Consider the following 72,089-nt stretch of genomic DNA (forward strand, 5'->3'; position numbering starts at 1 on the left):
AGGTTCGCAAAGCCATCTGAATGCCACTGAGTCCGGCAAAAAGATCATTGACTCAGTGCAAGCATTAATCAGAGACCTTCAACATTCCACTTCTCCTGCTGCTGGCTCTTCAATTCTTGAGACCACCCAGCTCTCCCAGGTCACTCAGCTTCTTAACGAAGTTAAGGGACTCAAGGATCTGCTGAACGTCGTCCTATCTTTCCAAGCCCAGCAAGCTAAGCAGGATTCCATTGCTAAGTTGGCAGAGATCCAGCTGACAACCGTTCAACATCTGAACTCTCTCCATCAACAAGTCCAGAAGTTGTCAACTGTGCACACTGACTATGCCACTTCCTCTGAACTCAAAATGCTCTTTGCTCAGCTTCATACTGAGCAACTTAAGACCAACGAGCAAATGGTATCATACAGTCAGTGCTCAGTAGAGCAAATTGGTGAGGCAGTAAGATTGCTTAATCTAAATAAGCAAGAGATGGATACTGACGCAATGAAGCAGAACGAGATGATGACTCTTGCACAACAGACCTTCAATCACATTCGTCATAACAACATCCAACGTCAGTATTACGACACAGCTCTCTTAAAAACCTTCCACCAAATCTTTGTTGGCCTTACTGAAGCTCTTATCTGGCAAGGCAAAGCTCAAGTATTCAGCGTCAATATGCTCAGTGCTACTGATCTCAAAGTACCCGAAGAGGTCTCAGCTGATGGAGTTGCCATTTTTTATGGCGTAAATGAAAGCGCTAAGCTGCTTAAAGAGCTATCCCAAGAACTGACACGCGCTGTATTAACTGACGCTTTCAGGCTCCCTGAAGTTGACAAAACGGGGGAGAAAGAACATGCAGCAAGAGCTCAACATGAGCGAAGTCAGTCATCGCAACACAAGAAAAAGAAATAGATAGACTAGCTCAGTATAGGCTAATACAGTTGTAATCTATTTGCCTTATCTATATATATGTTGCTGTGTAAATACTGACTTCTATCTATATATCATATTTGCATCTCTTATTCAAATCCTGAGTTATGATATATGTTATTAAGTACTGAGTCATTATGTATCTTCAATTAAATCAGCTATGTTTAATACTTGTAACATTTATTAACTAAATGATATGCTGATAATATGTTTGACATTGACCTATGTGTTTATAAACATTCTGATAAGAACTCATTGAACAACAAATTACTCAGCGCACTCTATATGACTAAACCTTCCGCTAAATACTGAGTAAATAGAATATGTTGATATAGCTGACCTATATCTGAAAACTGACCTTAGACTTACTCATTTAAACCTTTAAATGTTTTGAGTAAAACTAAGTCAGTAGCTCAACCCTTACGGGGGAGTTTGCTAAATTATACTAGGTCAACTATCATGGGGGAGCTCATACTGAGTTCCTTGCTGAATAGTTTTGCCAACATCAAAATGGGGGAGTTTGTTGAAACACCTTTCCACATAATTTTAATTTGACAAAATTGTTTAAGTATAATTTAAAATACATATTCTAAACACACTAAGTTTAAATGCTTTGATTTATTCTACTAATGTGTTTGTTCAATGTTGAGTTAAAACTGTTATAAGACATAAGGATTAAATGGCCCAAGCCCATTACGGAAGCTAAGGCCCAAGTCAAACAACTCAGTACACTCGGTCCGCGTTTGTCAAAACGTTACCGTTCTAAACAGAACGCAACTCAGCAAACGGAAGGATCTAGAAGACCTTCGGGAACAACTTCAAGATGAAGCTGCTGAGTAGTCTCGACAAAGCGTACAAGACAGCAGCTGGCATAGCAAAACTTCCAGACAAAGTATTTCCCTTTTTGGGCAAAGTTCAGACGACACAGTATGCTGTCCAGTTGACTTTACCATAAAAGGAGAGACAGTCTGCTGAGCTGACCGAGGACAGAAGATACACAATTCTGATTGGCCGAGAGCTCTGAGCAAGTCAGGATGACAACGACATGTAGCCGTTTCCCTCCAACGGTTATTTCGAAATTCGAAATGACCGATGCCCAGACGTCTCTATAAATAGTGCCATCACAAGCTTCACAACACACAGAACTTGATCAAGCAGTTACGCTGACCAAATTTCTACAAGTTCTGCAAGCAAAGAAGCAAAGCAAATTCTTACACTGCATTTCTTATATCTGTGTAAAAGTCTAGAGTGATTGTTAAATCGTCTAAAGTGTCTTAGCAAACCTTTGTATATGACAAAACACTTATCATTTCTAGAGATAGAAATGAGAGGCTGAGTACTCGGTTTTAGTACTCAGCGGGAGATTAGGATTGGGTAGAAGTATAGAGGAAGGTACTCTTGTCATACTCAATTGCTGATATTGTAAAAGGTTTGAGGCTCTACCTTTAAAGAGCTCAGTAGAGGATTTGAAATCTCGGAACGTGTTCCGGGGACAGGACGTAGGCTTAGAAGAAGCCGAACCTGGATAAATCTGCTGAGTGAAGTATTTCTTACCTTTAACTCCTTATTTATATTGCTTGCTTAAAATAACCAAAAACTGACCAAGTAAAGAGGTCAAGTTGAGTTGTGCGCGTTGAACGTCTAAGCTCAGGAATAGACTCTAAGTGCTATCTCCTGACTCAAGCTAAGAAACTGACCTAGTCACCTGTTGACTAAGCCAGTATCTTGATGTTTACTCAGCGCCGCTGTTCAAACCTTTTTCTTTAGAAAAGGAAGTCTGCCCTAATTGCGAAAAAGTTTAAATAGTTCCTAACCCCCCCCCCCCCTTGGAACTATACTTGCAACCTTACAAGGGACCAACACTCCTTACTCGGACCTTTCATCTCAACACCACCTCCTTAAAACCGGATCGTTACATAAACCATTCATCTCAACGCTTCCATCTTTTACAAATGCATAACGTAATCAATCAGATCTCACATCGAAAATGGAGATGAGTGACTCATGTCTAATTACAATTATACTCACAAACATGACTCAAACCTGCTATATTGTTATAAACACATTATATGACCCTCAACATGATATTAACGAACTTTTATATGATTATTGTTAACATATAAATCAAAAAATGACATAAAATATTTAAAAATAGTGTCATGTACTCCTACATTTTTAAAAGTCACTATTAACACACGTACATGGTATATAATTGGCCTAATACATCATCAGCTCCCTGGACTTGTCCGTACAAGTAGATTGACTTCCTAAAATTTGCAAGTGTCTCACCAGCTCTTTGAACTTGGTTATTTCGTCTCACCAACTTCCTGAACTTGTCCATAAAGGTACATTAACTCCCTAAACTTTATAAGTATTTCATCAACTCCCTAGACTTGCTTATTCCCTAATAACTAAATACAAAAATCTATTAAATCTAAATTCTAAAAATACATCCTCATCTATTCGAGAAGTAATTTTTTCTCTTCTCCTACCTTTCAACCTATTACAAGAGTTAGTGTTGCAAATTTGAGAGATCGAATGAATGAGGATTGAGAGTTAATATTATGGTTTTTGAATTTAGTTGTTAAGGAATAAGCAAGTTTAGGAAGTTGGTGAGATATTTATAAAGTTCAGGAGCTAATTTACTTTTATAGACAAGTTTAAGGAGTTGGTGATACGAAATAATCAAGTTCAAGAAGCTGGTGAGACACTTGCAAAGTTTAGGAAGTCAATCTACTTTTATGGACAACTTTAGTGAATTAGTGATGTATTAGGCTTATATAATTACATATGACCTGAAAACACGACACAAAATCGACACTAACCCGGTGTTGACACAAAAGTTTTTGGGTTGGATTAGAGTTTATTCATTTTAATACTAACCCGAAATTGATACGACACGAACACGACAATTTGCACCTCTATAACAAAGCAACAAAGTCTAAAAAAATCTCTATTTTATAGCAAAACTTGTCTACTAAAAGTTCATAACAAATTCCTCAACAATCTCATAGATTTCTCCTTTCTTAATCATGTTTTTTCTGAGACTATTCAAAGCCTGATAAATCTCAGTTGTTCTTGGGGAAGAACAATCCCCAGAAAAAAAAACATCAACCTTATTACTTACTTCAATCCAACTGAATCCAGGTGTCTTTTTCACTCCTTTTTCTTTCATACATGCTCTCAATTTTCCTGCTTTCTCCCACATTTCAGATTCTCCATAAAGATTCATCAGTTGAACATAGTTGCCCCCTTTGCTCGGCTCGATCCGCAACAACTTATCCGCAACCATTTCGCCAAGCTCTACATTCTGATGAGTCCTGCAAGAACATAACAAAGATAACCAGATACTCCTGCCAGGTTCAATTGGCATTTCTTCCACAAAAGTATAAGCATCGTTCACTAGACCGGCTCGCCCGAAAAGATCAACAATGTTCACATAATGCTCCATCTTTGGCTCAATTTTATATCTCCTTTTCATCAATTGGAAAAGATTCAAACCTTTGTCGACAAAACCGGAATGGTTGCAAGATGATAGAAGACACAGGAATGTAGCTCCGTCTGGTGTTATTTCGCAACTTGTCATCTCATCGAATAATCTCATTGCTTTCGGGCATTCTCCATGAGATCCGTAGCCCGAAATCATTGAATTCCATGTCACCAAGTTTTTCTCAGACATGTTTCGGAAAATATACTCAGCGTATTTCAGTAATCCGCATTTTATATACATGTCGATTAACGTATTCGACACTTGCAGATCGAATAGATTCTGAAGTGTTGGTGAGTGTCTTACCAAGTAGCCATGTATGCTTTTTCCTTTCAACAGGACGGAAGCTGAAGCAATAGCAACAAGGACACTAGTAATGGAAACAGAATCCGGATATAACCCGTGTTGTGTCATTTCGGAAAAGAGACCAATTGACATCTCCGGGAGGCTGTTCCGGGAGTAGCAAGATATCATAGAATTCCAAGCTACAAGATTTTTGGGGTGCATTGTAGAAAATACAGCTTCAGACCTGTCTGGAAAACCATATTTGGAGTACATATCTATTAAGGAACTCGCAACGAATGAATCGAATTCCAGTCCACTTTTAATAACAACTCCGTGCATCATGCAGCCTAAATCGGCATCTTCGAGTCCTGCACAGGCATTAATACTAACTGTCATAATATCAGAATCCGGTTTCACATCAGTACCTTCCATTGATCTGAAAATTTCTATTGCTTCCTTATACTTCCCATTCCGGCAAAAACCCGATATCATTGAGCTCCACGCAACCACATCCCTTTCTTTCATTGTACTGAATATCGAATAAGCATCTCTATCGTTCCCACATTTCGAGTACATTGTTAACAATGCACTTTGCACGGTAATAGTACCCGGTATAGGTCTTTTCACTAACTCTGTATGAACTAATCTCCCGAAATCATAAGCTTCAACTGCACTAACAGATGATAAAACATTCGAGACAGTAAACGAATCAGGCAGAATCTCACACAACCGCATTTGATTATAGATTTTTAAAGCATCATACGGGCATCCATTACCGAAATAAGCTGAAATCATCGCATTCCACACCTCAATTTTCTTATCAGCTACATTGTTAAAAACCCTTTCAGCATCTTCAATCAATTGACTCTTCGCATACATGGTAAGAAGCGAAGTACGGACATACGAATCATCCTCGAACCCGACCTTAATCACATCACAATGAACCTGCTTACCAAAACTCACAGATTCAATTTGACAACAAGCACTTAAAGTACTAGTAAATGAAGCTGAAACAAGTTTAACATCAGCTGCCTTAGCTAACGAAAACGATTTCAAGCTGTTTTCGCACAATCCGGTCTCCGAAAACCCTCGAATCATCACATTCCACACCACAACGTTGCTTTTATCTTTCAATTCTTCAAAAAAACAGCAAGCATCTCTAGGTCTGTAACAACTAAAATAAGCATCAATTAAAGCAGTACTCAAAAAAGAGTCACTGTTTAACATATTTCTAACTGCATAACCATGGATTTCCTTCCCTAAATCCCCAATTCTCACAGATAATAAGATACACAATGAGAAAGCATCAGGACTTATACCTAATGATTGCATACGATGAAATTGTTCAAACCCCTCTTTGAAATACCCAAATCGGAAATACCCGTCGATCATAGAGTTCCAAATGGCGAGTTCTCGGTCAGGAAATTTATCAAACACTTGGACTGCATCTTTCAGTGAGCCACATTTGACATACATGTTAAGAAGTGAAGCAGCAATGTAATGATCAGAGTGTAATCCGGTAGTGATGATTGTTGAATGAATTGTTTTTCCATAGTGAAGATTTGAAAGAGATGCGCAGACCTTGAGGAGAGAAGGGTAGCTGAATCTGGAGACGTTGAGAGGACTTCTGGAATATAATTGTAAGGCTTTTATGAGATTTCCTTTTAGGATTAAAGATTTGATTTCAGAATTTAGCAATGAGATCTTGGAATACATGTCTACATTTTTTACCCAAAATTTAATGAGTAAAGCTTAGAATTTTATAAGAACATGATTAGGAAAGTTGGGAAGTTCATGTAAAGAGACTAAAACCAGTGACTGATCCAGTTTCAGGGGTGTTTATGGTGATCTATGGGTGCTAAACTATGATAAAAACTCTTTTTCATTAACGTTTTGGTGTTTCGTGTCCATGTTCCGTTTCACTTAGCGTTTCCTAGTTACATTTTTTTTTAGAAATAACATTTTCCAATGTCGTTTCAGTTTGCGTTTCCGTACAATATAACTACTAAATCCATGTTTCTTTTAGTGTTTTACGTATTAAATAATATTAAAGTCTCATCATTTCTATAGAACCAACCTTATCTTGTAGTTACTCACGAGCTTATTCACAAACTTTACTCGCAAGCAACTTGTTAACTAACCTGTGAAAAACTCATTAATTATGTTCATTTGAAATTTCTGTAACACAAAACCATATAGTTATACTACGGTGTTTTACATTTCCACTGTTATAGAAATACTACTATTAAAAAAAAAATCTAATCAAGTTTGCTAAAGAGTATGTTCATGAGCATTCGCGAGCTTTCAAGCCGAGTTTCACAAATTGGTAGTGCCAATAGGTTGTTCACGAACTTTGCTCGCGAGCAATTTGTTAACTTAATTGCAAAAAAACTCATTAAGTATATTCATTTGAAATTTCTGTAACAAAAAACCACATATTATTATTAAAAAAACTCAAATCAAGTTTGCTCTCGAATGCGTTCATAAACATTATAATCAAACTTCATGAACCTAAAACCGAGCACGCTCGCAAGCTTTTGAGCCGAGTTTCATAGTGCTCAAACTCTGCACGTTTATAAATCGAGTCAAACACGGTCGAGCTTTTATCAAACTAAACGTTGAGCCGCTTATTAGGGGCTCAGCTCATTTTATACAGCCCTAGCCACAGAGAACATAGTGTAAAACATTAATGAAATGGATTTTAATCAGCTTATTTATTTTTCCAATCATTTACAATTTGAGAGAATTTCAGAAGAACCAAATTCAGGCATTAGGTTGAAGCCAAAACATCTAAAAAATGAAATGGATCGATTTCTTCGAATCAGCATGCTGCAATTTTTGTAGGATTATTTGAATGAGATTCTATCGAAAATGGTTTCGTCGGTAGTTTAAGTTCTTTTTTTTTAATTTAAGATGGAAGCTGGAATGGGAAAGGAGACCCCGAACATCCCAACTAAGTTGGCATCTTCCGTCTGTAGTTTAAGCTTTGTCCAGGAGATGCAGCACAATTTACGAAGAACAAAATTGATCTCCAGACCAAAGTTGGATCAGAATACTTCCAATTTGTTACACTTCTTCCACCTGAAACATAACAGTTATAGCTCAGACCATAGTTATCATAATGGTGCGATTCGCGATTCGAATCCTACCATTTGATTTGATTCAATGCTGTTTCGAGCCTGATTCAATGCTGTTTCGAGCCTGATATATAGGGTAAAGCTAAATTATAACAAAATCTTACTATTCGCGATTCAAATAGTACGATTCAGCTCTATGAATCAGCTCTATTCCGAACCGGATCTATAAGGCACATCTAAATTATAACATAATCGGATGTGAATTGTTGGAATTGGTGGTGAATCAGTCGAGTCGGCTGATTCCACCAATTCAGGAAATATGCTCTCTCTCGTGGTGCAACAATAGATGACCAGAAGCAAATTAACTTCATCACCGTTCACCAAAAACTTCAACAACACTAACTACTAAACTCACTCTCCTCTAGTTATCAACTCAAACTAGTTCCATTCCATCATTATCAAGTTGACAACAAGGCAAAAATATGAGTCAGAAACTCAAACTCTCCATCTCCACTAAGTTATCAAACCGAGTCCGATTTTTAAATTAGTTTTATTAGGATTGTATTTGCATTAAATTTGAAATTTAAGCACTGTTATTATAATTTTAGGATTCGAATAGTACGATTCGATTCAGCTCTATTTCGAGCCAGATCTATAGGACGAAGCTAAATTATAACAAAATTTTACGGTTTGCAATTCGAATCATGATTTGATTCGGCTCTATTTCGAGCCGGATCTTCATCATTGTTCATCAAAATCTTTAACAACACTAATTACTACTAGACTCACTCTTCTCTAGTCTAATTGTCATTTATCAAGTTATCAACTCAAACTAGTTCTGTTCCATCATTATCATGTTGATAACGAAGGCAAAAAAAAAAAAAAGTCACAAATTCAACTCTTCATCTCCACTAAGTTATTAAACAAAGTCCTGTTTTTTAATTAGTTTTATTACCATTGCATTTGCATTAGATTTGAATTTTAAGTACTTGGTTAATCTGATTTCTTTTTTACATTAAAATTGCATTTCTAGCTAATATTTAATAATGTTTTAAGTTCAACATGGTAAATATTTTAAGCTTAATGCATCCCTAATCTCTTGTACTTATTTAAAAATATCAATTGCCCTCCTATACTCTTAAAATGTTCTATTTACCCTCTGGATTTGTTTCAAGTGACCTATTAACCCCCAAAAATCCATGTGGCAGAGTAAAAGTTGAAATATGTACACCGAAGAAGTCCAGGGGCAAATAGATCACTTTAAGAAAGTTCGGGAGGCTATTAGGTACCTTTCAGAGAGTCAACAGGTCACCTTAAACAAATTTAAGGGGTAAATAAAACTTTTTCGAAGTACAAGGGGCAATTGACCTTTTTTGGCAAGTACAAAGGACTAAAGATATATTAAGCCAATATTTTATTTTTTATAATATTATGAATTTGAACTTAATCTTACCAATTCGATTCGATTCACGAGATATGATTCACAAAATGAGAATTTCGATGAATCGAATCTCGATTTGACAATTACGACTCAGACAGCCATTCAACAACTTCAAAAACAAAAGTGAAAATTTTAATTGACCTGCGGGAGTCTCATCAATTCAAGAACAGCCTTTTTTGGGGTTAGCTCATTGTCTATGATCCGAGCCACTGCTGTTAAAACTGGCATCTTAACATTATATTTCTGGGCTAATGCAATCACAGCCCCTGCAGTGGAGACACCTTCTGCTACCTACATTGCATAACACAACCATATAGATAAGACAAAATTGGCCAGCAAAAAGTATCAATTCTAGGAAGCAACGACACTGGTGCGGATGCAGGTGCAGGTGCGGCAAACAGCATTCTAAAAAAATATGAGACACAGATATGGTCAGGCCAAATTTATATATATATCATTAACTATAAATAACAACCATAATAAATCATTAATTCAACAAAAAGAAACATTTAATACTTTAAACTACCAAAAGAGGAGTGGCTGCTATATTCCTTTCATTAGCTTTTAATATTTCTTTTTTTATTAGGATTTTGTTTTATTTTTGTATATACCAACCTCTCTTTTTTGCAAAATTATTAAAAATATCCTCATATTCTACTTAATTAACTTAGAAACCGTGTCCCCAAAGTGTCCATGAAGAGTCCCCATTAAAAAATAAATAAAAAGAGGGAACACTTATTTTGGAGTGTCAGGTGCGTGAACCTCCTAGAAATGTTAGTGTCTAACACTCATACGTGAACCTTCTAGAAGTGTCCCCAGAGTGTCCATGTTAAAAAAGAAAAGAAAAAGAGGGGATACTTATTTTGGAGTGTCAGTGCATATCCCCGGAATTTCCGACACTCCGACATGAACCTCCTAGATGTGTCGGAGTGTCCAACACTCATACGTGAACCTCCTAGAAGTGTCCCCGGAGTGTCTCCATTAAAAAATAAAAGAAAAAAAGGGAACGCTTATTTTGGAGTTCGTGTGCATGTCCCCGAGTATCCCCAGAGTGTTCGGAGTGTCCGACACTCGTATGTGAACTTCCTAGAAGTGTCAGTGCTTCCTAGTATCAATCAATTATGCAGATGTTTTCAACCACCTGATTCATTGAAGCCAGTATGTCATCCAGCTTCTCTCCCGAACCAAGACGCATACCAACTGTTTTATTTCTTGATAGATTAACAAAACATGTAAGCATGATATCTCCTGTTCCTGAAAGACCAGTAATTGTTGCAGGCTTGGCACCCATCTTCAAAAATCAAAAGGAACTAACAAAATATTAGAAGAAAAAAGAAAACGGATGTTACAAACGTATAGTGGATCATTATCAATAAAAACAAGTAGACAATTATGGAATTGTAAGAAAATGATAATCAGCAAAGGAAAAGGCATGAATTGAGGATTTTAAATTCTCTTAAGGTTCTAAAAAACCGTAGGTGCTAGTCGGTGGATAGGGCCCTCGAGAATTAATTAGGATTAGTAAGAAAATTAATCGGATTTATATTTTTTATTTATTAATATATAAATTATTATATGAATACAATAAGAAAAACATGTGTTAAGCATGTAAAAATAATAATATAAAGGATAAATAAATTATTAGTCCCCTCCTTTTTACGCAACACACTGTTTAGCTCCACTATTTTGAAAAACACGTTATAAGGTCCCTATCCTTTGTCATTATTAACCATTTGGTCATTCTGTCTTTTTTTTTAGATTTTTAACCGTTATATTTGGCATAAACAGATAGAAAATAACAGAGTAACGTGATCATTTTGTATTGTAATATGGCTATCCTCAAAGTTAAGATATGTTCAGTTAAAAATCTAAAAAAAATAGACAAAAGAACCAAAGAGTTAATATTGATAAAAGATAGAGACATTAAAATGTGTTTTTCAAAATAGGGGGACTAAACAGTGTGATGGGTAAAAATGGGGACTAATAAATTATTTACCCTAATATAAAATAATTTTAATATAGAAAAACATGTATATTTGTGACATATATCCTCAAAAATACGCCAACAACAACATTTAAACAATAATATTATTGAAACAACTCAAACAAATATAATATAATATAATGTGCATAAGTAATATAATTCTCTAAAAATTATGAAACAATGTCCTTAAAGTGTTAAACAATATCATGGAAATAAATAGAGAACATAATTAATCAAAAATTATTTGAAAATAAAAACACAATTTACCCAAAACCATGCGACAATGTTCAAAAATGAATTATAGTAAAGAAAAAAAAATGTTTTTGTTTTTTGTTTTGACTGCCGCTCAGGCGACATCTAAGCGCCCTTCAGGCCGCCTAAGTACTACCTAAGCAGTCAAAAAACGGCCAAGGGTCTAAGTGGGAAAAATTAAAATAGATTCTCAACTTCTTTGAGCGCTCCAGATAGACTTTTTTTTTTATATATAACAGAGATGCAAAATGAAGTGGAATAAGAAATTCAGATAACGTTGTTGATTAGTTTTCCTTTTTTAGCAGCAAGAAATAAAATGACAAAAATCCAGAGCAGACATGGTAGTTCATGCAATTATATACAATTTTCCCTATAACTCTCAATTGGTTCCTTAAAGTTGGAAAAAAGAAATATATCACCAGACCTCATCAAATTATTAGCCAAATTTCACTAAGAAATATACTTAGTGAAACTCAATTTAGTCTATAAAGTTGGTGTCGGTGGCTCAGACTCAGAACAGCTGCAAAAACAGGAAAACTAAATTCCAAGCTACTATCACAAGAATGATTTGGCACTACTATATCTGGCAGGAATCCTCTATTGTATGGAGGCACTGCTCGTCGAAAGGAAACTGCAAGATGGGACTGATGATCCCTCGCTGTGACCCGATCGAGAAAGTTGGCATGAATGTGGGTGGCTCAGACGACCCCACAAGATGCAGAAACAGGGAAACTAAATCCCAAGCTATTAATATTATCAATGACAATATCAGTGTCTGATGCATCATCTTCTTCACAACTCGTCGAAGAGAAAGAGAAAGACGGGACTGTGAGTGAGAAAGGTGGTGTCTGTGGCTCAGACGAAGCTGCAGAAACAGGAAAACTAAATCCCAAGCAATTACCAATGGCAATATCACTGCCTGATGCCTCATCTTCTTCTTCACTACTCGTCGAAGAGAAAGACGGGACTGTGAGCCAGAAAGTTAGTGTCAGTGGCTCAGAAAAAGCTGCAGAAACCAAGGTATTATCCGGTAACATTGGTTTTGCACTGTACCATAATTAGTCAGGATCAAACTTTAGTACAAACAAATTCTAAAAGATGCTATGCATAAATGATACTCTCTCCATTCCTTTTTGTAAGTCATTCTAGCAAGTTAATGACTTATAAAAAGGAATGGAGGGAGTATTATTCATGCATAGCATCTTTTAGAATTTGTTTGTGCTCAAGTTTTAATCCTGACTAATTATGGTACAGGATTCTGCTTCGGAACAGAAGATTCCTCCGCCTACAACTTCCATTGCAAAACCAATGTTACCTGATAATAGCTTGGTTTTTGCAACTTCTTTTGAGCCACTGACACCAACTTTCTCGCTCACAGCCCCGTCTTTCTCTTTGACGAGTAGTGAAGAAGAAGATGAGGCATCAGACTAATATTGCCATCGGTAATAGCTTGGGATTTAGTTTCCCTGTTTCTGCAGCTTCGTCTGAGCCACAGACACCGTCTTTCTCACTCACAGTCCCGTCTTTCTCTTTCTCTTTGACGAGTTGTGAAGAAGATGATGCATCACATTGCCATTGATAATATTAATAGCTTGGGATTTAGTTTCCCTGTTTCTGCAGCTTCTGGGGTCATCTGAGCCACCGACACCCACATTCATGCCAACTTTCTCGATCGTTGGTCAGAGCAAGGGATCATCAGTCCCGTCTTGCAGTTCCCCTTCAAGGAGGGGTGCCTCCATGCAATACAGAACTCCTCCTAATATCCTGCCAGATATATAGTAGTGCCAAATCATTCCGAGTCTGAGCCACTGACACCAACTTTATGGACTGAATTGAGTTTCACTAAGTATGAACTGAGTTGAGTTTTTTTCGACTTTATAGAGTAAATTGGCCTGTGCTTTCACTTGATGGATCATAAAAAATGATGTCATCTTTGTGATTAATGATAGTAAGTTACAAAATAAGTAAGCTACAATAATTTAGCACTTGTAAACCATAAGTAAAGTCTATCTTCCACACTTTCTGAAATAAATGTTCTTGGACACAACCTTTGACATCATAGTTATTAAATGTACATGGCGCACTTAGGCGTTTAGAGTCCTGGAGCCTTGACGCATGACATGACGTATAGCGCACGCCAAAGCGACACAAGCCGTACTTAAAAGAAATTATAGAACTATAAAACTAAAATAAAAATGTTATGAATATTAAATCATGACAATATTCTTCATTATAAATAAATTCTAACATGCAATAAACTCCATATTCTAAATCTACAATTTAATTGTTCAAGTAAATACTAAATCCTAACTTAACTAAATAGCTAACTCTCATCAAGTCTCAAATGTATCACTCAAAGTGTGGTAAGTGGTGTTTCTTCTTTCTCTTCTTTTTTTTTCACTGCTATGCATTATTGCTTTTTTTCGTTGTAATTTTGTAACATTGCTTTTGTGTATGTCTTAAAATTCTTTGTTATTTTAGACACTAGATGTGTCTTTAATCTAATGTTGAGTACTAAACCTATATTTAACTTTTTTAAACCGTATTTAACTCTTTCCGAACCCTATTTAACTCTTTCAGAACCATCTTTCCACATAGGCATGCCATGGCGCGCCTTCTATCAACATGTCTAGGCACAAAAAGCGCACTTAACGCATGCCAGAGTGATAGCGCCTGTGGTGCTAGGCCTAGAGCCTTGTGCGCCATGTGCCAAAGGCGTGCCATGGTGTCGCTATTAATAGCCATGTTTGACAGCATTTTAGAACTATCATTAATAAACAGCTTTTGCATTCATGATCCATGTAATACGATCTCAAGTTTTCTTAAAATAAAGAGTAAATTATGTCTGCTCAGGATGTAGAAAAAACTGGCTAAACAAAAAATAAGAGGTACAACACCTTCGTAGCAAGCCATCGGATCTCCGAGCAACCCTGTGCAACAAGAGCAGCCATAGAATTATTACCGAGATTCATTCCTTCCACAATTCCAGCTGCAATGGCAAGCACATTTTTCAATGCACCCGCAATTTCCACTCCTGTGACATCACTGAATTTTATCAGAGGTTACAAAGTGAGCATATTCACCTGTATTTTGCATATTTTTTCTCAAATTTCCATGTATATAACCGTTAAGTGAAAAGAAAGGGATCTCCAAATTAGATATAAAAATGAGATGGCAATCTAAGCAACAATTTAATTGCCATATGTGGATTACTGCACACTTAACATAATTATACTACTTTATCAAAAGAAATTGTTCCATATATTCCAAGCACTATTATTAGAATCTTATCTTAGCAATTCGAATTGTACAATTCGATTTGATTCAGCTTTATTTCGAGCCGAATCTATAGTTCATATCTAAATTATCATAGAATCTTACTATTCAATTCGATTCAGCTCTATTTCGAGCCAGATCTTTATCACTATTCATCAAAAACTTCAACACCACTAACTACTAACTGACTCTCCTCTAGTTTGATTGTTATTCCCCAAGTTATCAACTCAAACTAGTTAGGATTCCATTATTCTCAAGTTGACATGATTTGTGATTTCTTCCATCTTCTTCACTAAGTTATTAAAAAGAGTCTGATTTGTGAATTAGTTTTATTAGGATTGTATTTGCATTAGATTTGAATTTGAAGTACTAGGTTGATATGATTTCTTTGTAACATTAAAATTGCATTCCCACACTAATATTTGATAATATTTTGAGTTCAACATGGTAGATATTTTATTTTTTATAATATTATGAATTTGAATTGAATCTTACGATGAATCATCATGAGTCATGATTCATAAAATGTGAATTCCGAGTCACGATCAAATCTCGATCACAAAGTCGGGATCTATCGAATAGCAAAGTAATCAGCTAATGTAATTGACTTGATGCACATGTTATACCTCGAAGTGCTGATTCTTAAATGAGAAGAAGCTAGTAGCTGTTGAGCAGCATTTGCCAATTTTTTGTCCTTAGATGCCACCACCATTGCTACAGATATAAAGGAAATGGAAAAAACGGAACATTCAATGACTGAAGAAATTAATGAACTACAAAAGTGCAAACATTACCTGTTGGCAACTTTTTCATTAATTCCAGTGCAAAAGAAGGTCCAGATAGCGCAACAAAAGGCTGGCGAGGATTCTTCAATGCCTGGGGAATAATTTGAGACATCACCCTTAATGTATTAAGCTCTAAGCCTTTGCTAAGAGATATAAAAGGCAAGCCAGGATCAACAAATTCTGCAATCCCTTCAAGCAATGATGAGCTGAACTGCAATAAAGTTTCAAAAATATATCCCCAAATCAGAATTATAATATAGACATCGGAACTTTATTTCTAAAACATATCCTTCAAACAGAAACAGAAAGGGAACTGATATGTACGCAGACACGAAAAACAGAAACGCTACTAAAGAGGAGTGTTTGTGCAACATAGCATGAGACAAACAAAGAGGAAGAATCAGAAGACCTGAACAGGCACAGCATGGAGGCAATAGTCTGCACCAAGTAGAGCAGCTTTAGGATCAGTGGTGGCAATTACATTATCCGGCAGCTTGTACTCCGAGAAGTATTTGCTGGTAGCAAGGAAGTTATACCAACGCTGAAGCTTATAAGTAAATAATAGTAGGGGAGTTAATACGGGTTGGTCACTGAATTTTGGTGTGTGTCTCAAAATGATCACCGAACTTCAATTTGTATCAATAAAATCATCCCACTTTGGTTTTTGTTTCAATAAAATCACTTCAGATAAAAAGGACTACTGGATTAAATGTAGTAATGTGTTTTTCTTTGTATTCGGATTTCACTACTATATTTGTTTTGGTGTTAACTACTGTTTTTGTTCTGCAAATTTCACTCACAATTTATTCCAATCAGCAAACTTGTGTTGATCATGGATGTAATAACAAGGATTTGGTGTCTCTGAAATTCCATCACTTGTTTGTATTCCGATTTCACAATTTATTAACTACTGTTTTTATTTTGCAAATTTCACTAGCAATCTATTCCAATTAGCAAACTTCTGTTGATCATGGATGCAATAACTAGGATTTGGTGTCTCTGAAATTCCAGCACTTATGTTTGTTTTGGTGTTAACTACTGTTTTTGTTTTGCAAATTCAAACTTCCGTTGATCATGAATGCAATACACAAGTTGGATGACTTTATTGAGAAAAATTAAAGTACAGTCACCATGTTGAGACAAACACCAGATTGAGTGATCAATATTGCATTTAACCCGAGTTAATACAGAGAAAGTAAGAACTGAAAAGTACCAATTAATGTGGTTTTCATTGATAGATTCACAGACTACAGAATCACGCAAAAGCATATGAACCTCCAAATCAGCCTTTCTATTAGCAACATGAGCAGCCATTGCAGTACCAAAGGATCCTCCCCCAAGCACCACTACCTACAAAGATATAAATCATCACATACAAAATTTCAAATCAAAACACCTTTCTCCGATTCTAGGGCACAAAATAAATTCAAAATAATAAATTCAATCGACGAAAAGTAAAGCGAGAGACCTTGTTAGTGCGTTCGAGAACATCAGTCCTGTTCCTAGAGCGCCAGAAATTGGACCAACGGACGAGCTTCTCCCAGGCTAATCTAACGACTTTCCGTCGATCACGAGAACGGTCAGGATACGTAGTCAGCGAATTGAGATCCGTAATTTTATCATCCGGGATGTTCGGAGGAACGGATGAAGCAGAGCAACTGATAGAAGTGGTTCTGGCGGAGGAAAAGAGTGAATGGTTGCCGTTGAAAAATGGCGGTGCTTCTAACAGCACTGCCATTGATTAGTATGTCGAGAAGTGAAGTAAGACGAATTTTGAGAAAGAATGAAAGAAAGGGAGGAGGTAGAAGAAGGAGGAGGAGGAGGGCGCGTGATTCTCGCTATCCCTGCCGCCATATCTATCTCGTCTATGAGTATCGTCTCACTTGTTCTTTGGCCCAATAGCAACATGGCCACGTGTCATCGGATTCTGGCCCAAACAAAGTTAACGGATTTCTGAAGGGAAATTACAAAACTGGGCCAAATTAAAGGTCAGTTTACATATTAAGACTCATTTGAAAACAATTTACATATCTAGACTGTTTTATTATGAATTACCCATAATACCTTTCATATATATATAACAATTTAGCCAAATTATCTTTCTTCTTTATCTCTCTCTTCCTTTCTTGAAGTTAGATTGGAATCTTTCGTTTTAATATATCAATCCAAGATCCAACATTTTCATATAAGTTATGTTAATTTCACATATATAAATCCCTTTGAACTTGTTAGTTTTGTGTTTTTGAAGTTAGAAATTTAAAAAATTTGTATTTGAAGTTAGTTTTGGATAACCCGGTACGCGGATCACAAACTGCGAAGATTGATTACATTCTGAACACATAACTACATTTGCAAATTCTGCGAATTCGTATATTTATGATATGCGATGACCGTTGTAGACACTGAGTCGGAGGACCTGTGACGAAAACCTGAAAACAAGACGGTTTAAGCGATTGATTCCGAAAGTTTTGAAAAACAAAAAAAAATATAAAGAATAACAAGCGTATAATAAGGAAAGAAAATTACGGCGGGTCGCTGTTGCCGGTAAGGTGGCTCGCGTATGCTTAGCGGCATGGCGCGGGTGCTTAGCGGCATCCGGCGCGCGGTCGACAATGGTCGAACGCCCGCTCGACGGCACAGGACGTGCGCTCGGCGTCCGTCGGACGCATGCGTCCAACCACGAGTGGCACGTTCTCGACGTCCGAGCAACGCCCGAGTCTGATAGCGCGGGGCACGCTCTCGTTGGCCACTGAGCGTGCGCACCCGACAGCGCGGGGCGCGCATTCGGCGGCCGCAACGTGTGAGCGTCCGACGGCGCGGAATGCGCGCTCGGCGGCCGCGGGGCGCGCGCGCCCGACAGAGCGAGGCACGCCTCGGGGGTCGTCGGGCGGGCGTCCAACCGCGTCGGACAAACGCCCAACGAGCGTTGGGCGAGCGCCCAACGTTGGTTGGGCGCTCGCCCAACAATGTTGGGCGGTAGCCCAACTTAGTGTTGGGCGGTAGCCCAACTTAGTGTTGGGCGGCCGCCCAACAAGCCTTGGGCGGCCGCCCAACGACTTTGGGCGACGCCCAATTTTACTTGGGCGTCGCCCAAAGTTCCGGGATCCGTTTCCCCATATAAGGGCACGGATCCCAATGCAAAGAGGAGGAGGATTTTCTTGGAGCCTGTCTCACTCTAAACATTTTTAGAGAGAGAGAGAATTTTTTTGAGAAAAATATTTTTTTTCTCAAAAATTTCAAATTTACTAAAGTTCAATTTTTACTAACAGAATATAAAAAAACGGAAGATCGTGGTTCGTGGAATCAATCGGCTTCGACTGTCAGATACCTAATTTAAGGTATTATCCGAAGACTAGACTCTCTTTATTTTATTTTATTTTATTTATCTTCTTCTTCTATTTATTTTTATGTTATAGTTTTCATTTATTTAGTTATTCATTTATTTTGTCACGTTTTATTTAATTAGCATATTTATTTAATTTTCGTTTCGTGTTGAATAAAATTCGGTTTTGTGTTAAAATAAAAAACCTCGTTTTGATATCCCAATACGAACTGTGATCCGATAAAAAGGTAGTTCGGGTATCGAAAACGTTGTAATTATAAGTTTTTAATTTAAAAAGAAATTTTCAAATAATGTTTTAAAATAAAAACATCGTTTTAGGAACTTCCGTTTTCGACTATGATCCATTTTTGGTAGTTCGGAAATCCAAAACGATTGAATCAGATTTAATTTAAAACTTTTGAATAAATCTGGAAAATATTGGAGTGCTGCTGTAATTTGCCATTTCTATCACTAAATGCTGTTTACCGACGGATTTTCCGTCGGTAAATCTGCTGGAATGTAAAAAATGCTGTTTTGGTCCCTGTTTCTTAACTTTTAAGCTTTTGGTCCTTTATATATATATGTATAGTTATGTAATATATACTTTTAAATTATTTTTAAATACTTTGTACATATATTTATTTAATGTGTCTATATATTATTTTCAATTAATTAGACTTAATAAAGTATATACATATATATAGATTTTTCTTCTCATTTCATTTAAGTTATATTGGGTCTTATTTTAAAATATTATTTATTTGGGTTTTTGAGGTAATTAATTAGTAGACATTTAGAGGATAATTAGGAGTCATTTTAATGTTTAATGTATATTTGGGAAAGTCATTTTCTATATATTACAATAGTCATTTTGGGATATAGAGTTTATTTTCTTATTAACAATGAATTTCGTTTATTATTTTACATGTTTATATTATTTTCTATATATTTAGTATCTTTCATTTTCATTATTATTTATATATTTAGCTATTGAGTAGCATCTTTTACTTGGTTTTCTAAAGTTATATGTATATCATTATTTTTAAATGAATGTATATATATATGCTTATATTATTTTCTTTATTCTTTGGGCCATTTAGGGGTCCATGTGTCAAATGGGCTTTATTTGGGAGTGAATTTTGGTTCAAATATGTTTATTATTGTAATTATAATAAGTAGAGAATCCATTAAGGAAAAAGGGGGAAAATAAATCACAAAAAGAGTTTTCAATTTAATTATTTAAATTAAAGATTTTTTAGAGATTCTTAATGTAAATAAATAGTGTTTTCTTGACATTTCAAATCGTTTCTTAAAACATCACGCTTTAAAACCTTAGTCCGTTCCAAACGACGGATTAAGCGAGCCTTGTAATTAAAATCGTTTTCATTGTAAATAACAGAGTTTTGAATCGTTTTCTTAAATGATTTGTACAAAATAAAATTGACTTGTATGTTTAACCACGTTTTCTTATCAAAGGTTTCTTTATCTCAATGTTTTCAAACACTCGAGTCGTTCCAACGGCGATTCGGGTAAACTTCATCAAACGGGGTTTTAAAACGCACTTAAATCGTTCCAACGGCGATTAAGGTGCGAACCATGTAAATAAACTCGTTTTGGGGGAATAAGTTAGTGTAGAATAAACACACGACATGACTTTTAAATACGGTTGTAAATAAATCACTTCTTTCGCCCCCCTCTCTGTGTATGTATAACATAAATGGGTGATTCTTTACTAATATGGCTTTTCAATAATATATGCTCAAAACGGTTTCAAAAAAAGAGAAAGAAAAGGGTTTCAAATGAATTTTAAACTTAAAGAAGTATACGATTAGTCCGTTATCGCCTAACATGCTGAGTAGGAGGCCGGTGGTTCATAACCGGGCGATGTCGGGGTCCCTAGTAGCCTTTCTCCGGAAAGGAGCTAGCCTTCTCGGCTCGTACCTAAGTTTCCCGAACCCACACCGGTCTCCCGCAAGGGATCGGTGTTCATTTTCCCATTCGTGGGTGGCGACTCTTCCATATCTCCGAGCTCCGGTCCTACCGAGCAGCTTGATTCCACGATTGGTTGCTATCGGCGCCAATCACCGCTTACGTCGCCATGAGGTTGTCCACCCCCCGGTCCGCCCGGGAGATTAGGCCGCGGCACCTCGTCTAACAACCGTGAATTCACAGTTTAATGATATGCGAAGATTGCGAAGTATATGTAATTTGTTTGCTTTGTTTGTTTTAGTACACTGTTTGACACTATCTTTTGGTTTTCTTGTTATTTATTTTTGGTAGCAGTATATTAACTGGCCATTTATTATGTGTGATCATGTGGAATGGCCAATTGAAAATCATTGGAAAAATCATGACTTACGAGTGGAGTGAATCGAAGTTGCTTCGGCTGTCAATGGAAATCAACTTTGAAATGCTTCAAGAGAGAGTATACACTTCTACACGTGTTGATTCAACATCATTTGAGGTATGTATGACTATGCAAACTACATACGGTCCAAACAAAGTTCCTGGGATAATAGTTCTGATTGCTGATTCAAGTGATGTTGAGTGTTTCATAGAGTATTGTCGGATGAATTCAAGCGATGTTATCCCACTATATGTTAATTTTGAATCACGAACAATCCAACCGCGAGCTATGAAGATAGAGAATGTTATTCAATCAAGTTGTGATGCCACCATTGAAGTGGACACAACCGCTGAAGTAGACACAACCATTGAAGTCCGAACTCATCGGCCAGGAAAAGAAAAGATCATTGATTTTAACCTTGCATCCAACCTTGATTTAGATGATATTAGCTCGAATCTGATTTTTTTTTCGGAAGAAACAACGTACGAAGAAGACATTTGGGGTCATTTTGACACCGAAGAAATGGTAAACGAAGAAACGGTAAATGATGAACAACATATCCCTCAGAAACAATCTCATCATGAAGTTATGTATCGGTAACTATATATGAGGCGGATGATGAATATAAAAGATAAGAAAGAGGACCGATCCATTTCGATGGCTCCCAGATATCCAAATTAATTGCATTTACCAAAATACAAATCCAAATTAATTCTCGACTAATTCAACCCGACTGACGTTTTTTACAACTTTGATCTCTAGGTGATTGGATGAGAAAGAAAAACAACAATCATGATGATCAGCATGGCCATATGCCAGGGCCATAGCCATAGCCAGGGGAGAAAATGGCTTGTTTTGTTGTGTCTTTCATAGCTAAAAGACATGGGAGTGGGAGAAGGGTGTACAAAGAGCTCTCCCGCATAGGACCTCAAATTTAAGGGGGCCCAATTTTTTTTTATTATACAAATTTAAATAAATTATTGTTATTTATTATTATGTGAAAAAATAAGTGAATGTTAATTTATCCAGAAAATTAACGCTCTAAGAGTCGTAAGGGGTCCAATTTTTTTTATTGTTATTACACAATATCTAATTTAATTATTTAATTATATTTATAATGCTAAAAAAAGTTAAAAGTATTTTGGTGTTTCATTTTATTTTATTTTTTGGTAACAAAGGAGGGCCGAGCCCAGAGCAAACAGAAAGAAAACTAAAAGTTGATATTCCGGCGTGTGGAACGTCCAAGCCGATCCACACTCAGAATATCCTGGAGGCCTACAGGAGGCACATCACACTCGTGACGACCCAAAGAACAAGATCCTGCAAAGTTCGCCATCCAGTCAGCAGCCTTATTACATTCTCTAAACACATGAACCAACCTAACCTCCCAACACCTCAAACGAAGCTCTTAACACTTCTTAATTGACCAGGCGTACGGATGGTGCACTCCGCTCAACCCTAGTATGACATCAAGGAGGGATTCATGCCTAAGTAAATGCCCCAAAGTTCAGCAAGCGTGGCCGTACAGACACCAAGATTAACCAAGAAACCACCTTTCCAATCTCCATGATGATCACGGATCAGGCCTCCTACTGAGGCATACCCGGAATTCCCTTTGCTAGCGCCATCAGAATTAATCTTCACCCATTCAGGTTCAGGGGGAAGCCAACTTATCCAGATTAGGCTCTTATCTGACCCGCCTTTAACATTAAGCAAAGCTTGCGCCTATTTGAGCTCCACAGCTCGGTCGGCAATGAACAAAGCCTTGTTATCCGGGGGTCTCTTATTTGAAAATATTCTCTCATTCCTCCATTTCCAGATCCACCAAACTCCTTGAGCAAAGATACTCGACCACGGTGCTCACCTAATAACCGTCTCCTGGTTCAGATTGGTCTGCAGCCAATCCGCCTCACTAATTCGGAAGAACAAGTAAATGCTTCGACTTGGGACCAGCTCGTACCAGACAGCCTTTGCTTCCCTATAGTCACGTAAAACATGGATCTGGGTCTCTACCTTCCCGCAAACCAGACACGCCGGAGAAGCAGCTAAGTGCTGTTTCCAACGGAGCTCGTTACAGAGAATTCGTCGATGAGCCACTAACCAGAAAAACGCACGCACTCTTTTCAGGGCAGCGAGATTCCAAATGAGTTTCCAGTCTTTTCTTTCCTCCATCTCAGATCTACACCGTTGTAAGCATCGCAGTCCCGATGCCACTGTATACGATCCAGACGTCAAAAACTGCCAATACCAATCATCTCCATCTGTTTTCTCAAGAAGAATGACTAGTGAAGCGAGCTCTAGCTGACTTGTGTTAGGCAGATACGGTTGGAGGCTATGCCAGTCCTAAGAATACCCTTGCCAAAAGTCAGCAACTTTCAGATTCATCAAACTTGCAGGGATTGGGTTGATGGCAAAATTAATTAACGGTTCAGAACCGCACCAGATATCCGTCCAGAAGCTAGTGGTCTTACCATCAAAGATAACCCTCCCTGAGAAGAGCAGCTCCAGCAATAATACCCTTCCAGGTAATTGATTGAGAAGCCCTGCTCATGAACATAGACATGTCATTCTGAGAAGCACAGTATTTTTTTCGCAGAATTTTAACCCAAAGAAGATCAGATCTTATTAGCATCTTCCATGAGAGCTTTCCTAACAAAGCCACATTAAACTCCCTGGAATTTCTCATTCCGAGCCCCCCTCGCTTCTTAGGAAGGCATGCCATCTGCCAGGAAATAAGGTGGATTTTCTTACTACTCGAAGATGACCACCATAGAAATTTCATGTTTTCAGAATCAAGCCGGGAGCAGATGCTGCTAGGAAGTAATGTTGATTGCATAGAATAGGCCGAAATTACGTTAGTTACCGATTTGATCAAAGTGATTCTTGCTGCAAAGGAAAGGTTCTTCGACTTCCACCCCGACAACCTGAGCATCACTTTATCTACAATGTGCTTATAAGTTTCCCTATTAACTCTCGAATGGATAAGGGGCATTCCAAGATAAGTTCCAAGATTCTTGGTTCGTTCAAACCCGAGAATGTCACAAATGCCACGACTCACCATGTTTGAAACATTAGGCGAAAAGAAGACTCACGATTTAGAAAGGCTGACCTTTTGACCAGAGCAATCGGCAAAGAAATTCACAATGTTCTTGATTGTCACAGCCTGGGGAATAGAAGCCTCAGCGCATATGATGATATCATCAGCGAAGAAAACATGGGATAAGGTAGGCCCAGCTCTCGATAACCTCAACGGCTTCCAATTTTGACAAGTGATCGCATCTTCAATCATATGATTCAAACGCTCTAAACACAGAACGAACAGGTAAGGTGACAGCGGGTCTCCTTGCCGGAGCCCACGAGTCGGAGTAAAGCTGGGAAGTTCTTCCCCATTCCAAATAACCCTCATTGAGGTTGCAGCAATGCAGTTCATAATAAGGGTAACCCGATTCTCTCCTAACCCCAGAAGTTCAAGAGTTTGACGGAGAAAATCCCAACTAATTCTGTCATAGGCTTTTTCGAGGTCAAGTTTGAGAATCATACCTCCAATGCGGCCTTTTTTCTGTCTCAGGGAATGGATAGCCTCTTGAACAAGGATCACATTATCAGTAATGTTCCTCCCCGAAATAAAGCTGCTTTGGGTAGGGCTGACAACACTACTCAAAAGGGGCTTTAATCTGTTAACAATGCATTTTGTAACAATCTTGTAAAGGACATTGCATAAGCTTATTGGGCGGAATTGGAAAATATATTCCGGGCATTGCACCTTGGGGATAACCGTAATTAAGGTTTCATTCAGCTCTGGCTTCAGGAACCCCGAGTTTAAGGCAAGTAGAGCCACATAACACATCTGTTGACCCATGAAATGCCACATTTTCTGAAAAACTCCAGCTTGGTAGCCATCAGGTCCAGGTGCTTTAAGCGGAGCCATCTCAAAAAGAGCATTTTTAATCTCAGAGGTATCAAAATTCAAAGCCAGTCTCTCCAGATCCTCTCTCGCAACATCTGGAAAGGAGGTCAGCGTGTGAAGTTCCGGTCTTTGGTCATCCTCTTCAGAGTAAAGATGGCTAAAATAGGTATGGACCAGCTCTTTAATCGTTGCAGCATTCCACGTCCACACCCCGTTCTCATCTCGAAGCCTTGCCACTTTATTTCGACGGCGTCTAATGAGCGTTGAAAGATGAAAGAAAGAGGTGTTACGATCTCCGAATACCAGCCATTTGACTCTAGACTTCTGGTACCAAAAAATTTCCTCCTGCTGTAGAATTACATCAATCTCCTCCTGAAGTTGTCGTTCCAATTTTAATAAGCCTCTTGTAACCCGATCAGCTAGAGCCTTCTGAACACCAGCTAGTCAACCAAAAGCCCCTTTTTTGCGGGTGGCAATGTGGCCAAAAATGTTCTAATTCCAATCCATCAGCCTCGGAGTCAAACGCTTCAGTTCTTCACAAATGTCGCTCTCAGGCTTCCAATCAGACATAAGAAATTTAGAGAAGCTTTCATGCATCAGCCAGGCAGCTTGGAAACGGAAGGGCCTCTGCACATCAGTGATTGGAGTAGTATAGTAAGAGATAAGGATTGGACAATGGTCAGACTTGTTCCGAGGTAAATGGCGTACTGCAGCCTCGGGGAACAAGAATGTCCAGCTAAAGTTGCATAACGCACGGTCAAGTCTGCAAGCCACCCTGGTTCTGGGGGAAGACCCTTTATACCAAGTGAAACGCAGGCCCTGAAACTCGAGGTCAATGAGATCCATACGGTTAATCCAATCAAAAAAGAAAGAACATCTGTCTAAGAGTCGTCTAGAGCCACCTTGCTTCTCTTCTGCCATTTTAATACAGTTGAAGTCTCCCAGTATCACCCATGGCCCAGTTACTTCCTTTTTGAGATTCACCATCTCATCAATGAACAATCTTTTGAAGCTCATTTGGGGACGCACATATACAAACGTAGCCTCAAAACATCTCCCCCGAGAAGCTTCATCCATCATACTAACCTTGGTGTGTAAAAACTGCCTATTCTCCCGTAAGATCGTAATGCTAACCCGATGACTGAGCCAAAACACCCAGATGCCTCCACTAAACCCCTCAGTTTCCACAATAGCAAAATTATCGAACTGGAGCTGCCGAGCAAAGGTCGTGGCTCGCGACCCCGGGAGCCTGGTCTCTAGAAGAACAAAGATATCAGGACAATGAACTCTAAGTAAATGTTTACAACTTCTCAGGAATTCAGTGCCCCCAGCACCGAAGCAATTCCAAGAAATAATACTCATCATAAAAATGAATAACAAGAACGGACTAGGCAACACCTAGAATTAACGTGGAGCTTAGGTAGCCCCGTTCACATTAGCCTTATCAAGGCTAGTCACTTTTGGATCGAGTGTCAATTGAGTCGTATCAAAACCCGTGGGATTCCCGTTATTCGAAGAATTCACCATTGCACCATCCTTCTCTATTATACGCAGACCACGCCCATCCGCAGGGGATTTCTCCTACCCTCCGATGCTATCAGCACGACTCCTCTTTGTGCGGTTTGTAATCCTATCATTGGCTTCCAAATCCACAGATGGATTAGCTACACCAAATTGAAGACTAGCAAATTTATTTTTGTTGGTGAAGTCCCTGAGAGTACTAGTAATACTAACTCCCGACGATTTCTTTCCATGTCGGCCTAAGCTAAGGGGGTGATTCTTTGACATGCTAGCTTTCGCTGAGAACACCTTAGAACCTGACATCTCCACATGTTTCCCTCTATCCGATTGTTTCGCTGTAGAGACAAAAGGAGGGTCAGTTCCGAACTTAGTTTAAATAGTATTAGGAGCTTTCATTTTGGTTTATGGTGTTGCTTCCCTCACCCCCACCCCTTGGGCTCTTAGTGCATAGCATCTTTTTAGCACCATCATCCATGGTCCGTAATCCTACACCTTTTCACCCTCAGCATTCTCAGCCACCGTCCTGTCTAGTTCTATATTACTCGAGATCAAACCTTCCTCAGCTTGAATGTTCACATTCGAAGGTTGACTAACAGGTGGGTCAGCAGGGAAGATACTAGGAAGGGAGCAGCTAGTTCTGGAGTGTCTATAACATCCACATCTTGTGCATGCCACGTGAAGTCCTTCGTATTCAACACGGTATGAAATTCCATTAATTTCAAACTCTGCAATCAGTGGCTTCAGTAAGTCTACTTCAATACACACCCTAGCAAATTTACCTCTCGATGCTTTAATAGTGTTTTGATCCACCTTGACTGCTTTGCCAATGGAACTTGCAACAGCCAAGATGAAATTTGCTTCATAGAACTATACAGGTAGATCAGGGAATCTAACCCACACAAGGGTCGATGCTATCGTAGCTGTTTCTGTAACAAAGTTCGATGACCAGGTTCGAACCGAGAGATAATGCCCCTGAATCATCTATGGTCCTTGTTGGATCACTCTTTCCCTGTCCTCCATGTCATGAAACTGTACAAGATGGAAGCCGTGTCCAACATCCATAATATCCACCTCACCATGCGGCTGCCAGAGTTCCAAGGCACGCTTACGTAGTGCAATATACCCCAAGTTCTTTCCCAAAATCTTAACAATAAGATCTGTTTTCCATGGTTCAGCCCATTCATCAAGTGTCTGGGATCTGATGGTAAAACTTGGTTTCAAAGGGTTAGCATACGATACCAGAACTGTACCATCCACAATCAAGTCCTTGCGCGTAAAGGTTGCTTCCGCTGTCTTCTTTCCAATCAGGGAGTCGCGATACGATTGAAAAACCAGATCCATGGTAGTGTCGTAACCTCCTCCGGCGTCCGGAGGTTTCGCACCTGGTGCAGACATGTCCGAGTGAAAACGATTACAAAAGCAACGAAGAAAACAATCACAGATTGCAAGATAAATAAAAGTTAAATCTTATTATTAATTATTCGTTGATTATTGTATCTGGAATTGATTTAATAATTTTCCTTTAGTTATATCCCAAGGCGGCAGCGGTAGCGAACCGACGACGGCAGCTGCGCACCAACCTAAACAGAACCGCTGCTTCACACAGATAGAGTCGCGGTTCGACAGCAACTAGGAAAACGCGTCGACGCCACACACCACAGGAAGGAGGCGCGGACGGTCGGCCGGCGAGAGAGAGAGAGAGATCTGCGACACAGATCAGAAAAAACGCGAGAACTAGAAAAAAAACAGGGGATCCGACACAGCGGTGGCGAGAGGGAGACGGTTGCAGAGAAGCGGCAGCGAGAGGCGGAGGCAGAGGAGCGACGACGAGAGGCGGCGACAAAGGAGTCCCAAGCAAAACCCTAGCGGAGCGTCACTTTTGGACGAAGAAGAAGGAGCGAGCGTCACTGTGTTTCATTTTATAGAAACATCATTATTATATGAAAGTATTAATTTTTTTAATGAATAGGACCCATTTTTTTTCATTTAGCATAGGGTCCAAAAAAAAATGTTTAAGACGGTCTGTTAAACGGGTTGGGAGATTGCTTGTTTGTGGGTTTTTACCCTCTTGTGCACTGCTTTGGTTTGGATCATCACATGCATCTACACCATCATCATAGACATTTTCATTGATATAATCTTACTGCTTAATTGCTTTCTATTTCATATATTTGCAAAGATTTGATTTTGTACTTTTGTATAATATTGGGTGTGGAGGTGCTAGCTAGGTCTTAAATATTAGGGGTGACATGTCTCTTAATTTAAAAATGGGTTAATTACAAATCTAGCCCAATTAAGAGGGGCCTTTTACATATCTAACCCACTTTGCTTCCATCTTACCAAATTAGACACTTTCAACCATTTTGGACAAACTTACACTTAGTTCTATTCAATCATCGATCTTCTTCTTCTTCTTCTTCTTCTTCTTCTTCTTCTTCTTCTTCTTCTGGTTCTTCTTCTTCTTCTTCGGTTCATCTTCTTCAATTTCTGATACCAATCATTAACGATTTTTGAGATTATTGACGTATTATGTTCAATTTCCCGTAGAAATGGTATGTTTTTTAGCTTATACGCTTGCTTTTCTCGTTGGTCTTGCCTCTTTCTTCATCTGTAATGGTATCGTTTCAATTTCCTCTATTTTCCACAATTTTCCTCCATTGCTGTCGCATTTGTGACGAAATTTGTCGCATTTCGTCACAAATGCGACAACAGTTGTCGCATTTGTGACGAAATACGACAGCAATGGAGGAAAATTGATAAAAATTGTGGGAAATAGAGGAAATTGAAACGATACCATTACAGATGAAGAAAGAGGCAAGACCAACGAGAAAAGCAAGCGTATAAGCTAAAAACTTACAATTTCTACGGGAAATTGAACATAATAGGTCAATAATCTCAAAAATCGCTAATGATTGGTATCAGAAATTGAAGAAGATGAACCGAAGAAGAAGAAGAAGAAGAACCGGAAGAAGAAGAAGATCGATGATTGAATAGAACTAAGGGTAATTTTGTCCAAAATGGTTGAAAGTGTCTAATTTGATAAGATGAAAGCAAAGTGGATTAGATATGTAAAATACCCCTCTTAATTGGGCTAGATTTGTAATTAGCCCTTTAAAAATCTTGAGTTCAAGTCTTAATTTATGCAACCAGTGGCAGAGCCGGGATTTAATATTAGGGAAGCTAATTTTAGTCCTTAAGTAGGGCGGTAAGAGAGGAGCAGACTTCGACTCCTGGCGGCACGGTGAATGGAGAAATCAAGTCGTAATACATTTTTAGTTCATTGTACTTATGAGAATAGTAAATTGTACTTTTATATTTTAAAAGCTTCGACTTAACTTGTGAACTTGCTGAAAGTGATTGTTGATCTTTAAAAATCCACGTGGCCCTTGAACAAGTTGATATCCATATATTTAAACAAGTCGAGCAATGGAATAAATTAGACTTAAAGTGTTATTTAGCTACTAACATATTAAAAAATTTATCACTTGGTTCATGGTCTATTATTTGGTTACATTTGTCTATGGAGTTATACCAATTGGTAAAATTTCATCCAATTTGAATTTAGATTTGACAAAGCCGATATCCTCTGAATATGTGGTGATATTTTGACATATGTATTTGATACATCGCACGTCTTAAAGTTTATTTGTCATATCTATTTTTTTATGTGAAAATAATTAATTAAATTAAAAAAATCCCTAAACTAAAATTTATAAAGTCTTAATATAAAAACATCGTCACATGTTAATAGGATAATAGTGCCGTTAAGTTTTTATCCAAATTGGATGAAATTTGTGATAGGTCATGAACTAAGTGTGACCAAATAATAGATCATGAGTCAAATGATAAAATTTTGGATAGGTGAATGCCAATTAGTGGGAAAAAGTAAGGGCCCGTTTGTTTTACATGCTGTTTGCTGTTGATGTTGTTGTTTCCTGTTACGGTTTGCTGTTGCTGTTACGGTTTGCTTTTGGAAAAAGCTGCTTTTCCAAAAAGCAGAGATTTGCTGCTAAAAGGCTGCTTTTTTCGAGTGTAAAAGGCAAACATGAGATCACTAACCAAATACTTAATAATGCTTTTCAGATGTAAAAGGCAAACAGGAGATCACTAACCAAACACCTAAAACTCTCCCTAAGTAAGCTTACGGGGACAAATAAGCCACTTAAGAAAGTTGAGAGATTAAATATGTCAATTTAAGTAAATTCACAGAGTAATAAGATGTTTTTAAATTATAGAGGGAAGTTGAATTTTTTAAAAAGTACAAGGACTAAAAATGTTCTAAGCCAATAATCAATATTATAGAAAGTCATCAGATCTATCACAAGTCCCATTATAAGAAACGCGGCACTGGCGATATTCAGACGCTAATCAGTCGCAAACAGAAATTAGCGACTGCATTTATACAGTTGCTAAGTCGCTACTAACTAAATTTTGCAACAATTTTTCAACTAAACAGTCACAAAGTAATCAGTAATTGAGATTTTAACAAATTCATAATCAATTACATCCCTAAAACTATTAATTAATTAAAATTACATCCCTAAATTTTCAGGATCTGCAGATTAAGTCACTTCTCATCAGTTTCTTCACATCTGATTGTTTAAGTGGCTTCAGCATAAACATTTGAGCTCCCTCCTCTAAACACCTGCACAAAAAGAAAACTTTATAATCTGTGATTATAAATATTAATTAAGTAGTTCGATTCGCGGATTGGGATCATTACTCGTTGATTCGAGTCGGAATGTTCTCCGATGACATTATCACCACCGGAACTTCCTTCATCATTGATGATTCCTGCTTTCAAGTAACAGCAAATGCACACATCAAGATCAAGACTTTTCCTTGCATTTCACAGAAATCTGCGTCGATTCTAAAATACCCCGACACAAATACTAGTTTTCATTGTATTTCTGTCGGTCTCCAATTGACGACTGACACAAATGAATACCGACGCAAATGAGCTATTTTCCGGGTAAATTAGATACATGGTGTATAACTTTTGTCATATTTCACATTTTGGTGTACAACCTTCAATTTTGCACATAAAAGTGTACAACCTTTTGGTGAGCTCCCATTAAAGTGTACAGCTGGTAATTGTGACCGATCAACGCGCCACGTCAGCAATTTGACATCCTTAAAATTCAAAAATTGATCGGTCCATACGCCACGTCAGCAATTTTAACTTTTATGGAGGTCAAATTGCTGACGTGTCACGTTGACTTTGTGTTCGCATGTCATATTTACCGGCTATACACTTTAGCGTAAGTTGGAGATGTGGGCTCCTTTGAACTAGCTTTTCTCTTCTTTCATGTTTACATGACAAAGGTTGTACACCATGCATGTAATTTACCCGCTATTTTCCACTAGTGATATATTGCGCGATGCAAATACTAATTTTCATTGCATTTTCATCGGTCTCTAATTGACGACCGACACAAATGAATTTTGTTTAGCATTTGTGTCTCTTTTATTATGGAACGACGCAAATAAGGCGACATAAATGAATTATTTTCCACTAGTATTTACATTGCACGACGCAAATACTAATTTTCATTGCATTTCCGTTGGTCTCTAACTGATGACCGACTCAAATGAACTTTTTTCAGCATTTGCGTCGCTTTTATTCCGGATCAGCGCGATTAAGGCGACACAAATGAGCTGTTTTCCACTAATGATTACATTACATACCTTAATTTTTTTGAGGAGTTCATAGCCGGTCATTCCCGGCATACAATAATCTGTGATTATCAAATTCACCTTTGAGACCTGCAAATGACAATAGAAAAAACACAATTCATTCTCCGAAAACGTAATTAGACCCGATCGATCATTTTTTTCGGGTGCAAATCGCTTACATTGCTATTTGTATCATCATTTCCCAATCCTAGATACTCAAGTGCCCTTATCCCATTCTCTGCTGTTGTCACTGCAGAAATTATGATGAACATATCAATAAAAAATAGTACTAAACCGTACTTGAATCGATGCGAGATCTCGAGTTCGAGTCCTTAAAACGAGATACTCATGTGTGACGGAAATGAAATGAAATAGAGAAAGAGATATATGTATGTACATTGATTATATACCTTTTGCAAGAAGAGTTTTTGAGCAAATTTTCCACGATTTTTCGGTCAATGAAAAATAGTACTAAACCGTATCTCGAATCAATGGGAGATCTCGAGTTCGAGTCCTTAAAACTAGATACTCAACCTCCCGTGTGACGGAAAAAAGAGATATATGTATGTATATTGATTATACCTTCGCAAGAAGAATTTGTAGGCAATTTTTCGACGATTTTTCGGTCAATAAAAAATAGTACTAAACCATACTCGAATCAATGGGAGATCTCGAGTTCGAGTCCTTAAAACTAAATACTCAACTCTCCTGACGGAAATGTAATGAAATAAATTACACCTTTGCAAGAAGAGTTTTTGAGCAATTTTTCGAAGATTTTTCGTCAATGAAAAATAGTACCAAACCGTACTCGAATCAATGGGAAATCTCGAGTTTGAGGATACTCAACCTCTCGTGTGACGGAAATGAAATGAAATAGAGAAAGAGATGTATGTATGTACATTGATTATACATTGCAAGAAGAGTTTTTGAGCAATTTTTCCACGATTTTTCTGTCAATAAAAAATAGTACTAAACTGTACTCGAATCGATGGGAAATCTATAGTTCGAGTCCTTAAAACTAAATACTCAACTCTGCGGTGACGGAATGAAATGAAATAGAAAAAGAGATGTATTTATGTACATTGATTATACCTTTGCAAGAAGAGTCTATATTGCACGGAAACAGAAACCGAAACTGAAATAGAAACGAAAACAGAAACAGACACCGGGAAATGTTACTTCTAAGAAAATTTAGCTACGAAATGGAAACGAAGCGGAAAAAAAACAGAAACGGAAATGGACACAAAACACAGAAACACTAGTGAATAAGAGTTTCCGTGCAATATATATAGGTTTTTGAGCAAATTTTCGACAACTTTTCAGTCAATAAAAAATAGTACCAAACCATACTCGAATCGATAGGAGATCTCGAGTTCGAGTCCTTAAAACTAGATACTCAACTCTTGTGTGACGGAAATGAAATGAAATAGAGAAAGAGATGTATGTATGTACATTGATTATACCTTTGCAAGAAGAATTTGTAGGCAATTTTTCGACGATTTTTCGGTCAATGAAAAATAGTATAAAACCGTCCCCGAATCAATGGGAAATCTCGAGTTCGAGTCTTAAAACTAGATACTCAACTCTCACGCGACGGAAATAAAATGACATAGAGAAATAGATGTATGTATCTACATCGAGAAGAATTTTTTTGAGCAATTTTTCGACGAATTTTCATCAACGAAAAACAGTACTAAACCGCACTTGAATCGATGTGAGATCTCGAATTCGAGTCCTTAAAACAAAATACTCAACTCTCCGGTGACGGAAATAAATAAAATAGAGAAAGAGATGTATGCATGTACATTAATTAATATCTTTATGTTGCACAGAAACGGAAACGTAAATGAAAACGGAAACAGAAACTGGGAAACATTATTTCTAAGAAAATTTAGCTAGGAAACAGAAGTGGACATGAAACACGGAAACTCTAGTGAGAGTTTTCGTGCAATATATATAGGTTTTTGAGCAAATTTTTGACAATTTTTCGGTCAACGTGAAACAGTACTAAACCGTACTCGAATCTATGGGAGATCTCGAGTTCGAGTCCTTAAAACTAAATAATCAACTCTCCGGTGACGGAAATGAAATGAAATAGAGAAGAGATGTATGTATGTATGTACATTGATTACGTTACGTACCTTTACAAGAAGAGTTTTTGAGCAATTTCTCGACGAGTTTTCGGTCGATGAGATTATCATCAACGGCTAAAACATGAGGTTGATGATCTGCAAAATCTGCAACAAGTTTCTCCATTGATGAACAAGTAAAATTCATATATAAAAACGGGGGTATTTATATATATTTTATAAGGCACAAGTTGACAATTTTTTAGTATCAAACAATAAGAGGCCCAGACGTAACAGAAGTTGTAAGTTTGCAGACTGCAAATGCTTGTACGTATATATATATATATATATAATGATATTACTAATATAATATATAGTTTTTATTTAATAATATTTTTAATAGGAAATGAAAAGAAACAATAGAAGTATGAACATAGTATAGGCACAAATTTATGGGGGAAATAATAATGCACAAGAAAATGAAAGAAAGGTAGGTGGGAAAATTACACAACAAAAAAATTAATATTTTTTCTTACAGTCTGAAAAAAGAAAAAAAAAAAAAATATATATATATATATATATATAATCTGAAAATATATATATTGAATTAAAAGAAATATCTTAAAGGTGACTTAAGTGGTTAAAGGTCTCAAGTTACTTAAGTTAGATTCTAGTTCGAATCCTAACATATGCATAAAGTTTTAATTGAAAGAGGAGACGAACTTCGAACCTAGCACAAATTATATAAAAAATATCATATTTATTTCTTTGGATTTACTCCCTCCATTCCATTATATAAATTATTGTATCATATAATCAGTGGCGGATCCAGGATTTGAGGGAGAGGGATAAAACTCTATGTAAATTTTTTTTAGACAAAATAGCATTAATTGAAAAAAAGTATACATTAGTACATAATTACTATTCGATACAAAATGTTTTAAAATAATAAAAAAAACTTCTAATGCTAAGTAGATCGACGATGACGAGGTGGCAATTGACATCTACGATCTGTCATAGCTTGAAAACGATCTGATGCCTCTACCTATACTGCTTCTTTTTAGGGTTAAGGTGCAAAAATACTCCTAACGTTTTGGGTCAGGAGCAATTTTACCCCTAACGTCTAAAATGGTGCAATTTTACCCCTAATATTTGTAGCCAAGAGCAATTACCCCTAACGTTGATAAATTGGATCAATTTCAGACACTATTATAAAATACAGTCATTTTTTTTTTATTTTGCACCAACTGCATATCAATTTGTTCTAAAAAAAGATATAATATTTTTTTATAATTTAATAATAAAATTAGAGATTAATATTTATAAATTCGGTGAATTTTTTAAATTTTTTTATCTAATTCGTACAAAAGACAGTATATTTTTAATATTTTTTTCACATTCCAACATATGTTTGTGATTTGTTACTGATAAAAATAACGCATGTGTGAAGTGTAGATGACAAGATTCATGATCGAGAAGACAGTTTTATGAATTATTTCTCAAATTGACCCAATTTATCAACGTTAGGGGTAAAATTGCTCTTGGCTTCCAACATTAGAGGTAAAATTGCACCATTTTAGACGTTAAGAGTAAAATTACTCCTACCCCAAAACGTTAGGGGGTATTTTTGCACCTTAACCCTTCTTTTTATATGAAAAACCCACAAGGCAAAACGGCGTCGTTTTGAGGGGAACCAAAACGACGTTTTTTTGGACTATTTTTTTTTTCTTTTTATTTGGGGTGGGGGTGGGGGGGGAATTCTTGAAAATTTTCATTTTGAAGACGTTAACGGTCAAATTTGACAATTTCAACTAAAAAATCCTCAATTTGTAAATATCGACAAATACAGTTTTCTTTTTGACAACAAAAATACCACAATCCTTTATCTACAAAACCGTGTAAACACGTGAATTTTTTTGGAATTAATCCAAAATAATAATTAATAAAAAAGCATTACGGTATGAAAATTATATACTGAATCAAAAAAAGATCACATATATTTCTTTGGATTTATAATGATTTGATATAAAGTCATTTCTATAGAAAGTAGAATATAATATAGTTTTGTCACAAAAAAAAAATATAATATAATTTATTATGTAGACACACTATGCTTTTAATTCACATTAAAGATTTCATGTAAAATCAAAACAAGAAAACAGATTTCATGTAAAATATCATTAATTGATGGAATTTATTTATGGAAACTCTTAATTTTCTTTGTTATTGACAATTTGTAATTAATATAAGAAATCGTCTTAGGTTTTGAATCCAAAATATACATCAGAAATAAATAAATAAATAATTTTACCCTTAACATAAAAAAAAATTATATAATTTTATTCTTAATGTTCGCAATTAAAATCAAATTTACCCTTAATATATTGGGGCAATTTCAAACCCTTTTCAAAAATACAGATATTTTATTCATGCATCCTGCATCGGTTGCATATTAATTGGGTCTAATTTTTTTTACCTTATTAAAATTTCATAATAGAATTAAAGATTAATATTTTGAAATTCCACAACAAAAAATTTCCAACTCGTATGGAACACAATATAATTTTTTATTTTTTTCAAAAAAAAAAAGTCACGTGTATATACATTTCTTTGTGATCTGTTACTGAAATGTGATAAAGTGACGTATGTATACAGTGGAGATGACAAGATTCAAAACTTGGTACGTATACACAATTGATGAATTATTTCTCAAATTGACCCAACTTATCAATTTTATAGATAAAATTGCTTTTGATCGCCAACGTTATAAGTAAACTTGCACCATTTTCGTCCAAAAACTTCAGTTGCCCCTCTAAACTGTGAAAAGTTCCAACTGACCCCTATTATTTTCTAATTGTTGAACTATACTTCGAACGATCAATCAACCACACAGATAAACAAAGTTCACAAAGATTACAGATTGGATCTTGAAACAACAATCAAAAGAATACACACAGAATTTACCCTGGTTCGGCTTAACTGCCTATATCCAGCAACTTCACTAATCAATGAAGATTACAACAAGATTGAAACAGTTTCCTCTCTAGAAACTCTCGTGTTTTCCCAATCCCCAACTTAGTATATCACAGTGTACACTAATGACTTAGTCTAAGAATAATCTCTCGTATGAAACTACTTCCCAACCCAGACCTTTTATAGCCTTTACAAGATTGTGAAAATACCTAAAATATCCTTACTCAAAAAGTACTAACTCAGCAAGACCTACTGACCAGTGGTAACACAGCAAGACCATGTTGACCTGTATTAACACCTCAGTACCATGCTGACCACAGCCATTATACCGACTTGTTGAATTACTTCATGCTGACTTGATTACATACAATTATGCTGACTTGATTATCCAACATCATTCTTGTAATAGAAAACAACGACGACTTACAATGCTGACTTGTTGACTCAGCATCATCAGCAAATGATAGAAAACAACGACTTACAATCTCCACCTTGTCTTTCTAATCACTCCATCAACTAGTGAAGAAAATACACTCAAGGACCACTGACCATCCTAACCAGTTTCAAGCAATGTTCAAATTTATTACTTGAAACAGATTTGGTCAGCATGCCGGCTGGGTTATCCTCAGTTCCCACTTTCACCACCTGAACAGTACCAGTGCTAATCACATCCCTGACGAAATGCATTCTCACATCTATGTGTTTGGATTGCTCGTGAAATACTTGGTGTTTTGACAGATGTATAGCTCCTTGGCTATCACAGTAAATCTTCAAACCATCAATCTGTGTCACTCCAAGTTCCGTTAAGACTCCTCTCAGCCACATTGCTTCCTTTACTGCCTCTGTGACGGCAATAAACTCAGCCTCGGTTGTTGACAGAGTCACAACTGACTGTAGACTTGCCCTCCAACTTATTGCTGTTCCAAACACAGTGAATACGTACCCGGTTTGGGATTTTCTGGTGTCAATGCTACCAGCATAATCAGAATCAACAAAACCTGCTACATCATCCACTAGGGCTTCAGCTCCACCATAACTCAAACCTTTACTCAGTGAGCCTTTGACATACCTCAGCACCCACTTCACCGCTGACCAATGTGCTCTTCCTGGATTTGCCATGAACCTGCTAATGAGACTCACAGCATGAGCCAAATCTGGACGTGTACAGACCATCGCGTACATTAGACAGCCTACAACACTAGAATATGGCACCCTCTCCATGTCTTCCTTTTCCTCATCAGTTTGAGGACTCTGCTTGCTGCTCAGCTTGAAGTGACTTGCAAGTGGAGTGAGAACGGCCTTTGAATTCGTCATACTAAAACGTTCTAACACCTTGCTCAGATAAACTGACTGACTTATGAACAACTTCTTTCTTCCTCTGTCTCGAGAAATTTGCATCCCTAAAATTTTCCGTGCTGACCCGAGATCCTTCATCTCAAACCGTGTGTTTAGTTGTGCCTTTAACTGATTTATGGATGCTTTGTTGTGACAAGCTATAAGCATGTCATCAACATATAACAAGAGATAAATCTTAGAGCCATCACTAAGGTCTCTACTATACACACACCAGTCATAACTAGACCTATGAAAGTCCTGACTTATCATAAACTCATCGAACTTCATGTACCACTGTCTAGGGGACTGTTTCAGACCATATAGAGACTTCTTAAGCAAACATACCCGCTGGTCTTTATCTCCTATTTCAAAACCCTCTGGTTGTTGCATATATATGACCTCATCCAGGTTTCCATAAAGAAAAGCTGTTTTGACATCTAACTGTTCTAATTCTAGATCAAAACGAGCTACAAGAGAGAGAATAATCCTTATAGACCTATGTTTAACAACCGGTGAATAGATTTCATTAAAGTCTATACCTTCCTGCTGAGTAAACCCTTTGGCCACCAACCTAGCGTTAAACCTAGGTTTCTCTACACCAGGTATCCCTTTCTTTCTTTTAAACACCCACCTTGAACCGACCAACTTCTTATCAGGAGGTTTATCTACCAAAATCCAAGTTTCATTTTCATCAAGGGATTTTATCTCATCCTTCATAGCGTTAAGCCACTGTTCCTTGTCAACCGAATTCACAGCTTCCCTATAGGTTACAGGTTCAGATTCTTGTACTTCCTTAGCAACACTAAATGCATAAGCTACAAGGTCCTCAAAACCATATCTAACCGGGGCCCTAGGGACTCTTCTTTCACGGTCTCTAACAAGTCTATAGCTTTGACTGGACTCAGTAGAATTACCATCACTGACTTCTTGCTCGGTTTTACGGGTGTTTTCACTATTTTCTTCAAGCTCCACCTCATTCTTAACACTCTCAAGGTTTTGAATGGACTCAGGACTACTCGGTTCTAACTGAGTTTTCTCTTGGTTTTTCTGATAAGGAAAATCCATCTCATTGAACACAACATTTCTGCTGACTATGGATTTCTTATAACCAGGTTCTAGGCACCACAACTTATAGCCCTTGACTCCTATAGGGTAGCCTATAAAAACACATCTTAGAGCCCGAGGTTCTAATTTTTCCTGTCTAACGTGTGCAAAAGCTGAACAACCAAACACTCTAAGTTTTTCATAATCCTCTGGGTGATCAGACCACATTTTCATAGGTGTTTTAAAACCTATAGCAGATGATGGGCACCTATTGATTAGGTAACACGCAGTTTGCACTGCTTTAGCCCAGAAAGACTTAGGGAGACTGGATTGGATTAACATGCACCTAACTCTCTCTAGGATAGTCCTATTATACCTCTCTGCTAGGCCATTCTGCTGTGGAGTTCCAGGAACGGTATGATGTTTGGTTATACCTGACTTCTTGCACAAAGTGATGAAATCTTTGTCAAGAAACTCCAAACCATTGTCGGTTCTCAACCTTTTGATTTTCTTTCCTGTTTGGTTTTCCACTAACACTTTCCAATCCTTGAACGTTTGCAAAGCCTCATTCTTATGAGCTAGAATATAAACCCATACTCTTCTAGAGTAATCATCAATAAGGGTCATAAAATAGGTCCTCCCACCATGAGACTTAGTTCTTGTTGGCCCCCATAGGTCAGAGTGAATGTACTCAAGAATGTCCTGGGTTCTATGTATTGCTGACTTAGGAAACTTGACTTTACTTGACTTCCCTAAGACACAGTTCTCACAGAAATCTATCTTTCCTATGTGATCTTTACCAAAACAACCCTGCTTCCTAAGTTCATGTAAACCAACTTCACTCACGTGACCTAGTCTAAGGTGCCAAAGATTGGTTCTATCAGTTTTAGACTCGGTGAGATTTACTTTAGAGACTAACACAGTACTACCTAAGAGTGTGTATAGACCATTACTCATGGTACCTTTCATAACAACTAAAGATCCTCTAGCTATTCTTATGATACCCCCTTCGGCTCTATAATTGTATCCTTGTTTATCAAGCGTACCCAAAGAAATTAAATTTCTTTTCAGTTCTGGCACATACCTCACACCGGTCATAATCCTTTCTTGACCATCGAACATCTTCAGCCTAATGGAGCCTTGACCCAGTACCTTGCACAACTTGTTGTTGCCTAGAAGAACCCTCCCACCTTCTTCTTGAAAGTCTTCGAACCACGTCCTGTTGGGAGTCATATGGAACGTACATCCGCTGTCCAAGATCCAGTCAGTGTTTGGATCTTTATCAGTGACAGCAAGGACCTCAGCGCTCTCATAACCTTCTTCTACCACAGCGGCTTCGCCTTGATCTTTAGGCTGACCGTGACTCTTGTTCCTCTCAGGACAGTTTTTTCTGAAATGTCCTTCCTTATGGCAGTGAAAACACTTGTAGACCTTGCCTTCTTTATTGCTTGAGGATGGAGTTTTGGACTTTTTTCCGTTGTTCTTTGGCTTGTGAGAGTCCTTTTTCTCAGACCTTCCACGAACAAGCAATCCTTCTGCAGCTTCAGTGTTGGTGCTGGCCTCAATCTGTTTTGACTTTAGAGCCATAAGAACTTCTTCCAGACTTAGTGTTTCTCTAGCGTACTTCATGGTTTCAACGAAATGACTGAAAGAAAGGGGTAAAGAATTCAAGATCATTATGGCCTGATCTTCATCTTCAATCTTTACCTCTATGTTCTCTAGGTCAATTATGATCTTTGAGAAATCATCAAGATAGTCTTCAACTGGCTTGTCCTCGTTCATCTTGAAGCCGAAAAGCTTTCCCTTAAGATAAACTCGATTGGTGAGTGTCTTCGTCATGTACAACTGTTCAAGCTTGAGCCAAACCCCAGCAGCTGAGGTTTCCTTCGAGACTTCTCTCAGCACCTTATCGCCAAGATACAGGACGATCGTACTGTAAGCCAATTCAAGAAGATCTTCTTTCTCCTCCTTCGTCATTGTCGCCGGAAGTTCTTTCTCGCCCTTCAGAGCCTTGGCAACCTTCATTTGAACCAAGATTGCTTTCATCCTCTGTCTCCATAGAGCAAAATCTCCCTTACCATTGAAACGCTCGATCTCGATCTTTGTAAAACCCATTGCTCTGTTCTTGATTAGCTCTGATACCAATTGTTGAACTATACTTCGAACGATCAATCAACCACACAGATAAACAAAGTTCACAAAGATCACAGATTGGATCTTGAAACAACAATCAAAAGAATACACACAGAATTTACCCTGGTTCGGCTTAACTGCCTACATCCAGCAACTTCACTAATCAATGGAGATTACAACAAGATTGAAACAGTTTCCTCTCTAGAAACTCTCGTGTTTTCCCAATCCCCAACTTAGTATATCACAGTGTACACTAATGACTTAGTCTAAGAATAATCTCTCGTATGAAACTACTTCCCAACCCAGACCTTTTATAGCCTTTACAAGATTGTGAAAATACCCAAAATATCCTTACTCAAAAAGTACTAACTCAGCAAGACCTACTGACCAGTGGTAACACAGCAAGACCATGTTGACCTGTATTAACACCTCAGTACCATGCTGACCACAGCCATTATACCGACTTGTTGAATTACTTCATGCTGACTTGATTACATACAATTATGCTGACTTGATTACCCAGCATCATTCTTGTAATAGAAAACAACGACGACTTACAATGCTGACTTGTTGACTCAGCATCATCAGCAAGTGATAGAAAACAACGACTTACACTAATTGCATTCAATAACATCCTCTACTCATCCAATTTTATTCAATAACAGTCCATTCTTGTCCAACTGCACTCAATAACTCTATATTTTATCCAATTATATATTCAATAACCCCAAAACTCCAACTTCCTGTGGACTTTTTAATTATTTGTCTATTTAGCAATTTTTGGATACGTAACCAACACTTTGACATATGATAGAACATGTCTCCTGTATTCAATAACTCCAAAACTTCTAACATCAACTTTCAAAAGTTGTTATTTACTTTGTTATTGACAATTTACAATTAATATAAGAAAATATCTTAGGTTTTGAATCCAAAATATACATCAGTAATAAATAAATAAATAAAAATCAATTGACAATCTATTTTGAAAATGGTAAATTAATTGTTTTATATGAGAATAAGTGTATATTATCTGCCTGATTTTATAAGATATGAAATGATTTTCCAGGTTGCATTATCAGATCAAAGCTTTGAGGCAATAAGATCAAAAATATAATTTAATTTATTTTATTATAAAGTCTTGTAGCTAGTCACAACTGGACAGATTTGCATATAAATTATTATAATATGGTTTTCAATTTTATATATGGAATATAATCTGTACTAGTTTATCATAGAGAAGTGGTACGGATTCTTACAAAATCAGGATCTTTTAGTATTTTCTTAAATTATGATTATGGAATCTTCCTTTGATGTTCCCTAATTAAGATTAGTATCAATCTTTTGATTTCATAATCCTGTTTTTCCTTCATTACCAAGTTTATATCTAAAAAACATATATTTTATGATTCGTTTTAGGATTGTATGCTAAAAATAATAGGGTTAAGGTGCAAAAATACCCCTAACGTTTTATGCCAGGAGCAATTTTACCCCTAACGTTTAAAATGGTGCAATTTTACCCCTAACGTTGGAAGCCAAGAGCAATTTTACCCCTAACGTTAATAGATTGTGTCAATTTGAGAAATAATTCACCAAATTGTCTTCTCGGTCATGAATCTTGTTATCTACACTTCATATGTGTGTCATTTTATCAGTAACAAATCACAAACATTCGTTGAGATGTGAAAAAAATAAAAAAATATACTGTCTTTTTGTACGGATTAGACACAAAAAATTCAAAAAATCCACCGAATTTATAAATATTAATCTCAGATTCTATTATTAAATTATAAAAAACATGAAATCTTTTTTTTAGAACGAATTATTATGCAATTTGTGTAGAATAATGAACAAAAATATTTGTGTTTTATAATAGTATCTGAAATTGACCCAATTTATCAATGTTAGGGGTAAAATTGCTCTTGGCTTCGAACGTTAGGGGTAAAATTGCACCATTTTAGACATTAAGGGTAAAATTGCTCCTGGCCTAAAACGTTAGGGGTATTTTTGCACCTTAACCCAAAATAATAACTAACATCCGTTTGTTTGCTAAAATATATTATACACTAAATAATTTTTTTAATTTTTTTGATATTTATTTGTTGGGATGAAGTGTAAAAATATCTCTAACGTTTACGGTCAAGAACAATTTTATACTAACGACTAAAATTGTACGATTTTACCCTTACGTTGGGTAATTTATCAAATTGCCTTCTCGCTTATAAATCTTGTCATCTACACTTCACATGTGCGTCATTTTATCACTAATTAGTAATAGATCATAAATGTATGATTAGATGTGGAAAAAATTTAAAATAATATACTGTATTTTGTATGAGTTGGACAAAAAAAAAATTCAAACATTTCACGGGATATTAATCTCAAATTCTATTATTAAATCGCAAAAAGTATAAAATCTTTTTTAGAACCAACTGGTATGCAATTGGTGCAGAATAAGGAACAAAATATATCCATATTTTATAATAATGACTGAAATTGACCTAACTTACCAAAGTTATGGGTAAATTTACTCTTGACTGTTAACGTTATGGGTAAAATAGACGTTAGGGATAAAATTGTTGTTGACAGTAAACGTTAAGGGTATTTTCGCATCTTAGGTTAGTCAATATAAAAATACACGAAAAAAGTGAGTAAAACATTCTTCTAAACCTTTTGGATTTTTTTTTTTTTTTGAAAAGAAACCTTTTGAAATCTTATTTCGTTTCTTTTCACGCCTTTTAACTATCATTCTTGGGAACTTTAGATTTAATGTAAGAAATGGTAAAATTTTACCTTTATATTTTTTAAACAAGATCAATTTTATCTCTACCTAATAAAAATATATGAACAGACCATTTTATCATTATTTAACTGTTATTTCAAACTTTCCAAATATTAATTATGTCTAAAATATTTATTACGACACAGTTAAAAAAAAACTATCAAAATATCAAAACACAGTCCGCTACATATATGTTAATCACAAGAAAAGAATGGTTTATTTGTTATTAATATATAGTTGTAAACAACCTTTAAAAATGCGCGAAACTCCATTTTAGGATTTACGAGGATGAGAATAATTCTCCCCACGAGCTCCATTTTAGGATTTACTTATTTCATAAGTATATAATTTGAACAATTTTTATCAATATGTTTAGGGGTAAAGTCCAAAAAACACCTCCATATTTTCACTTTTTATTAAACTGGTATCTGAAAAAAAAATTTATCCAGACGAGGGCTGCGATTTTCCTTTGTGACCAGGAGTTGGCGGAGGTTCTTCACTTTACTAAAATAAGACCTAAAAATTATAAAATCCAAAGGCTTGATTTTATTCTAATCAATTTTAGTTCTTCAACTTTTTAATTTTGAGGTCCTTTAGGTGTTGTTTGATGAAAAAAGAGAAATTGAATGTTTAGATAGAGAACGCGCTCCGAAAATGATAATTTTAAAAAATAAAAAAATTGGTTCCATACTTTACACTATTAAAAAAATCAATAACTTTTTAGTAAAACAGTCATTATCTTTAATAACGCAACACAAATTTCACGGATTTGTCATGATAAAATTTTAATTTTCATTATTAACTTTTACTAACGTGACATAAATTTGATAACATATTCATTATATTACCATATCAATAAAATCTAACGGTATTAGTCGAATTTCTTTTTCCGACGCATAAAATACATGACCTCTTTTGTAACGAAAAATACCACATTCCGGAAACGAGAAGATACAGTCCCTTTTCCCACAAAATAGTTATAGCAGTTAAGACCCATAACACCCATAAATATGGGATTGTGTATGATTAAAATAAAACAGTATGCCCATTCACTGTATAAATGGCAAGCCAATCTGCTTAACAGATTTCCATGTGCATTCCTTTGTCTTCTCATCAATCAAACACACACTTTATTATTTTCACCAAATGACAAGAAAGAATCATAGGCCATTTTCAAGATTATAAACTTAGGTAGCATAACATTACTAAATACCCCAAGATTTTTCTAACTGTTTTAATAGCAGGCCGTCTTAAATATTTTCGGGACTCATGCTTAATATGAAAATTAAACCTTTAATATCTATTTTTTTTATAGAAATTGGGACGAGACAGAACAAGGACGGGATGAGCACCCATGGCCCATGAACCGTCAAACCCGCAATATATCAATAAAAGGAAAAAGTGGGTGTTTGAACAAGATGAGAAGGAGGAGAACAAACAAAAAGAAGAGGGAAGAAGAAAGATTCAGAGAAAAAACCTTTAATATCTAAAAAAAATATATATACACAACTTTAATCCGATCAGAAAATAAAGTTACCGTAAGATTTTTTTACTTTAATTTTGACTATATATATATATAAAATATATCTTTTTCAATTCAATATTCCAAAATAATAATAATACTTCTTCCATTCTGAATTATATGTCGTTTAAGAGAGAAATTCTTAATTCGTTTTTACTCAATTTCATTTTTTTTTAAAATTTGTCCTTACTAAAATTCTTCTTTAATAACGCATCTTTTCAAGAATATAAAAAGTTTATGAGAAAATATTGAGTGAAAATGCAAAAAATATTACACCACTTTACAAATTGATCTATTTTAATTGTATTGTAATTAATGAAAAAAGAATGAATATGGTATAAAAAATAGTCATTAAAGAGGAAATTATAAGATAATATTATCTTATTTAATCACTTCTTAATTTATATAATTTTGTCTTAAATAACATATATTTCAGAACAGATGGAATAATTAGATCCTTTCAATTTAGGGCTTCTCAAGACTGAAAGTTAATCTAACATATTATCAAAAGTTAAAGGGTAAATGAAAACAAATAAAAGAAGAGTTAAAATGTAAATACGTATCAAAATAATATTTTTAAACTTGTTACTTTTTTATATCCAAAGGACACAATTTATGAGCTTTGAAATAACTGCCCTCTTGTCATGTGCAATTGATCACCTTGTTTAACAGTCACTTGAAGACTAAAAACAATATAATCATATGCTAAAGCTCGGCTGATTTATAAATCAGACTGATTATCAAACCGAACACGGGTAAATTACATCCATGGTCACTGAACTTTATTCATTTTAACATTGTGACCACTAAACTTTAATTCTTAACGGTATATCGACTAAATTTTATTCTTTTTAACATAGTTGACCATTGAACTTTAATTAATTCCTCAAAATGACCGGTAACGATCTCAAAATGAAAATATTCAAGAATTAAAATTGTTCAGAACGATATTTAGCATGAAACCATATTTTTTTTATTTTTCAAAATCACATTTTTTGGAGCTTTCTCTCTCCTAACAAAAAAAACACCTAAATGACCTCAAAACAAAAAAAAAATCAAGAATTAAAGTTTTTTAGAATATCATTAACTCTTGGAATTTTTTATTTTGAAGCCGTTAACGGTCGTTTTGAGACGTTGAGTGGCCACCGATGTTAAAAAGGGTAATGTTCAATGACCATATTGTTAAGAATTGAAGTTCAATGACCACAATGTTAAATGGGTAAAGTTCAGTGGCCATGGGTGTAATTTACCCAGCCGAACACCGAACACCAAGCTCACCAAGCTCATTTTCACCGAGCTCATTTACAACCTTAATGTTGCTAAATAACATTTTAAAAGAAATCAAATAACATCTAACAGCAAACAGCTAACATCAATACAACAGTCACCAAAAGGCAAAACTTTGACAACTACAAGGGCCAAAAATGGATGCAACAGTTCCAATTCATATTAACAAGTATATGTTCTTATACCAAACACAAAATGAGAGCAAGTATAAATCTAAGATGATAAAATGGTAAAATGGTAAACAGAAAGTTACATAGTTTTGTTAATGTGGAACTGTCCTCATTTGATTCCAGCCTTAGGAATGGAAGATGTGATTGGTCCAGCAGAAGTCATAAATGGAATCCCCTTAAATGTTGCCACGCCCTTTTCATCAGTGAAAAGATTCTGCACCCATCAAATCAAACACCCATCATCATCATCATTAACAACTCACTCATGTTCAGAGAACTCGTGCAAGAACAAACTATACGAAAACATACCAATAATTGCACCTTATCACCATAATATTAATGCTAAAATATTATACCCATGGTCCCTCATAGCCCTTCAAATTCAATCGGATATAAAAATTCTTGAACTTCAACGCCAAGCTCATTCAACTTTGCTCTTTACTACAGCCGAGCCGCTCATGAGCGGTTCGATAAAAGCTCGGCTCGAATCGGCTCGATTTGTAAACGAGCCGCTCGTGAACACGATTTACTGGCTCGGTTCGCAGCTCGAAAGCTCACGAGCAGACTTGATTAGAACATTTATGAACAAATTTTAGTTTTGTAGAAAACTATATAGTTTTGTGTTAGTTCACAGATATCTAAACTTAATATTATTTCATTTGCTATTAGATGAGTTCGTTCACAAACATAATAAATAAGTAATAGACGAACTATTTGTGAGCATCTTGTTTATTTATTCACGAACTTTGTTTGTGGGCTTGTTTATGTACACAATTAAAGAGTTATTTGCGAGCAAACTTCACAAATATAATTAACGATTTACTCACAAACAATCCATGGTTAGATAATTTTCTTAATGAACCAAGTCCAAAAGAGGATTTTGGGCTCGAAGCTCGGCTCAAGCTCGTTGAGCAAGCCAAAGCTCGGCTCGGGCTCGGCTCGTTAATTTTATAGCAAGCTCGGCTCGGGCTCGGGCTCGAGCTCGTTAATTTTATAGCGAGCCGAGCTTGAACAGGCCAAAGCTCGGCTCGGCTCGGCTCGATTATAGCCCTATTTACTAACATAAAAATCACTCAATTCTAACCACTCCAATAACAAGTAACTTTTCATTGTATAGAAGATGAAACTGATATTTTAATTTGAATTCTTGAAGTTATTCGTTTTGATTTGAGGTTATTTAGATGTATAATTAGGAAAAAGAAAATGACTGTTTTCTGAAAATGGTGATTTGGAAAATTGAAAATGTGATTTCATAGTAAATGTAGCTCTAAACAACTTTAATTCTTAGACTTTTTTATTTTAAGGTCGTCAACGGTAATAGTTTACTTTCATAAGGATCATAATATCAAATAAAGGACAAAGTTCAAATGACCGTAGATCAATATAAAAACCGGTTGACCATGTGAAAAGCCGATGAATCACTCCTTTACTATTACTAACATGAAAACCGCTTAACTATGAGGTTACTAACATGATGTTCAGATAAATTACCATGACCCTCGAAACTGGACATAAATATCATTTTACTAATATAAAAGTCCAGACCACTTCAATAACTGTTTAGCTTTATTTAAGATCATAAGTAATAGTTTGGTTAGGTGAGAGAGAAATGTTATTCAGCTCCAAAAATGATAATGTGGAAAACCGAAAACAGTGGTTCCATATGAAATATAGTTCTGAAAAACTTTAATTCTTGGGTTTTTCTAGTTTCACTTCATCATCATGAGATTGCTTATTATTTTTTGGCAAAAAAAACATAATTAAACCCCTGAACTTTGCATGTTTTAAGTATCAAACCCCTAACCAATTGTTTTTTTACATTGAATGTTGATCATTGATTCTGGACCAGACCCTTGTTAAACTTGTCGAGTTTAGACGACAAGCGCCGTTAAGGGATTCAGCCTGCTGACGTGGACATTTTTACTTCCATATGGATAAATAAAAAAATAAATTTCCGAAATCAAGCTTGGAAGAACCTGTTGGAAATGGATTTCGTGTTAGGGGAGAAGATCGATTTGGCGATTCTAACGCTGGAAATCGTGAAATTTGAGAGAAGAAGATCGAGAAACTCTTTAATTTATTTGAGAGAAGAAGATCGAGAAACTCTTTTTACTCTTTAATTTTTATCTCTCCTAGTCAAGAAACTCTTATTTTTATTTGTCCATGACAGTATGCCGAATCACCCTAACGATGTATGCAGCAAAACTCGATCGAAAAGTTAAATAAGGACCTGATCCATAACACAATCAATGAACAAGTCAATGTAGAAAAGTAATTGATCACGGACTTGATCCTTAAAACATGCAAAGTTCAACTTTTTGCCTATTTTTTTAAGAGATTTTTATGTTAGTAAAGGACAAAGGTCATAGACTTTTATATCCAGTTTCGAAGTACAAAGTACAGGGTTTTGGGAGCATGAGTGTAATTTATCCATAAAATCAAAAAAACCTTTCACGATCACGTGAGAAGTCCTTAAATCACATTCCTTAACTAACATAATGACCCTTCAACTTTGACCTAACTAACATGATGTTCGGTGAAAGAGTGTGATTTACCAGCATTTTACCTACTCAACCCGAATTTATCAAAGTTCATAAACTTTTAAATTCGATTTTGGAGTTAATGGATCATTATACTAATATTAATGGTTCTGTTGTATAACAAACCCATTCAATTCACACCCATAAGGACTGCCCGTCCAATCACCTCTTTCTAAGCAGCTAAAGACAATTGATTGTTGAAATAGTTCTAAGTTGTAATGATTCACCAACTATACGAAAGCGAAAAAATCGGAGTCACGGCTTTTGCTACATGAGCATTTGTCTGACACAAGCCTTAAATTCAACAGCTGACAAGCAACCATGATTCACATTATCTAATTCATTGATAGTTGCAGACCATGGGCCATACAACCAACTGAAAACCATGTTTTTCAACTAACAAACTCAATTCGTTCCCCCTGATTTATCCGCAATATGATCTTAATAAATGAGTGAGTAAATATTTCAATAGTGATGGCGGGTAAATTACACTCATGGCTCCTGAACCTAGGTTTTGCTTTTTTTATGGCCACTTATCTTCAAAATCGGACATAGAAATCCCTGAATTTACTCTTTACTAGCGTAAAAGTACCTTATCTTTTAACCCTTCCAATAATTGGGAAGCTTGAAATGATATTTTAAGCAACTTAAATTCTTTAACCTTTTGTTTCTCAAAAAAAAAAAAAAAATCTTTAACCTTTTGGTTTTAAGAACGTTTGGCTGTGGTTTGGTTAGAAAAGAGAAAAGGATTACTTAGAGACAGTGACCGATCCAGGATTTACTAACATGGGATGTTTGTGGCGGTCTCTCGTGATTTATGGTACTAAATTGATATTTTTTAGGTGTTTTTACAACAACAACAACAATAAAGCCTTAGTCCCGAAATGATTCGGGGTCGGCTAACATGAACCATCATATAAAACCGTGAAATCAAGTCGGATCAGCGACACAAATTCTCCACCTCCACTCTGTCCTATCCACTACCATATTTTCCTCAATCCCCAATAAACTCATATCACTCTCGATCATCCTCCTCCAAGTTTGCTTAGGTCTTTCCCTACCCCTCACCACTACATCCATTTGCCACTCTTCAGTCCTCCTAACCGGCGCATCAAGGGCTCTTCGTTTTACATGGCCAAACCACCTTATGTGTTTTTACATAAAAAAAAATATAAAAGTCCACTAGACAGTTCCCATTTTCGACGTTTTCCGACGATTGCTCAAGCCCTCCCTAGCTCCCCTTTATACATCAGAGAGAGAAGAAGCTCCGAAAATTGTGTTTTGAAAAATTGAAAACAGTGAGCAAAATGGGGTTCTAAACATGAAGTCACAGATGGTTATTTTGAGGTTGTTCACTTTAACAAGGGACTTTTATATTAATAAAGAGCAAAGTTCAGGGAATTTTATGTTTGGTTTTGAAGATAAAGGGTTGTAAAGAAAGTAAAACCTAAGTTGAGGGACCATGGATGTAAGTTATCCTAAAGATGGCACGTGTCAAGGAGATACTTGTGAAACAAAACAAAACAAAAAGACCCATGAGTATATAACAAGAAATACAAAGTATGAGATCGTACCGGTGTTATTTTCTCCAATTGCTTCTTCTTTGGGTTTAGGACATCTTCTGGCTTACCATCAATCCTATATGAAAACTCGCATTGCATCAGAAGAAAGTCACAAAAAATTTAAGCTACAACAACAACAACAAAGCCTTAGTCCCGAAATGATTCGGGGTCGGCTAACATAAACCGTCATACGAAATCATGAAATCAAGTCGTGTCAGCCACATAAATTCTCTCATTCCACTCCATCCTATCCACTGTCGTATTTTCCTCAATCCCCAATAACTCATATCATTATCAATCACCCTCTTCCAAGTTTGCTTAAGATGCACATAAGAGCCAAAAATAAACAAGACTAGTCTTGGAAAGGGCACCATTGGGCCCAATCTCATGCATATAAACCATTTACATAGAAGTGTCGGGGATTAAATGCACAATAGTTCACAGAAATTACATGGTTATTTCAAAATGGTCACTCAACTTCAATTTGTCTCAATAAAATCACTCAATTTTGAGTTTTATCTCAATTAGGCCACTCCACGGAGTGGAGGGAGCGAATTTGTGTCGCTGACACGACTTGATTTGACGGTTTTATATGATGGTTCATGTTAGCCGACCCCGAATCATTTCGGGACTAAGGCTTTGTTGTTGTTGTTGTTGTAGGCCATTCCACCGATTTTAGTGGTTAAATGGCATCAGAATGATACCACACGTCAGCATGAGTCAACTCAGATCTCTGACCGAAACAACATGTGGCAGCCATTTGTCGATTATTTTTATGAAAAAAAGCTAAATTTTGTTTGTTTTTCATAAAAATAATTGACATGTGGCAGCCAGATGGCATACATGGATGTCACATGTTGTTTCGATTAGAGATCTGAGTTGACTCATGCTGACGTGTCACTCATGTAATCATTTCGATGTCTTTTAATCACTTAAATTGCTAGTGACCTAATTGAGACAACCATTTAAGTTCAGTGACCAATGGTACATTTAACCTTAAGTCTTATCCATCATGGTATCAAAGCCTCTTTCAAATTCTGAGCAATTTCATTTTGTTAATAGAATTTCAACACAGGGTAAAATGTATATGTGTTATACACATTTACGTGCAGGGTGTATCAGATATAATAATAAAAGCTATTCTTGAACCTTATCTATCATCCAGAGCTAGATTTGGCTCAATTATTTGTCTCATTAGCGATCAATGTGAGTACCTTCTCCGCATCATTTACTAAATTAGTAATCTCGTTATTATTCTAGCAAAACCACCTATCGGAACCACACTTAACCATTGGTTATTAAGTCAGTATTCTCAAAATGCCAAGATCTGTGCTAATTGGCACATGATTTGGTAATAAGCCAAATTGTCCACTTAACCCAACACTTATGGCGCCATGCACCGCTTGTGTCCAGGTTCCCGAAGGCACCCCTCTCTTTTAAGAGGATTCACAGAATATCAATCTCTGGTAAGGTTCTTCGCTTTGCATCGAATTAAACCACATGCTCCACTGCTTGTGCGGGCCCATCAATTCCTTTGAGTCAAATGGCTCACTGACAAGCAGCAATTATCCCAAGCTCCCTATTCCTAGTTTTCTACTCTATCCATTCCATTATATAAATCATTCTAGAATATTCAACACAAATTAAGAAATAAAGTCAAATTAATAAATTTACATTCGTCAACTTAAAAAAAAAAATTCAATCATGTAATGGTTGGGAATAAGCCTTGGAATGTTCAAAAACATATGGATACATTGAAAAACAACAAAAATTCAATGCTTGGACTAAATTTTTTTAAAAACTAGAATGACTTGTATATTTTGAAAAAAAAAATCACTTTCTAAAACGACTTATATAATGGAACAGAAGGAGTATTCAACAATGGTTGTTGCTACCAAGTGAAATTTGATTGTTCAAAGTCATGATTTTTAAACCTAGTACAATTAAGCCCTAGATTCTCCAAGACATTGGCAATCAAAACCATGATACTATCAATAATTGCAAGCAGTGGCGGAACCAGAACCCAAACTAAGCCGGGGCTTAAATATTTAATAATAAATTTTTATAACGTTAAAAATATTATATCACGAAAAATTCAATAACTTTTAACACAATAATTTGGGGGGCTAATTTTAACTTTGCGGTTGACGGTAAATTTTCGAAGTCCAGACACCATTACTAAAAAAAAAAATTCTCAATTCTCTGGCGGCTTGCCAGGGCTCGAGCCCACCCCAACCCCCCTGGTTCCGCCCCTGATTGCAAGACATGATAAACTGGTTTTAAACAAAACAAGTTGAAACATGAAACTACGAGCAATGGAAACAACTTCACCAATCATGGTAGTTCTACCTTATATACAAGACTATGTTGCACGGACACTTCTACTTAGTAGTATTTCTGCGTTTCGTGTCCGTGTCTTTTTGTTTGTAGGCTATTTTATGAAGGTTATGTTTTAGAATTAACATTTCCTATGTCCGTTTTCGTGTCCATGTCTGTTTCCGTGTCCGTGCAACATAGATACAAGACAATGTAAGCTCGATTTGTCTAAAGTAGCGGCTACTAAGAAATCAACTACTCGACAGGCTATGAATTTGTGTCGTGCACATTCCACTTACAAAAGTTCCAGGCACTAAATCATATAAGCTGCAAGAAACTTCAACATGCTTACCCTGCAAATGAAACACGTTCTCCAATTTTAGCTCCTTCTGGGGGGAGCAATGGCTCTACAACACTGTGATCCTTACTAGAAGCACACAGGACCTGGAAATCGGGGATCATAAATACGAATATGCATATCAATTTCAATCATTTGGACAAATCAATCAGAGCTTTCAATTATCAGTAAGAGATAAGGAAACAACAAAGCCTAAGCATAGCTATTGTATGAGGTACACAATCAAGTCATATAGTTCAGCTCGCTTCATTCGCCATTTGTAAATGAAGCTTGAAATTAAAAGCATTGATTCAACTACAGTATACGTATTTGCTGATAATAAAAAAAAAACGTATAATTATTTGTGAAAGGCGCAGGCGCACTAAGACGCAAGGGAGCCTGGAGCCTGGAGCCTAAAGGCTTGGGCACACCAAAATGACACAAAGGCGTACCCAAACAAAATAACATATAAAATTATAAATAACAACACTTAAACGTTTCTAAAATGACACAAATAGTCAAATAACAACAACCATAATCCTAAAACGCATGAGATAAATTCTAATTAACTACTAAAACGTAATTATAATTCATAATAAAATTTAAATCTAAAGACGAAAGTTCAACTTCAATTAAACACTAAATTAATAACTAATAGTTTAATAATAACTACATTTCCTCAAGCAAGACTAAACTCTTTAGTCTTTATAGTCCCTATGCATCATCAATGGAGGAAAAGCTTGCGTTTTCCGCCCTTTAGATTTGCAGCTCATCTATTTCATTTCCTTTCTTAATTTCTTTTTTCTTTTTCTAACTTAATTTGAGCCCTTCAGCATAAAGACTTCATATGTCTGTGATTAGAAGCTTAAACAACCCTAAAAAATCCCTAAAATTGCACACCCCACTCAAGGTGCACAAAGGCGCGCACCTGGCTGATATCACCCGCCTGACACACACAGAGGCGCTGAGTGCCCGAGGCGCGCCTTTAACAACTATGACAACAACATAAACGCCGAGAGAAGTTACCACTTACCAGTCCCTCTGACATGACATCTCTTAGCTTTCCAGGCTTTACATTTGTTATCAATACAACCAGGCGGTTCTTTATCGGAAACAAAAAGGAAAAACAGACTGTTAGCAACTTGGCTTCAGAACTCCACATATCTAACAGGAATAGAATAAGTGATATTTTTGGAAAAATCTTTACAAGATCATACCGTCAACTCATCTGGAGTGCAAAACTTTGCCAAACCACTGACCACCTGCCTCACTTTTGCTTCCCCGACATCTATCTCCTCAACCAACAAACTGATTAATAATCAAAATTAAAATATCATCAATAGTATCAAATCCACATTGTCATGACTGCACAACTTTGGAGACTTTAGAACTTTAAGCTACTCAAACAGGGTGGAACTAGCAGAACAGCTTTTACAACGAATATACTGAACCATTGGAGGATAAATTGAGTTGCGAGCTACCTATCAGCGGATGGATGTTTCCATGCTTTGCGAATAAGGCCGACTTGTAAGTTTAGCAAACTAACACTCAGTTCTTTGTCTTTCTCGGAAGTTTCTTTTGCAACGGGATCCTTCTTTTCTGCTACCTTTTTCTTCAAGGTACAAAGGAAGAAAAAAAATTGTTAAGCTTCACTTGATATGTCTCAATTTTTTTTAATGAAATCAGTTAATAATAGACAAGGAATAATATGACTATAGAAATAACTACCCCAGCATCTTTATTTTTCACTTCAGATTTTTCTGTGCTCTTTGAACTTTTCTTTGTACTCTGTTCTTCTTCAAATTTTTCTGAGTTCTTTGTGCTTTTCTTTGTACTCTGTTCTACTTCAGTTTTTTCTGAGCTCTTTGTGCTTTGCACTGTCTTTTTCAAATTTGAATCCGTTTCTACTTCACCTGTACTTCTCGCTCCCTGCAATTAAGCAAATCAACCAAAACCGTAGTTATTAAAGGTGTAAGGCACACTATGGCGCCAGGCACGGTGCACACCAGAGCGACACAAGGCACACCAAAAGAATAAAATTATATAGAACCATTGTAAAAGATAAGATTTAAAATATAAGAACTTGTAAACTTTAAAATCAAAATGCAATAAAACGAAATTATGTCAATATTCTTAATCATAAATTCTAACATGCAATAACCCTATGTTCTTGTCATGGAACCATTTAAACTAAAAGCTCAAGCTGATACCATATCAAGGAACCGTTTTAGCTAAAAGCTTAAGCTGATAGTTAAAGGTCCACTTCATATTAATAGCTGACAGTTCTAAAGTTAAAAGTGTTCAACTAAATAGTAAATCCTAGGGTAAATAATTTACTAGTCCCTACATTTTTACCTAGCGCACTGTTTAGTCCTTATATTTTGTTTTATTCAACAATTTAGTCCCTTATAGACTAAACTGTTGAATAGAATAAAAGTCAAGAACTAAACAATATATTATTAAAATACGAGGACTAACCAGTGTGTTAGATAAAAATATAGGGATTAATAAATTATTTAGTCATCCTAAGTTGATTACTAGCTACTTCTTATCAAAAGTCTCCAGCTTCAAATTTTTCCCTTGTTTGCTTCTTTTTCTGTGGTATTTTGTTGTTGTCTGTGTGCTTTCCTTTTGTTTTTGTTTATTTTTGGACACTAGATGGATCTAATCCAACGGTGGAGATTGAACATGTGTGGTAAATAATATAAAACCCTCAAAAAATTAATTTGTGACACAAAAGGCGCACCATGGAGCGTCTCTGATAACTGTCTAAGTGCACAAAGGCACGCCTTGGTGTTGCCAGAGCAATATTGCTCGCCTTACAGCCTTAGGGAGTGTTAAGGCGTCCAACCTTGAGCCTGGTGCGCCTTGTGTCATTGCGTCGCCATTAATAACTATGACCTAAAGAAAGTAAAAGAATTGGCCAATGGGGTTTTCCCTACGGAACAAGGCACATATGCAAATAAGTAATAGAAAAGCAGAAGATCAATTCACACTCTCATGTCTATAGAACTAAGATATTATTCTCGTTAACCTCAAAAATCTTTCTTCCCTTAGATTTACTGTTACGAAAAACTCAAAAACGTCAAGATAGCTTACCACAGGCTCAAATGCAGGCTTCTCGAATGGTATCTTTTCAAATAGATCTCCAAACTCTTCCTTGTGCTGTAATGTCAAAAGCAAACACACTCAGACTCTTCTCGGAAGCAAACTTGCAAATCAAAATGTCTTGGAAAACAGGAAAAAAAGTGCACAAGTTCCAAGTACTCTCCTTTGAGATATAACCACAAAAACTAGCTTCTGAATAGAAATAAAAAATCCATCTAACAAATGATTATTACAAGAAACACTTACACATACTGACATCTCTTAATTGTGAAAGCCTAAAGCTTTCAAAAATATAAAACTCAATCAGATGACAGACGGGAGCCAGAATCTTGAAGGAGTTAACATGTCAGCATTTGATGATAAAACACAATAGCTGTGAAGCTTCTCGTCCAATGAAATTTACAACAAACTCTAACAAAACACGAGAACATAAAATAACGAGAATTGGAGCATAACCTGAATGTAATCCATCCATCTCATCACATGGGTCAACTGTTCTCTCTCTGGATTTGATAGGCCGGTCTGAAAAAAAAAATAGTTACAAGGGAAATGCATATGCAGCTACGTTGCGATGGATACCAGAAAGTAACCAGAAAACATACCACTGATGGATATACTGCTGAAAACACGATAGCATCAGTTTCAGAGGGTTTCATTCCATTGCCCGTGAGTACAGACTTCTGAGACAATTCTTCATTTAGTTTATTAAGTGCAATAGAGCATGCCTGAGCATCTACTGGAAAACTCTCGGCGAATCCTATCCACTTGAATACCTATAGCCAAAAGTTCATCTTGAGGTCAAAAAACGAAAGTGAACAAAATAATTAGCATACGAAAACAGCAATTCAATCTTTTCAAAGTAGTGTAACACTATGGGAAAATCAATGGAAATTACTTCATCGTTTTCTTTCTCATGGGACCAATTTCCTGAAGTTTTCAAAACGTTTGTGTAGAGGCTCTTAATGTCATCCTCTCCACTAATACCACACGCAGTTCCCTGCATTGATCAATTCAAAACTGAACTTCAAAATCAAATAACTGCACTATGCACTAGCTCGAACCGGCTCAGAAACATTAAACTCCACAAATTTATGACTACATATCCAATTAGAATACTTCAGTACAGCCTAGTACAATGGCCTTTACTTGATACTTAATGGATGAAAATTAACTAGAAGAACATAGAATTCAAAATGATGCAACCAAAACATATCATTGGGAATTGATGCCAAAAGAATAGCAAAATAAAATCATATTTGCAGGATTGTAATAGAGCCGAACTTTGGCCAGTTCATGGTCGGCTCGTCAGAAAATTGACAAGCTCGAGCTCAACATCATGTTCTTGAACTGCTCGTTTATTTGTTCACGAGTTTTGCTCGGGAGCAGCTCGTTAATTCGGTTCATGAACTTCGTTCACAAACAGCTGTTCATTTGAAATTTCTATAACACAAAACTACAAAGATTCAAAAACTACAAAATTAAAATTTCACACAAAACTATGTAGTTTTACATTTCCCCTTTATAGAAATACTACTATTAAAATAATAATCGAACCAAGCTTGTTAGGATCGTGTTCATGGACATTATAATCGAGCTTGTCCGTGAACCTATAACTGAGCCTGTTCACAAGCTTTTGAGCCAAGTTTCGTCATGCTCAATCTCGGCTCGTTTACAAATCGAGCCTTACGTGGTCAAGCTTTTAACGAGCCAAACACCGAAATGATCATGAGCAGCTCAGCTCATTTAGAGCTCTGCATATTTGAAATATTCTCCTTCCAGCACCATTATCGACTAAAAGGAAATGTACTCAAATTCATTTGCCAAGATAAAAATGCAAATAAAACCAACTTCAGAACATCTCGAAATTGGAAACTTATCAATTTAGTTGATACTAATGCTATGTCTTATTAGCTGAAACTACGGCTATTCCCACAAAAATGACGCCAGATATAAATAAATATAAGCAAAAGACTGTATAAAATGATGCAGAAGGAGCCTCAAACATCTTTTCAAATTGAAATTGTACCGAACTTGAAGATTATCGATTAAGCTAGAAAACAATAATTTCAGAAGTAATTTTAAATTTTAATCTTACTCGCTCAAGAATCACAATTGAAGAACACAACTAAACAAACACCCATACATTTATGTATAATAGAAGTGTATAAGGAATTAAGAGGTTGAAGGCATTTCAGATTTTACAGAATCCAACGAAAGGTGCTTGCTGAGAGCGGATGTTATTAATTGCTTTCTTTTGAGACTGATGTTTGCCATTTTCCTCCAAATTGTTTCACCTTCCTCCTTCTCCTTCTTCAGACTTGAACGCTAGTTGTATAGCAAAGCGCAGAGCTTTAATAGGGTTTTTGTTTGTGGGTTTCATAAATGGACTTCGTAAGATACAGCCCATTTTCATTTGTTTTCCTTCGGCAGAAAATGGTTACGAACTAGAAATATGATTCTTTTAGCCCAATTACATGAAAAGAGAAACCCTAAGTAGCGGTATAATCAATAACCGAACCGAAATTGTAATTTAGTTCGGTTATTTATTTATTTTGATTCGGGTTAGTTTTGAAAATGATGTAATTTTTAGTTATCGGTTTTCGGCTATTGCTTTAGTTATTTACAGAAAAATTGAATAACCAAAAATCAAAAATCAAATCAAAATATGTATATAACATAAAAAATATATATATATGTATATAATATTTATTGAACATTTTTATGATTTTACATGGTTAAGTAGGGTTAATTTCAGATGTTAAGTAGGGTTAATTTCAGATAAAACTATGTGGTTCACATTTTTTACAAGGTAAAATTTTCATTTTTCCAAATTTGGTAACGACCTCAAAATGAAAATTTTTAAGAATTAAATGATATTTAAACAATTTTAATTATTCAACTTTTTAGGTTTCAGTTTTCATGAGAGAGAAAGTTAATGTTTAGAGAGAAAAAACTCCAAAAATGATGGTTTTGAAAAATAAACAATGTGGTTTCATAGTAAATATAATACTTTTTTTTTATTGAAGGCAGGTGTAGACACCGAGTCGGAGGACCTGTGACGAAAACCCACATTAAAACAGCCAAAGCGGTTGATTCCGTTAGTTTGAAAATTTAAATCAAGAAAAATCTCAGAGAGCAGGCACTTGCGAGTCCCACTAGCAAATTCAGTATCTCCCGAATGATGTCGGGTATGTTCACCGTTTTGTCGATGGACGAGAAGGCCCCCAATGTCTGTTGGACGTCGCCCAACAGCGTGGGGCGTCGCCCAACAAGAGTTGGGCGTGCGCCAAACGTATGTTGGGCGTGCGCCCAACCTATGTTGGGCAACGCCCAACAAGAGGGGGGCGACGCCCAACCTAGTTGAGCGTACATGCCCGACGCCTTCGGGCATGTACGCTCAACCTTGGGATCCGTGCCTATAAAAGGCACGGATCCCCATGCATTGGGTGGAGCTTCTCTATCTAAAATTTTGATTTTTAGAGAGAGAAAGTAAATTTTTTGGGAAATTTTTTTATTTTTCTAAAAAATTGAAATTTTATAAAAGTTAAATATTGGACAAAAAACAAAAAAAAACACCAAAAACCGTAACTCGTGGAATCAACCGACTTCGACTGTCAATACCGATCTTGAGGTATTATCTGAGGACTAGACTCGTTTAATTTATTTATTTCGTTTATTTATTTTATTTATAGTTTGCTTATTTATTTATTTATTTTATTTATAATATTAGTTATTTAGTTTATTTGTCACTTTTATTTATTCATCCGTATTTATTTAAGTTTCGTCTAGTATCAAATAAATATTCGGTTCTGATTTGAAATAAAAAAAACCTCGTTTCGAGTCCCAATACGAACCGTGATCTGGTTTAAGGGTAGTTCGGGACTAAAACGTTGTAGATATAGAATTTAAAAAACGTTTTCCTAATTAACGTTTTGAAATAAAACGTCGTTTTGGGAGACTCCGTTATAGACTATGACTCGATTTGGGTAGTTCGGGGACCAAAATGATGGAATAGAGTAGATCTAAAGCTTTTTAACGAATCTGGAAAGTATAGGGACTGTTCCTGTAAATCTGCCATTTCGGTCACTAAAAGCGGTTTAGCGACGGTTTCCGTTGCTAAAGCTACTGAAGTTTGAAAAATGCATTTTTAACCATCTTTTCTTAACTTTTTGACATTTATACTTGTATATATATGTATATAATTATGTAATATATTTATTAAAATTATTTTGGGAATATATAACTAATAATTATGTATTATATACTTATCTATTTTCCATTTAAACTTCATTTATATTAATCTAGCTCTGTAAAATCATATATATATATATAGTTTTGGGTCATTCAAGTTATGTTAGTTATTATTTTGGGAGATAATTGGTTTGAACTTTGGGATAATTAAGTAATATATACTTTTGGTTTATTAAGGGTTATTTTCTATATATTTATCATAATAACTATTTTGGGTTAAAAATTATTTTCTTATCATTTATGAACTTTGTTCATTGTTTCTATATGTTTTCAATTGGGATATTGTTTTTTATTACTATTTTTACTTGCTAATAATCATAGTATATATATATTTTATTTACTTCATTTTTAATCTATAGGTATAAATACCATTTTTACCAAAATGTATGTATATTTCAAATATATTATGGTGGGTGAGTTTGAATTTAATTTGTTCATTCTTGTAATTATGTTCAAGTGAGAGTTAATTAGAGAAAAATGGGAAAAACAAGCCACAAAAAAGGATTTCAATTTAATTATGTAGATTAAAGGTATTTGGAGACTTTCAAAATGTAAATAAGAGTTTTTAACTTCTTTTTGGTTCCAAATGGTTTTCTAAATGTCATGTTTCGAAACCTTAATCCGTTCCAACGACGGATTAAGCAAACCTTGTAATTAAAACTGTCTTTTTGTAAATAATAGAATTTTGAATCGCTTTTGGTTTAAACGGTTTTTTATACAAAAATAAATGGACTTGTATGCTTAACCACGTTTTCGGTTGAATGTGTGTCTTTCACGTTTTCAAGCACTTGAGTCGTTCCAACGGCGACACGAGTGAAAAGCATGTAAATCAACGGGGTTTTGAAACGTGCCTAAATCGTTCCAACGATGATTATGGCACGAACCATGTAAATAAACTGTTCTTTGGGGAGTGAAGATTAGTTTAGATTTGATGTGTATAACTTAGAAGTATATTTCATGTTGTAATTAATCAATTCTCCTATCTCCCCCATTCTTCTACATACTCTAATTCATGGAAATGGGTGATTCTTTACTAAAATGGCTTTCAATAATATATGCTTAAAATGGTTTTCAAAACAAGAAAGAAAAGGTTTCAAATGAATTTTAAACTTAAAGAAATATGCGATTAGTCTTTTAGCGCCTAACATGCTAAGTAGGAGGCCGGTGGTTCAAAATCGGGCGATGTCGGGGTGCCTAGTAGCCTTTTTTCGGAAAGGAGCTAGCCTTCTCAGCTCGTACCTAATTTCCCGAACCCTCACCGGTCTCCCGCAAGGGATCGGTGTTCATTTCCCATTCGTGGGTGGCGACTCTTCCATACTCCGAGCTCCGGCCCTGCCGAGCAGCTTGATTCCACGATTGGTTGCTTTCGGCGCCAATCACAACATCTGTTGTCAACGGTGTCCACCCCCCGGATCTTCCGGGCGAAGCCGCAGCACCTACAAGTGGCGACTCTGCTAGGGAAATAGAGAAATTTGATTCCGGAAGGCGTGTATTAAGCCCATAATGGGGACGGATCGTATTATTTCCTTTCGTATGCATTCATGTGCATTATTGCAAACCTTTTGGGTAATTTCCGCAAAACCTCTAGCGAGAGTCCATTCGTTGCTCGAAAGAGGCTAGTGTAAGTTCCTCCTTACAGTAAGGCGCCGAAGGGTCCACATCCATTCGATAGGGGAGAATTCGTGCGGTCCTGTGAGGTCCCGCGATCATCCGTGTCAGCATATATTGGCCTTAGAAGTTTTCCTTAGGATTACCCGTTACCATTTTTGATGTGATGAATGAATCAATTCGTGTTTTCAAATTGCCATGATACATGACTAATCCTAAAATACGTAAAGAAAATGAAATGATACGTTAATATATACTCTTAAACTGATATATAAACTACCCCAAAACATCGAAACGATTCGAACTAAAGACGACTTAATCATCTCGTATGAATGAACTTGTGCGGCCCGCCTGGTCCCTTTCCATGTCCCGAAGAAGGCACATGTTCAGGAAATATGTTGTTATGTAAGCGCGTATTAGTAAAGGTCGATTTGGTATTAAGGATAGTTATATCTCGATTCAAAAGACTATATTAACGGTAGCCGTTATTCACATTCTTTAAATACGTTGGGATAAAACGAGATTATGACAAAACGAAAATAAAGAACATTTCTGTTTTGAATGACCCCGTTGTAAAATAAAGAGTTTTGTAAACGTGGTCCGTCCCTTCTGAATAAAAAACGAGCTCTTACGTTACACCTTGCGTTGTTCTTAGGAGAAATGGACGTATCAGCGAAAGTGACTAAGAAAATAAAAACGACCAAAATCATTCCGTATCTACGATATATGTCAATCCTGAGAGTAGTTAAAGAAAATGAACCAATGTCGTTGAATACGTGCCTCGAACTAGTATATATGCCGCTTAAAATCACGAAGCCGAATTAAGCTAAACCGCGTAATTGCACCATATGGACGAGACTGTGGGTTTGATTAATGGCTCGATCATCTCGACCGTTACCAAAACTACAAGAAATATGGCCCGATTTGCGTGTTTATTTGATTCGTGTCTAAATAAAGAGAACGGTAATAGCCATGCTTCGAATAAGCATGCGATTAAACGAAACGTTGATTTTCTATAACCACGCTGGGATGTTATATCCCGTAAATTGGAAGAGATAAATATTTGTTCCTAGCCGAAAGATTGTCGTGCGCTCGAATAAGACTCACCATCTTTTCACATAGCCAAAACGAGCAAGCGGATTTTGACGCTAGAAAGAAACACATTTTGTGATGATTCCGTTCCCAAAATAAAATCCAAAAGTGATACCGTCACTAGATAAACACGTGGTTGCGTCTCTCGATAGATCCAAAAGATCCCGTCGTAATCCAAAAATCGAGACACGAACCACGCGAATAAAAGGGGATGAATCATTGTCAATAACGAACGATTGAACCAAAAGAATAACTCATACCACGTCTAAATCCGAGATACGCTCAAAGGGAGTCAAAACCCGAACTAGCGTGTCTCGCAAAATGATAAAAGATGAGTTATTCAAAAGGACAATCCAATTTGGTCGATATCTTAGTCACTAAACGTTGATATGTCAGAACGAATTGTATTGTTTGATGAATGATTTATTTTTCCGCAATAATCGGTGGCATTGTTGAAACACATTTCCACAAGATTTTGATTTGACAAAATCATCCATGATTAAGAGGCAATTAAATTTAAATGCTTTGATTTAATTGTACTAATGTGTTTGTTCAATATTGAGTGCAAATATATATATAAAGTTAAACAGGACACAAGTCAGCTTAAGCCAAGCTAAGTGAAATGGAACTCAGCATGAAAGAATAGAAGCTGAGTAGAGTGGAACTCAGTCTCAGAAGTCTTCTTCAAAGTTGCCAGAATGAAGCTGACCAAATTAGAAGATTCTTTCAGAATTGAATAAACAGAACGGAGCTGACTAAGAAGGAACTCAGCATGGAAGTTGAACATTCGAAGATAACGAATGAAGCTGAGTAACAGTCAGGACAACATGAAGGATCCGTTCACTAAAGGACAAAGTCTGCCAATCTTCTGCACCAATAATTGAAGCCTCGAAAATACACAGAAGACTAATTCCAAGAATCATGGGTCAATGGATTATTGGTAAAAGACAACTGGCACAAAAAGACAAGTCTGATGCAAGAAGACAAAACCTGACGCCTGAAGAAAACAAAGGAAGGGAATGGCGGAACAGTCTGAAGCTGACCAGAAGATGTTCCCTAAAAGAGCCGTTTTGGACACAACGGCTAAACCAATTCAAAATGATCCAGGATGAGATTTCCATCTATAAAAGGACAATCAAGAACCTTGGATCATTTGCCGAAGTATCAAAAGAAAAATACAAGAGAGAAAATCTTCAAAGCACTCAAATACAAAAAGATCTTACACCAACGTTTCTATTCTCTGTGTAAATGCTAGATTGATTGTTTTTGTAATCATCTAAGGTGTTCTTTACTTGAAAAATAACAAGTGTGTAATCAATAGAAATATTGAGAGTGTTGAGCTGAGTACTTGGTTGTAAGTATTCAGTGGTAGAAAAATCTAAGTGCTGGGTTGTAGTACTTAGTAGGAGCTGAGTAGACGAATAGAGGACGTACTCTTGCATACTCACTGCCTTGTAAAGGGTTTGTGCTCTACCTTGAAAGAGCTCAGTATTGGATTGAAAATCCCAAGAGGAACTGGGGACTGGACGTAGGCAGAGAGGCCGAACCAGGATAAGTCGTGTTGAGTAACTTCTAAACTCTCTCTCTCATTATATATATATATATATATATATGTGTGCATGTGTTGCTTGTGAAATTTACTCAGCTTATAAATTGTTAAAACTGAAACTAAGTAAATCTGAGTGATGAGTTGGAAGCTGACCTTTCAAGTGTCAATTCCCAACTCTCAAGTCAAGCAGTCTTAGTCAGCATAGGACTAAAACTGTCTGACTAATCAATCGGTCGTGCTGACCAACAAGCTGAGTTATCAAACTCTTAAAATAACATTAAGTCAGCATAATTAAAAGCGAAAAAGTTACATTAGTTCCTAACCCCCCCCCCCCCCTTGGAACTAATCACTAAGGACCAACAAGTGGTATCAGAGCCTAAGCTCACTACTCAAAGATCTAACAATCTTGAGCTGATCCCTAAAAATGGGTGAGAATAGCGCTCGTTTCCTTCCAAGAAACCAAACAACACAGATACTCCCTGATGGATTATCAATCACTAGACCTCCCCTATTCTTTGGGTCAAATTATACATTCTGGAAGAATAGGATGAAGAACTTTATACAAGCCACAAACATGAGTGCATGGCTTGCAATTGTTCAAGGGTCCACATGTGCCATACAAAACTGTTAACAATGAGAAAATTGTTAAAAGTGAAGCTGAGTGGACAGAGGATGACCTCAGAAAATTACAAAATAATGCTTCGGCTATCAATATGCTTCACTGTGCTCTAGATGCTGCAGAATACAATAAGATTTCAGGTTGTGAGTCAGCACATGAGATCTAGAAGAAGCTGGAAGTAACTTATGAAGGCACCAGCAAGGTCAAGGAATCCAAAGTGAACCAACACATGCGATTCTATGAGCTGTTCGAGATGACTGACAATGAGGACATCTCAGCAATGAATGCCAGGTTCACCAACATAATAAATGAGCTTAAAAGACTCGGTAAGAATTTCACTGAAGAAGAACAAGTGAAGAAGATCTTACAAAGTCTTCCCAAAAGCTGGCAAGCCAATAAGACAGCTGTAGAGGAAGCTCAGGACCTAACCACATACAAATATGATGAGCTGATCGGTTCCTTGCTGACCCATGAAAAACTTTGAAGCTAAAGAAAAATCTGAGGACAAGAAACATAAATCACTAGTGATGAAAGCTGACTCCACAGAAGCTGAGTCAACTGATGATGAGGAAATGGCCATGTTTACTAGAAAAATGAAAAAGCTATTCAGAAGAAGTGAAAGAAATAGTAAGCGGCCATACAAGAGAGGAGACAGATATAAAGCTGAGTCCAGTGACACCAGACACAAAAAGGACAGCTCCAAGCCTGTCACATGTTATGAGTGCCATCAAACTGGGCATATTAAGTCAAGATGTCCTAATCTGAAGAAAGATAAGAATGGAAGCAAAAAGGCAATGGTGGCCACGTGGAGTGACAGTGATGAGTCGACATCATCTGAAGCTGAGCAAAATGAAACAGCCAACATATGTTTCATGGCAGATGATGGAGCTGACCAATCTCAATCTGAGCAAGCTGACCTCTCTTGAGATTCTGAGCAGGAGGAAAACAACAATGAGGTAACATCCTTACTTTTGCTTAGAAACGAAATGGTAAATGCCCTGAGTGACTTATATACACTAACTAAGAAGTGTAACAAAAAAATTAAGGCACTCAGCAGGCGCTGCGACGAGATTGAGGAGGTCAAGCTGAGTGACCTCTGATATCTCCTCCAGGACAACTCAGATTTACATACCAACATGCAAATCTTACATAAGTTTGTCACGGAGGTCCAATCTGAGTCAAAGAAACTTAGAAAGGATGTTACAACCTTACAGAGCCAAATAAAAGGCTCAAATGAAAATAAACCCCATGCTAAGTACGCAAGTACTCGTCAGCATAAGCAATTCACTCAATGTGAGTGTTGTGGAAAAAGAGGGCACACAAAAGATGTGTGTTGGCATAACAAACGGATTGTCCAATGTGACTTCTGCGGAAGAAAAGGGCATTCCACAAAAGTATGCTGGCACGCCCAACACACCAATGCTGACCATACTCAGTACAACCCTCAAAGGGTACCTTTTTGTGACTTCTGTGGTAAGCCTGGCCACACTATAAAAGTATGTCGTCACAAGTTGAAATATGACTTTGCACCTGTTTACGCTAACAAGAAAGGACCCAAAAAGAATTGGGTACCTAAAAACGAATAGTTTAAAATGCAGGTCAGCTTGACATGCGTGAAGAAATCAAAACTTTGGTATATAGACAGCGCATGCTCAAGACACATGATAGGTGATGAAACTCAGTTCATCACACTAGAGCTTAAACGAGGAGGTAGTGTAAGCTTTGGAGACAACAAGAAGGGCAAGATAGTTGGCTCAGGAACTATCGGAGGTAACCCTAAAATTGAGTCAGTCTCCTTAGTTAAAGGTCTCAAATATAATCTTCTAAGCGTAGCTCAGCTTTGCAAGAGTGGAAGAAAGGTTATATTTGATGATACTAAGTGTCAAATACTCGAGGGAAAAACAAATGATTTGATTTTAACAGCCCCTCGAGTAGAAAATGTTTACATGTTGAGTTTGGAAAAACAATTTTCAAAAAGTATATGCTTGGTGTCTAAAGAGGACAACTCCTGGCTATAGCATAGGAGACTTGGGCATGTCAGCATGGACCTCCTAGCCAAATTAGCTAGAAAGCAACTAGTTGAAGGATTACCCAAACTAAAATATGAAAAAGATCAATTATGTAATGCTTGTCAGCAAGGTAAACAAATCAAAAAGTCATTTCATAGCAAAAAGGTTGTCTCAACCAAAAGACCATTGGAATTACTACATTTGGATCTTTTCGGACCTATCCAGCCACTCAGCATGGGAGGTAAGAAATTTTCCTTAGTTATTGTAGATGATTTCTCTAGGTATACTTGGGTCATCTTGCTAAGTAGCAAAGATGAAACATTTGAGATGTTTACTTCATTAGTCAAAAAGCTTGAAAATGACAAAGACCTAAGAGTAGCTCACATTAGAAGTGATAATGGTGGAGAATTCAAAAACCAAATGTTTGATGAATTCTGTGAAACTAATAGTATTGGCCACAATTTCTCTGCCCCTAGAACTCCTCAACAGAATGGAGTTGTTGAAAGGAAGAATAGGACAATAGTAGAAATTGTTAGGACAATGCTGAGTGAAAATAGGCTTCCAAAGTATTTTTGGGGAGAAGCTGTCAATACAGCATGTTATATATTGAATAGGGCCTTGGTAAGACCTATATTAAAGAAAACCCCTTATGAACTTTGGAAAGGACGAAAGCCCAATATTGGATACTTTCGTGCCTTTGGGTGTAAATGTTTTATACTCAACACTAAGGATTATCTGGCAAAGTTTGATGCCAAAGCTGACGAAGCGATCTTTTTGGGATACTCAACAAACAGTAAAGCATATAGAATTTATAATAAAAGGACTCAGGTAGTAGAAGAGTCAGTCCATGGAGATTTTGATGAAACTGACCCTACAGGAAGAACAACTCAACACACAGAGGAAGAACCCAACTCAGCTTCTGCTGACCAGAATGGACATGCTGAGTCATCAGCACAAGAACTGACCAAAGGTAAACTCGAAACTGAAATTACCTTTGCTGACCAATCTGTCCCTGTAGAGATTGTAGAAACACATGTTCCAAACAACTCAACATTACCCAATGAGATAAAAATTCCAAGAGGACATTCAGAAAAGTCCATCCTTGATGATGCAAACAACAAAGTAATGACTAGAGATCAGCTTAGGAAGTTTCTTAGCAACGTTGCTTTCGTATCAGTTCATGAACCAAAGAACTTTGCTGATGCTGAGCATGATGAGTATTGGATCAATGCTATGCAAGAAGAGCTTGACCAATTCACGAGAAATGAGGTATGGGATCTAGTACCTAAACCTAGGAATCAAAAATCCATAGGAACTAAGTGGGTTTTTAGAAACAAACTAGATGAGCATGGAAATGTAATCAGGAACAAAGCTCGACTTGTAGCCCAAGGCTATAGTCAGCAAGAGGGCATTGATTATGGTGAAACCTTTGCACCAGTTGCTAGGTTAGAAGCTATACGTATATTGTGTGCATATGCTAGTTTTATGAACTTTAAATTGTATCAAATGGATGTTAAAAGTGCATTTCTTAATGGTTTTATAAACGAAGAGGTATATGTTAATCAACCTCCCGGTTTTGAAGATCCAAAATTTCCAAACCACGTTTATAAACTCAAGAAGGCCTTATATGGCCTGAAGCAAGCTCCAAGAGCTTGGTATGAAAGGTTGACCAACTTCCTGCTGACCAGGAATTATGTCAGACGAAAAGCTGACACAACATTGTTCATTAAGAAAAAGGGTAAACATACCATACTTGCACAAATCTATGTAGATGACATAATATTTGGTGCTACTGACGAATCCTTGTGTCAAGAGTTTAGCAAACAGATGCAAACTGAGTTCGAAATGTCTATGATGGGAGAACTCAGCTTCTTCCTTAGACTTCAGATCAAGCAAGGTAAGAACGACATCTTCATTAGTCAGTCCAAGTACACCAAGGAGATGTTAAAGAAATTTGATATGGAAGATTGTAAGCCCATATCAACCCCTATAGGTACTGATACTGTCCTATGCAAAGATGAGAAAAAGTAAGTCAATAGATAGTAAACTTTATCGAGGTATGATAGGATCCTTACTTTATCTTACTGCTAGTAGACCTGATATACAATACTCAGTATGTTATTATGCAAGATATCAAGCTGACCCAAGGGAATCTCACTTAATTGCTGTAAAAAGAATTTTTAGATATTTGCAGAGCTCAGTTGATGCAGGTTTGTGGTATCCAGCCTCAAATGACTTCACACTCATAGGATACACTGATGCTGACTATGGACGGGATAAGCTAAAACATAAGAGTACTTCAGGAGGATGCCATTTCCTTGGAAGCTGTCTAGTATCTTGGTTCAGCAAGAAGCAGTCATCAGTTGCTCTGTCTACAACTGAAGCTGAGTACGTCGCTGCTGGAAGCTGTGTAGCTCAAGTCATATGGATAAAGCAACAGCTTGAGGATTATGGAGTAAGAACTGAGACGATAGAGATCAAATGTGACAACAAAAGTGCCATTGATCTATCCAAGAATCCCATTCAACACAGCAGGATGAAGCATGTCAGCATAAGGCATCACTTCATCAGAGATCACGTACTAAAGGGTGAGATCAAGCTAACCTATGTGCCAACAAATGAACAGCTTGCAGATATCTTCACCAAGCCTTTGGCTCGTGAACAATTTAACATACTAAGGGAAGCAATTGGTATGTCTGATCCTCTTCAATAATTCTAAGTATTTGAATAAATGTTGAGTGATTGTCATGCTGACTGATATCAATCTAGTAACTACTGCACATTGAGCTTAATAGTCTATGCTGAGTAGATACAAATGTTGAGTAAATATTCTGTGCTGAGTAGATAGACATATTAAGTAATCACCTTATGCTGAGTAGATGTACATGCTATGTGATTAATGTATGTTGAGTTACTAAGAGATAGGAAATCCATCTACATAGAATTAAATACTCAGTATCATAAACGACTCACATTCTGGTAAACTGAGTAAAAGCCCACTTGCACCAATAAACAATGACACGTGTAACACATCATACCTAGGAAAACACAAGTAATAATGAATACCCATGCGCCGAACCTGTCATAAATGGCAGAATCTTTGTCGATTAAAGTCCCAAGATGAAAACAGCTAGTTTATTAATGACTCAAAACTCTATAAGTAGTGGAAGGATCCCCACTCATTACTCTTTACGCTTACGATCTTCTGTAAATCGAACCCTTCTCTCTCCCTAAATCTCAAAAACTTCATCTGTAACAATGGCTTCCGGCAAAAACGAAATCCCTAACCTCACCACTCAGCTTGGCCAAACCTCTGGCAAACCTACTCAAGCTGACCCCGCTGGTTCTTCGAAGCAAATAGAAAGGAATATGATCAAGGTCCATAAAAAGGTCAACAACTTGGAGGTTCTGAAGTGCAGATGGTTCTCTCCAGGATTCGTCACTTCTGAGAAACCGTTCTGTGACTGGATCGAGAAGAACAAATGGACCGGTCTCTTCTCACTCGCCGGG

The 72,089-nt window shown here is 36.5% G+C and overlaps 4 protein-coding genes across 7 annotated transcripts; all 4 read right to left on the reverse strand.

Moving 5' to 3' along the window:
• Nucleotides 1-3,853: 3,853 nt before the first annotated feature.
• Nucleotides 3,854-7,226, reverse strand: LOC136225911 (pentatricopeptide repeat-containing protein At2g40720). The gene has a single exon (XM_066014074.1). The coding sequence runs from the start codon at nucleotides 6,399-6,401 to the stop codon at nucleotides 3,891-3,893; it is 2,511 nt and encodes an 836-aa protein (XP_065870146.1). The 5' UTR covers nucleotides 6,402-7,226; the 3' UTR covers nucleotides 3,854-3,890.
• A 145-nt stretch (nucleotides 7,227-7,371) lies between these two features.
• Nucleotides 7,372-17,359, reverse strand: LOC136225912 (glycerol-3-phosphate dehydrogenase [NAD(+)] 2, chloroplastic). Of its 4 annotated transcripts, XM_066014075.1 has the most exons (9): nucleotides 16,969-17,355; nucleotides 16,714-16,850; nucleotides 15,910-16,015; nucleotides 15,510-15,711; nucleotides 15,342-15,429; nucleotides 14,337-14,484; nucleotides 10,345-10,494; nucleotides 9,345-9,494; nucleotides 7,372-7,766 (listed from the first exon to the last, which is right to left on the reverse strand). In XM_066014075.1, exons 1-9 carry the CDS (start codon nucleotides 17,236-17,238, stop codon nucleotides 7,752-7,754), a joined length of 1,266 nt encoding a protein of 421 aa, XP_065870147.1. In that variant the 5' UTR covers nucleotides 17,239-17,355; the 3' UTR covers nucleotides 7,372-7,751. The 4 variants fall into 4 exon arrangements, 3 of the variants coding, with proteins under 3 accessions (XP_065870147.1, XP_065870149.1, XP_065870148.1); XM_066014077.1 differs by lacking the exon at nucleotides 10,345-10,494 and having other exon boundaries at nucleotides 16,969-17,358; XM_066014076.1 differs by lacking the exon at nucleotides 15,342-15,429 and having other exon boundaries at nucleotides 14,337-14,473.
• A 13,480-nt stretch (nucleotides 17,360-30,839) lies between these two features.
• On the reverse strand, nucleotides 30,840-34,637 carry LOC136226950 (two-component response regulator ARR17). Its single transcript, XM_066015659.1, has 5 exons — nucleotides 34,415-34,637; nucleotides 32,453-32,523; nucleotides 32,286-32,363; nucleotides 31,321-31,391; nucleotides 30,840-31,242 (listed from the first exon to the last, which is right to left on the reverse strand). The coding sequence occupies exons 1-5, from the start codon at nucleotides 34,548-34,550 to the stop codon at nucleotides 31,146-31,148; spliced, it is 453 nt and encodes a 150-aa protein (XP_065871731.1). The 5' UTR covers nucleotides 34,551-34,637; the 3' UTR covers nucleotides 30,840-31,145.
• Nucleotides 34,638-47,460: 12,823 nt separating this feature from the next.
• Nucleotides 47,461-59,805, reverse strand: LOC136226679 (probable methionine--tRNA ligase). Its single transcript, XM_066015298.1, has 12 exons — nucleotides 59,654-59,805; nucleotides 58,347-58,448; nucleotides 58,054-58,224; nucleotides 57,908-57,973; nucleotides 57,443-57,508; nucleotides 56,072-56,272; nucleotides 55,825-55,955; nucleotides 55,561-55,651; nucleotides 55,377-55,445; nucleotides 54,359-54,450; nucleotides 51,703-51,766; nucleotides 47,461-47,802 (listed from the first exon to the last, which is right to left on the reverse strand). Exons 1-12 carry the CDS (start codon nucleotides 59,723-59,725, stop codon nucleotides 47,698-47,700), a joined length of 1,230 nt encoding a protein of 409 aa, XP_065871370.1. The 5' UTR covers nucleotides 59,726-59,805; the 3' UTR covers nucleotides 47,461-47,697.
• Between the last annotated feature and the right edge of the window lie 12,284 nt (nucleotides 59,806-72,089).

The sequence above is a fragment of the Euphorbia lathyris genome, chromosome 4, assembly GCF_963576675.1.
Source record: "Euphorbia lathyris chromosome 4, ddEupLath1.1, whole genome shotgun sequence".
NCBI classification, from domain to species: Eukaryota; Viridiplantae; Streptophyta; class Magnoliopsida; order Malpighiales; family Euphorbiaceae; genus Euphorbia; species Euphorbia lathyris.

Coding starts and splice junctions, on each gene's coding strand:
- LOC136226950 (XM_066015659.1), bottom strand. CDS start 34,550: ATGAATTTTACTTGTTCATCAATGGAGAAACTTGTTGCAGATTTTGCA. Junction 32,524..34,414: donor CAAAAACTCTTCTTGTAAAG/GTACGTAACGTA, acceptor TAATTTCTGCAG/TGACAACAGCAGAGAATGGG. Junction 31,243..31,320: donor ATTCCGACTCGAATCAACGA/GTAATGATCCCA, acceptor CTTTTTGTGCAG/GTGTTTAGAGGAGGGAGCTC.
- LOC136226679 (XM_066015298.1), bottom strand. CDS start 59,725: ATGGCAAACATCAGTCTCAAAAGAAAGCAATTAATAACATCCGCTCTC. Junction 56,273..57,442: donor AGCCTGCATTTGAGCCTGTG/GTAAGCTATCTT, acceptor GCTTAATTGCAG/GGAGCGAGAAGTACAGGTGA. Junction 55,956..56,071: donor TGAAAAATAAAGATGCTGGG/GTAGTTATTTCT, acceptor TGTACCTTGAAG/AAAAAGGTAGCAGAAAAGAA.
- LOC136225912 (XM_066014075.1), bottom strand. CDS start 17,238: ATGGCAGTGCTGTTAGAAGCACCGCCATTTTTCAACGGCAACCATTCA. Junction 16,851..16,968: donor TTCTCGAACGCACTAACAAG/GTCTCTCGCTTT, acceptor ATATCTTTGTAG/GTAGTGGTGCTTGGGGGAGG. Junction 15,430..15,509: donor AATGAAAAAGTTGCCAACAG/GTAATGTTTGCA, acceptor TTATATCTGTAG/CAATGGTGGTGGCATCTAAG.
- LOC136225911 (XM_066014074.1), bottom strand. CDS start 6,401: ATGTATTCCAAGATCTCATTGCTAAATTCTGAAATCAAATCTTTAATC.